Raw genomic sequence first — 72,089 nt, 5'->3', positions numbered from 1 at the left:
GTTGTCCACGTACCCTCGTAGACCGACAGCGGAAGCGTTATCACAATGCGGTTGATGTAGTCGTACGTCTTCACGATCCGACCGATCAAGTACCGAATGCACGGCACCTCCGAAGTTCTACACACGTTCAGCTCGATGACGTCCCTCGAACTCCGATCCAGCCGAGTGTTGAGGGAGAGTTTCGTCAGCACGACGGCGTGGTGACGATGATGATGTTCCACCGACGCAGGGCTTCGCCTAAGCTCCGCGACGGTATTATCGAGGTGTAATCTGGTGGAGGAGGGCACCGCACACGGCTAAAATATCGTATATCAAGTGTGTTCTTAGGTGCCCCCCTGCCCCCGTATATAAAGGAGCAAGGGGGAGGCCGGCTGCCCTAGGCGCGCCAAGGAGAGAGGGGGAGTCCTCCTCCTAGTAGGAGTAGGACTCCCCTTTCCTAGTCCTACTAGGAAAGAAGGGGGGGAGGAAAGAGAGGGAGAGGGAAAGGGGGCTGCGCCCCCCTCTCCTAGTCCAACTAGGATTCCCCTTGGGAGGGGGCGCGCCACCTCATGGCTGCTGCCCTCTCTCTCCCCTCAAGGCCCACCAAGGCCCAATACTTCCCCGGGGGGTTCCGGTAACCCTCCGGCACTCCGGTTTAATCCGAAACTTCTCCGGAACACTTCCGGTGTCCGAATATAGTCGTCCAATATATCAATCTTTACGTCTCGACCATTTCGAGACTCCTCGTCATGTCCGTGATCACATCCGGGACTCCGAACAACCTTTGGTACATCAAATCACATAAACTCATAATATAACTGTCATCGTAACTTTAAGCGTGCGGACCCTTTGGGTTCGAGAACTATGTAGACATGACCGAGACACCTCTCCGGTCAATAACCAATAGCAGGACCTGGATGCCCATATTGGCTCCCACATATTCTACGAAGATCTTTATCGGTCAGACCGCATAACAACATACGTTGTTCCCTTTGTCATCGGTATGTTACTTGCCCGAGATTCGATCGCCGGTATCTCGATACCTAGTTCAATCTCGTTACCGGCAAGTCTCTTTACTCGTTCCGTAATACATCATCTCGCAACTAACTCATTAGTCACAATGCTTGCAAGGCTTATAGTGATGTGCATTACCGAGTGGGCCCAGAGATACCTCTCCGACAATCGGAGTGACAAATCCTAATCTCGAAATACGCCAACCCAACAAGTACCTTTGGAGACACCTGTAGAGCACCTTTATAATCACCCAGTTACGTTGTGACGTTTGGTAGCACACAAAGTGTTCCTCCGGTAAACGGGAGTTGCATAATCTCATAGTCATAGGAACATGTATAAGTCATGAAGAAAGCAATAGCAACATACTAAACGATCGGGTGCTAAGCTAACGTAATGGGTCATGTCAATCACGTCATTCTCCTAATGAGGTGATCCCGTTTAATCAAATGACAACTCATGTCTATGGCTAGGAAACATAACCATCTTTGATTAACGAGCTAGTCTAGTAGAGGCATACTAGTGACACTCTGTTGTCTATGTATTCACACATGTATTATGTTTCCGGTTAATACAATTCTAGCATGAATAATAAACATTTATCATGATATAAGGAAATATATAATACTTTATTATTGCCTCTAGGGCATATTTCCTTCAGCAACATGCTTCTCCAAGTGTATGATATGCCGTCTTTCGGTTCAGCATCCAAAATGTGACAATCAGGATAATACTTTGCCTTGAGCACACGAGCACATAAAGTCTCCGGGTGTTGTATGAGCCGCCATACTTGTCTTGACAACATGGCAACATTGAAACTATACATATCCCGGAATCCCAGACCACCCATAGCCTTCGGTTTTGTCAGTTTATCCCAGCTCAACCAATGGATGGGGTTTTTCTTATCTTGTTGACTCCACCAGAACTTGGCAATCATTGCACTCACCTCCGCACAAAAGGATTTCGTTAGGTAGAAGCACGACATGGCATACGTCGGAATTGCCTGAGCGACCACCTTCACAAGGGTCTCCTTCTCTGACTTAGCAAGGAGCCTTTCTAACCACCCTTGCATACGTTCCCAGATTTTGTCCTTCACATATGCGAAAGCTTTCTTCTTGGATCTGCCCACATACACAGGGAGGCCTAAATATTTCTCATGCCAGGATTCATTTGTAATTGCCAGTGCATCCTTGACCTCATTCTGAGCTTCCTGGGGCGTGCCAGGACTGAACATGAAAGCAGATTTCTCCAAGTTAATTCTCTGTCCCGAGCAGTTTTCATACAGAGCCAACACATTGTGAAGTGCTTGGGCTTCCTCCTTCCTAGCCTTCAGCAGCAGAACCGAGTCATCCGCAAAGAACAAGTGTGACACTGTAGGCGCCGCTGGGCATACTTTTATTCCGCTGATTTTTCCACTTCTTTCAACATCTTGTAGCAGAGGAGACAATCATCGGCACAAATGACAAATAAGTATGGTGACAAAGGATCACCTTGCCGCAGACCTCGGGTAGGGCAGAACTGATTTGCCAAAACCCCATTTATCTTTATTTGGTATCTTACTGAAGACACACACTTCATTATCAGATTAACCCAAGGCCGCCTAAATCCTAGCTTGCACAACATTGCTTCGAGGAAGTTCCACTCGATTCGATCATATACCTTGCTCATGTCTGCTTTAACCGCCACCACCCCGTCCTTGCCTCTCTTCTTGTTCATGAGATAATGAGAGATTTCATAAGAAACAAGCACGTTATCAGTGATCAATCTGCCTGGAACAAACGCGCTTTGGCTGTCAGAAATGAGCTCGGGAAGTACTAATTTGAGTCTGTTGGCAATGACCTTTGACACCAATTTGTATAGTACATTACATAGACTTGTCAGGATTGATAATTGTAAAGAGGAAAACCGAGAGAGGAGCAAATGATTGAACAATCCTTTCGATTGAAGATTGGGGTATTTATACCCTGTTTACAAGGCAATTACAAAGAAGGCAGTTGCCAAATATGGCCACCGACATAGCAGTGATTAAACACTTAATTAATTAATTCCTAACAATAATCTCCATCATTCCCGGTGGTCTTTTTTTTTTGAAGTTATTCACGGTGGTCTAGTGTTGCAGTGATTGAACGAGGTTTTGGTCCTCTATAGGTCTACCGTTGGAGAGAGCTACTGTGGCGCAACGGTATCAACTACGGCTTGGGTGAGAATTTTAAGGTCCAGAATTTTGGTTGTAATTTCCCCTTTGTTTAAGGTCATTTCTACATCCACGTATTACTAACTTTCTTTTTTACAATCTACTGTACTATATTTCTATTTGGTGCATTCTTGTATGGATTAGCGTATTGTTTTCCTATTCTGAAAAGGAAGCAAAATTTTCCTTGCCCACTGGAATTCAGATATCCCTACAAAAAACAGCAGATAAGCCAGACAGCACATTGGGCATTTCAGATGCTTTCCTCCCTTCATTTATTCATCCCTGGGTAGGGGTTGTGTTTCACCATCACGAACATAGTCACCCGGGCACGCACTGGAAAAACGCATACATGCGTTGCGTGCAAACACGCAGTGACGCAGCCCAGCGGGCACGTACCATGCGACCAGCACCAGGGCATCCCCATGCACTCTGCGCCGCCGCACGGTGACGGTTCAGGGGCAGGCACGAAGAACGTTCAGTGCCCTCAGAACCCTGACATGGCGTAGTCCATGGCGTCCACCAAGAAATCTGCAGTAACCAGAGCTCGGTTAGTCAGTCTCTACGAGCAATGCAGAAATATAACGGGGATCTTGTGGAGATAGCTGAGCTACTGACCTGCATCGTCCTTGGAGAAGCACATCGGTGGTTTTATCCTGAAGACGTTGCCGTGCAGACCGCCTTTGCCGACTAGAACGCCAAGATCTGGTAGAACAAGAGAACCATATGAGGAGCTGTAGAAGTAAACATTCTGCGATCATGGAGGTAGGGAATGTGGGCTATTACCTTTGAGTTTCTCAAACAGAACAGCGGTCTCAGCCTTGGCCGGAGTCTTCTCCGTCCTGTCAGTGACGAGCTCCACCCCAAGCATCAGCCCCCTTCCTCTGACATCTCCAATGACTGAGCAGAAGCAAGGCCAAGGGATGGATAATCGTCGATCGGTTAGATTAACTCGAATCCAAAATCAAACAGTTGACCGAAATGGTTACTTCAAATGGACCAAAAGATGGGACATTTTACTTTCATGCTTCTGCTGAAGAGATTTCAGGCGTTCCACCAAGTGAGCGCCGATATCTGCGCAATGCGCCTGCCGTTTCTCCTTGTCGAGAACCTTAAGCACAGCCAATCCACCAGCAGAACAGACAGGGTTCCCACCGAATGTGTTGAACTGGATCTTCTGAGCCATCACGCTTGCAATCTCAGGAGTTGTTACAACTGCACCGAGTGGTAGACCGTTGCCGATTCCCTAGAAATAAAGAAAAAAAATCATTAATATTGATTGATACTGTCAACATAATGAAACCTTCGAGGCAGAGTTTTTCCTGTTACCACGAACCTTTGCCATCGTTACAATGTCAGGGATGACATCCTGCGTCTGGAATCCCCAGTAGTTACTTCCAGTACGGCCAAAACCACTTTGGACTTCATCAGCTATACAGACACCACCCGCCTTCCGGACAGTATCATATACCGACTTCAGGTATCCAGGAGCTAGTTCAACAGTACCTCCTACACCCTGCAATCATGTTCATTAATCAGAAAGCTGATATATGAGTACGTTCATCTGGATTCCCCCGTACAAGAAAAAAAAACATCTGAATAAAAGCTGGATAAAACTATATTATCAGTTTTTTTACAGTATAATGTACAACTTTAAATTGGTCATACTTGGAAAGTTTCTGCGATAAAACCTCCAACCCTTCCTGAACTGCCAAAATTTATATGTTCTTCGACTTCCCTGGCATAAGCTGCAGCATCAGACCCAAAAGCTCCACGGTAAGGATCCGGATTCATGACATGATGAATCTCACCCTGCGAATGAGAAATAAATGGCTCATAAGTAAGAACCGATTTAAACAACTACAGATGGTCATATTGAAACAATGCGCACGAATGCACTATAGGTTACCTCCCCTCATTTTTTAACTTTTTTAAAGGAGTAAGGGGTGATAACTATATTACGACAACACATTGCAGATTAACTAACCGAGATGAAGCCCATAATGCACCTGACAAAAAAATAGGGATATCGAAATGCTTTTGTGCTTCTGTGTTAATTTTAGCATCGCTAAACTAACAATAGGTCAATCTTTTCAAGTACATCAATTGAACTGGAAAAAAGACTTGCACTGAAAATCTGTGTCATTTTGTATCTCCTAACAATCAGACACACACCTGAGGAATCGGGTACTTCCACGTCTGCAAACCCGTGAGACCTATTGTTCCAGCACTCCCACCGTGGTATCCATTTCTCAATGCAACCATACCGAGATTCCCGCTGTACAGCCGAGCCATCAACATTGCCAATTCATTCGCTTCGGTCCCAGAATTGACGAAGTACACAACCTGCATACCATCCCAAAATATGAGACACTCACACTCCCTTCTCGTCATTGAGTCCATCCATGTTGTAACTTCTAGTAGCACTGAGCCACTGAAGGAAGGAAATATTTCTTTACCTTGAGATTGCCTGGCATCTTGGAGGCAAGCGCCTCGGCAAACTCGACGATGGCATGATGCAAGTATATGGTGGTGGTGTGCTGAAGCAACTTGGTCTGCTCCTGCACGGCCTTGACAATATCAGGGTGGCAATGGCCACATGACACCGTGACGATGCCTCCGAAGCAATCGAGGTATCTCTTGCCTTGTTCGTCGTACAGGTACTGCATCTTCCCTTCGACGATGTTGAGCTGCGTATACAGATCACAATGGAATCAAGATGGTAGTACTTTAATTTTATACTGCCATAGAAAATATCTTCAGACATCTCTTACACTATTTCACACATAGTACTACTATTGATTTCGATCGGGGCCTTTGGGAATTTGGCACTGACACTTATTTGGCGTTTTAATAGGTATCGCTCGATATTGATGCCTTCAAAAAGAAAAGTGGCACTTGATGTTTCACTGACGTGTGGGTCCTGGGACAACGTGTGAGCGAGACAATGATGGGAGTGGCAAAATATCGAACCTAATCTTACATGATGATTGATGCAGTTCATACATCATCCTCTACATCAAAATTTATTTATTCTCCTACTGATTAAGAGGATTGGTTTCAAGCACAGGTCTCGTCTTCCTGCACCGGACAATCGCCATGACGAAGCAGCAGAGGATAAGTATACGATGTATGTACCGGCTTCTGGTAGTAGTAGAAGAGGGAGGGGCCAAGGAACTTCTTCCGCTTCTCGAGGATCTCCGCGCCGCCCATCCCGGCGTACGGGCTCGGCCGGTGCTCGAACGGCGGCATCTCCGGCAGAGGCCGCGGCAGGGCCTGCTCCGGCGCCGCCTCCGAGGACACCAGCCTCCGCAGCGACTCCGCCGGCGACGGACACCGCCCGCGGCCGGCGGCCGCGCGGCGAAGCAGCGAGGCGGCCATGGCCTGGATCAGTTAGCTATAGGGGTAGGAGCTGCGGTACTCTACAACCGAACAGCGAGGGAGACGGAGCTGGATTAGCTCGGGGGTGGTTAGATGGATGAGAAGGAGAGTGGAGTGTGGGATTGGCACGGGTCTGGTGGTGGCGGAGTGGAGTGGTGCTGGTGCCAATGCCAATGGCGGCTGGCTCGGGTTGGGCTCTCCCCGTAGTTGGCCGTGACGTGGAAATGGTCCGGAATCCGATAGCGATGCGCCACGAGAAACTCTCGGTGCGGGATCTGGCTCTCTGACGGGGCCTCGTGTCACTGACGTGCGGCCACGGGCGAAGGAATCGTCGTCGGGGCTCGTGAGCGGGTAGCAGATATGTTCGTGCTTGCGTGGTGACTACCATATGTGTTCATTAAAAAACGCTCCACGGGTAGCACGCCTGCGGTGGAGTTTCCGGCCGGTCCTCCGTCGCTATCTCCTGTCGACCCGGCGGGGCCTATCCCTCTGCCTGGAATTGGCCAAGAGACGTGTTGAGAGAGGCTAAATTTCGTGACCCTTTTGCGAAACTTAATCGAGATCTGACCCTGCCTTGTAAATATTTCAGGATCTGATCATTTTCTTACTGCCAGGGTCCATGGCGGTAGGTTATAACAGCCTACCGCGAAGATGCCTGACGGTAGGGTTACATGCCCTACCGCAATTTTTTTCTAAGTATGAAATACAGTGTGTGCTCGTGCCTATTGCCAGGCACTTTGACGGTAGGGTTGTTTAGGCTACCGCCACCTGAGCCTAGCATAGCTAGGTGAAAGAACATGCGGTGCCCCCATGTTTGGTTTTGGTAATTGATGACAATCTTTATGGACTAATGGTTGCCTTGAGTTATATTTGAAGGATTTGTCCATAAGCATTTCTTGAAGTTCATGTGTTGGTTTCAAGGAGTTTATGTGGTGACCAATGTGTTATTAAGGAATTATCCAAAGATTGGTCATGTGAGAGTTGAGCTTATTGCAAGCATGTCTTGGAGAAGAAGATTGTGTGATCATTCATGTATATCTTCAAGACATCATCCAAATGAAGAGAGTTGAAAAGATTCATGGTTGATCAAGACTAAGTCAAGAGTGAATCAACTTGATCAATTCACAAAGCGTAGAAGATGTACCGAGAGGGATCAAGCGATCCCATGGTGTGGTGAGCATTGTCAATTACGCTTTGTGTACTAACCCATGATCTTCGTGAGAGTTCTATGTGGGGTTAGGTTGCGGTGTGCAAGTTCAAGTGAAGCATCATGAAGAGATCAAATGCTTGAAGCTTGCCGTCCATTGTGGTGACAATGGACTTGTGAAGATGTTGCGGTGTGCAAGTTCAAGTGAAGCATCATGAAGAGATCAAATGCTTGAAGCTTGCCGTCCATTGTGGTGACGATGGACTTGTGAAGATGTGCGAAAGAGTGGCTCACCCATAGTGGAGCATGGGGGAGCAATCAACTAGTCTTCATCGAGCCAACGCAACCAAGAAAGGTGGTCCAACTTGAGGGAGTCAAGATCGTCATCATCTAGCTCAAGTGGACCATGTGCAAGGCAAAGGTTTGCTCTTGATAGGTTTTCTATTTTACCGGTCTCATGATGGTAGGTGGGAGACCGGGTTATAGGATCGATTGTCGTACTATCAAGGGGGGCTCTCGATGAGTAGCTTGATCGTATCGTTCATAGAGAGCTCAAACCATTGCATCCTTGCATCATCTTTATTGGTTCTTGTTTGGTTCTTCTCTTTGTGAGTTTTGGAGCTTATGGTCATCTTGATGACAAGCTCGAGTTCATCGAAAACGGAGTTCACTCGCATCTTCTATGATGTTTTCGATGTTGGAGGTTATGCCGGTTCTTCTCGGTTGGAGGTTTCACTCCTCTATTTGTTGGCATACCTCCCCTGCCTCTTCTTACTATAACCATTCGATGTTTTGATGTTACTCGTCTTCCTCTATCCAACAAGCTTGAGTTTGCTCAATTCGGAGCTCATATGCAGAAGTTATGGCAATTTTGGTTTCCTAGCGGTAGTACCGCGGGCCGGAGCGGTAGTACAGCTTGGGTGCTACAAGCGGTAGTACCGCTCTAGAGCGGTAGTACCGCTCCTGAGCGGTAGTACCGCTGGTAGCCCCCAGCCGTAGTACCGCTGCGGTCTCGTGCTAGTACCGCCTCGATTCGAGGGGTCTTTTTTTCGTGTCGGGTTTTACGGTACTGGCCACGGCAGTGGGGGGCCGTTGTACCACTCGTATGCGGTAGTACCGCCCTGCCACCGCGGTAGTACCGCTCTGGGCCCAGCGGCAGTACCGCGAGGGGGAGCGGTAGTACCGCTTATAGGGGCAAGCGGTTGTACCGCTGGCCAAGCGGTAGTACCGCTCTCTGCGGGGCTGAAGTGGGGGTAACGGTTGGATTGTTCCCCCCACTATATAAGGGGGTCTTCTTCCCCATTCTACCTTATCCGTTGAGCTCGTATTCTTCCCCCATTGTTGACCTTCTTCGAGCTTGCTAACTCTCAATCCCTCCATGGATTCTTGCTAGTTTTTGAGGGAAAAGAGAGAGGAGATCTAGATCCACATTTCCACCAATCACTTTCTCCTCTTTGTGAGGGGAACCCCTTGGATCTAGATCTTGGAGTTCTTGGTATTCTCCTTCTTGTTCTTCCTCTCTTTTTCCTCCCTAGCATTAGTTGCTTCGGTGGGATTTGAGAGAGAAGGACTTGGGCACTCCGTGTGCCCTTGCCATTGCATTTGGTGCATCGGTTTGAGTTCTCCACGGTGATACGTGAAAGTTACAAGTTGAGAAGCTTATTACTCTTGGGTGCTTGGTACCCTTGAGATTGTTCCTCTTGGGTGCTTGGGCGCCCTAGACGGTTGGTGGTGTTCGGAGCTCAACCATTGTGGTGTAAAGCTCCGGGCAAGCGTCGGGGTCTCCAATTAGGTTGTGGAGATCGCCCCGAGCAATTTCACGGGTACCGGTGACCGCCCCCAAGGGTTGCCAAAGTGTACAGGTTCGGTGACCGCCCCCAAGGGTTGCCATTTGTACGGGTTCGGTGACCGCCCTCAAGGGTCCCTTAGTGGAATCACGGCATCTTGCATTGTGCGAGGGCGTGAGGAGATTACGGTGGCCCTAGTGGCTTCTTGGGGAGCATTGTGCCTCCACACCGCTCCAAACGGAGATTAGCATCCGCAAGGGTGTGAACTTCGGGATACATCGTCGTCTCCGCGTGCCTCGGTTATCTCTTACCCGAACCCTTTACTTATGCACTTTACTTTGTGATAGCCATATTGTTTCTTGTTATATATCTTGCTATCACCTAGTTGTTTATCTTGCTTAGCATAAGTTGTTGGTGCACATAGGTGAGCCTAGTTATTGTAGGTTTTGTGCTTGACAAATTAACCGCTAGGTTTATTCCGCATTTGTTCAAGCCTAAACCGTAATTATTTTAAAGCACCTATTCACCCCCCCCCCCTCTAGGCGACATCCACGATCTTTCACTAGGTTAAGAGATAATTGAGCATGCCATGACGTTGTTAAGATTTCATAAAGACCCTTATGGCCTTGTCCTGTAAATAGGCCCTTGTGAGCCTCCAAAATATCTTTAAGTCCATGGCCAATACCTCAATTGGTCCTATACATATGACCTGCGATTAGGAAAAGAATAGCAATAACTAAATGATGGTTCCACAATTTCTAAGAACGATATGCTTTTTTTCATTTTTTATTGTGAAAGCTTCTCTCAATCCCTCCCTAGTCCTTTCATTTCTGGGCACAAGCTTACCTGGTTGACCGTCCACATTCATTCATTGTTCGTTCTGTTGTGGAATTCTCATTAACAGCATTCAACCATCCGGGCAACCATAGGCTTTGACCTGCATTGAAAGCGGGGCCATTCATTGAAGATAAGAGTATATCGAACCCATATGTCGTCTTGCCCTAGAAAGCCGTATGCTTTGGAAGAAGCTTGTACAGTTTGGGAAGGGGTTCTTTTAGCAGCCCCGGCTGAGTATTTTATGTACCGCGAACGGCATACTTTAATAATTTATGATGATCTCTCCAAACAGGCACAAGCTTATCACGAAATGTCCCTTCTATTAAGAAGACCTCCCGGCCGTGAGGCTTATCCAGGGAATGTTTTTGATTAATTTCTTATAACGTACTCTATTTTTCTTTGCCAAATAAGCCAGCAAACGTCGACGTTTTCTCAAAAGTCTTCGTAGACCTCTTTCTGATAAAAAATCTTTTTTGTGTAATTCTAAATGTGAAGCAAGTCTCCGTATTTTATTGGTGAGACTGGATACTTGAAATTCAACAGAACCCATGTTTTCTTCTTTTTCTTCTTTAACCATAAATCCAAAAAAATTCGTCCGTAGCACTCATAGCTACAGCTATAACTCAATTATTTCCTAATAATATTCTCGTTAGAATTAAGTAGTCCTTACTTTAGTGTATGTAGGTAACATAAGATGTATGACAAAAAATGTATAATAATTAATTGATATTCTTTCGTGGAGTCCCTTCTTGAATCTTAGATTGAAAAAAAAGAATGCCCCTTAGGGACCAGCAGTATAGCCAACCCTACCCTATCACATCAATCCCACAAGCCTCTTATCCATTCCCGTTCGCTCGTGGCGGGGGAGTAAGTCAAAATAGAAAAAACTCACATTGGGTTTAGGGATAATCAGGCTCGAACTGATGACTTCCACCACGTAAAGGTAGGGGTGGTCCACAGGGTTCATAACTGCCCCTCTTACTATGGGGCGTTTACCTAGCCAACACTTAGATCCGGCTTTACCCAAACTTTTTAGGTTCACCCCAACATTACCCACTTGTCCGACCGACTTTCCTATCAGGATTTTACAACCTGAATACCAAGGTACCACTATTAGAAGAGAGCATAATAAGTAAATGCCGACGCCATCTTTGAATTTTTGGATGGTCGGCGGCGCCATAAACTCGATAACCAGCACCACAGAGTCAAGAAATTCAACTAAATAGAATCCTAAAACAATCTCCCACCAATTATATCTTCTAAATCATCTCCACTAACAATCCATCCTTCTCCACCAAAAGGAGATTTTAGTAAATAACCAAATATAACACTGGGACTAATGGTCAAATTGGTAGTTAACTCCAAAAACCCGTCCTCAGTTCGGATTGCAGGCTGCAACTCGCCTGCATGAAGCAGGAATTGCTAGTAATTGCCGGTCCTCGTATTTTAAAATTATCAAATCGAATCTCAATTAAGAACCAATTCAAATTCATATAATAAAAGAGAACATAAATCCAGTGGCCCAAATAAGAACATCCACGCCCATACCGATAAACTATTCATCCCAAAAGGATTGCAACTTCGGAAAAGAGAATATGATAAAGCTTTTTTTGCCCAAATTTTATGAACGGAAGCTCTTATTTTCATATTTACGTATCCTTTTTTAAACTATGAATCTAATCTTTTGGAAAAAAATAAGTCTCTTTGCTTGAATTTTAGAACTTAGAATTTATTACCCTAGAAAAAAATATACCTGGGTGCACATAATTCTCTATAAGACTGAAGTGCAGGATGTCTTCAGACGATTTGCCAATCGCGCCATGACTAAGTATGGCATCAAGATCAAGCACATCATGAGTGACAATGGCACTGAATTCAAGAACACTGGCCTCGACACCTATCTTGACACTCTGGACATCACTCATGAGCTCTCCGCTCCATACACTCCTCAGCACAATGGCGTCATGGAGTGCAAGCACAGGATTCTTATTGAGATGGCCCGTACAATGCTTGATGAGTACAAGACTCCGCGAAAGTTCTGGCCTGAAGCCATTGATACTACATGCCACATCATCAACAAATTATATCTTCATAAATTCTTCAAGAAGATATCTTATGAACTACTCACTTGTAAGAAGCCAAATGTAAGTTATTATTTGAAAAAAAATCAAAAGAGGATATATAGGGAATAGATATATTCCACCCGCCCAAGTAGAGAATTGTTACAAATAAAGAAGAAACTAATAAATTTAGATAAGAAACAAGATAAAATAAACCATATTTGATACCGGAATATTCAGTTATGTTTCCTACCGCGAAGGTCCCTGGCGATAGGCTGTGTTGGAAATATGCCCTAGAGGCAATAATAAAATGGTTATTATTGTATTTCCTTGTTCATGATAATTGTCTGTTGTTCATGCTATAATTGTATTAACTAGAAACCGTAATACATGTGTGAATACATAGACCACAACATGTCCCTAGTAAGCCTCTAGTTGACTAGCTCGTTGATCAATAGATGGTTATGGTTTCCTGACCATGGACATTGGATGTTATTGATAACGGGATCACATCATTAGGAGAATGATGTGATGGACAAGACCCAATCCTAAGCATAGCACAAGATCGTGCAGTTCGTTTGCTAGAGCTTTTCTAATGTCAAGTATCATTTCCTTAGACCATGAGATTGTGCAACTCCCGGATACCGTAGGAATGCTTTGGGTGTACCAAACGTCACAACGTAACTGGGTGGCTATAAAGGTGCACTACAGGTATCTCCGAAAGTGTCTGTTGGGTTGGCACGAATCGAGACTGGGATTTGTCACTCCGTATGACGGAGAGGTATCTCTGGGCCCACTCGGTAATGCATCATCATAATGAGCTCAATGTGACCAAGTGTTTGGTCACGGGATCATGCATTACGGTACGAGTAAAGTGACTTGCCGGTAACGAGATTGAACAAGGTATTGGGATACCGACGATCGAATCTCGGGCAAGTAACGTACCGATTGACAAAGGGAATTGTATACGGGATTGATTGAATCCTCGACATCGTGGTTCATCCGATGAGATCATCGTGGAACATGTGGGAGCCAACATGGGTATCCAGATCCCGCTGTTGGTTATTGACCGGAGAGTCGTCTCGGTCATGTCTGCATGTCTCCCGAACCCGTAGGGTCTACACACTTAAGGTTCGGTGACGCTAGGGTTGTAGAGATATTAGTATGCGGAAATCCGAAAGTCGTTCGGAGTCCCGGATGAGATCCCGGACGTCACGAGGAGTTCCGGAATGGTCCGGAGGTAAAGATTTATATATGGGAAGTCCTATTTTGGCCACCGGAAAATGTTCGGGATTTTTCGGTATTGTACCGGGAAGGTTCTAGAAGGTTCCGAAGTGGGGCCCACCTGCATGGGGGGACCCACATGAACGTGGGTAGTGGGGGCAAGGCCCCACACCCCTGGTCAAGGCGCACCAAGATCCCACCTTAGAAGGAATAAGATCATATCCCGAAGGGATAAGATCAAGATCCCTAAAAAAGGGGGATAACAATCGGTGGGGAAGGGAAATGATGGGATTTCTTTCCCCCACCTTTGCCAACGCCCCAATGGACTTGGAGGGCAAGAAACCAGCCCCCTCCACCCCTATATATAGTGGGGAGGCGCATGGGAGCAGCACCCCAAGCCCTGGCGCCTCCCTCCCTCCCGTGACACCTCTTCCTCCCCGCTTGCGCTTGGCGAAGCCCTGCCGGGATCCCGCTACTTCCACCACCACGCCGTCGTGCTGCTGGATCTCCATCAACTTCTCCTCCCCCCTTGCTGGATCAAGAAGGAGGAGACGTCCCCGCTCCGTACGTGTGTTGAACGCGGAGGTGCCGTCCGTTCGGCGCTAGGATCATCGGTGATTTGGATCACGACGAGTACGACTCCATCAACCCCGTTCTCTTGAACGCTTCCGCTCGCGATCTACAAGGGTATGTAGATGCACTCCTCCCCTCTCGTTGCTAGCATCTCCTAGATTGATCTTGGTGACACGTAGGAAAATTTTGAATTTCTGCTACGTTCCCCAACAGTGGCATCATGAGCCAGGTCTATGCGTAGATTCTATGCACGAGTAGAACACAAAGTAGTTGTGGGCGATGATTTGTTCAATTTGCTTGCCGTTACTAGTCTTATCTTGATTCGGCGGCATTGTGGGATGAAGCGGCCCGGACCGACCTTACACGTACTCTTACGTGAGACAGGTTCCACCGACTGACATGCACTTGATGCATAAGGTGGCTAGCGGGTGTCTGTCTCTCCCACTTTAGTTGGATCAGATTCGATGAAAAGGGTCCTTATGAAGGGTAAATAGCAATTGGCATATCACCGTTGTGGCTTTTGCGTAGGTAAGAAACGTTCTTGCTAGAAACCCATAGCAGCCACGTAAAACATGCAACAACAATTAGAAGACGTCTAACTTGTTTTTGCAGGGTATGCTATGTGATGTGATATGGCCAAAAGGATGTGATGAATTATATATGTGATGTATGAGATTGATCATGTTCTTGTAATAGGAATCACGACTTGCATGTCGATGAGTATGACAACCGGCAGGAGCCATAGGAGTTGTCTTAATTTATTGTATGACCTGCGTGTCAATGAAAACGCCATGTAATTACTTTACTTTATTGCTAACCGTTAGCCATAGTAGTAGAAGTAATAGTTGGCGAGACAACTTCATGAAGACACGATGATGGAGATCATGGTGTCATGCCGGTGACGAAGGTGATCATGCCGCGCCTCGAAGATGGAGATCAAAGGCGCAAGATGATATTGGCCATATCATGTCACTTTATGATTTGCATGTGATGTTTGTCATGTTTACATCTTATTTGCTTAGAACGACGGTAGCATAAATAAGATGATCCCTCACTAAAATTTCAAGAGATGTGTTCCCCCTAACTGTGCACCGTTGCGAAGGTTCGTTGTTTCGAAGCACCACGTGATGATCGGGTGTGATAGATTCTAACGTTCGCATACAACGGGTGTTGACGAGCCTAGCATGTACAGACATGGCCTCGGAACACAAGCAAAACACTTAGGTTGACTTGACGAGCCTAGCATGTACAGACATGGCCTCGGAACACAAGAGACCGAAAGGTCGAACATGAGTCGTATAGTAGATACGATCAACATGGAGATGTTCACCGATGATGACTAGTCCGTCTCACGTGATGATCGGACACGGCCTAGTCGATTCGGATCATGTATCACTTAGATGACTAGAGGGATGTCTATCTAAGTGGGAGTTCATTAAATAATCAGATGAACTTAATTATCATGAACATAGTCAAAAGGTCTTTGCAAATAATGTCGTAGCTTACGCTTTAGTTCTACTAAGATATGTTCCTAGAGAAAATTTAGTTGAAAGTTGATAGTAGCAATTATGCGGACTGGGTCCGTAAACTGAGGATTGTCCTCATTGCTGCACAGAAGGCTTATGTCCTTAATGCACCGCTCGGTGTGCTGAACCTCGAGCGTCGTTTGTGGATGTTGCGAACATCTGACATACACGTTTTGATGACTACGTGATAGTTCAGTGCGTAATGTTGAACGGTTTAAAATTGTGGCACCAAAGACGGTTTTGAAACGTCGCAGAACATATGAGATGTTCCAAAGACTGAAATTGGGATTTCAGACTAGTGCCCACGTCAAGAGGTATGAGACCTCTGACAAGTTTCTTAAGCCTGCAAACTAAGGGAGAAAAGCTCAATCGTTGAGCATGTGCTCAGATTGTCTGAGTACTACAATCACTTGAATCGAGTGGGAGTTAATCTTCCAGATGAGATAGTGATGGTTCTCCATAGTCACTGCCACCAAGCTATTAGAGCTTCGTGATGAACTATAACATATCAGGGATAGACATGATGATCCTTGAGCAACTCGCGATGTTTGACACCGCGAAAGTAGAAATCAAGTAGGAGCATCAATTGTTGATGGTTAGTAAAACCACTAGTTTCTAGAAGGGCAAGGGCAAGAAGGGATACTTCATGAAACGGCAAATCAGTTGCTGCTCTAGTGAAGAAACCCAAGGTTGAACCCAAACCCGAGACTAAGTGCTTCTGAAATGAGGGGAACGGTCACTGAAGCAGAACTACCCTAGATACTTCGTAGATGAGAAGGCTGGCAAGGTCGACAGAAGTATATTGGATATACATTATATTAATGTGTACTTTACTAGTACTCCTAGTAGCACCAGGGTATTAGATACCGGTTCGGTTGCTAAGTGTTAGTAACTCGAAATAAAAGCTGCGGAATAAACGGAGACTAGCTAAAGGTGAGATGACGATATGTGTTTCCAAGGTTGATGTGATCAAGCATCGCATGCTCCCTCTACCATCGAGATTGGGGTTAAACCTGAATAATTGTTATTTGGTGTTTGCGTTAAGCATAGACATGATTGGATTATGTTTATCGCAATACGGTTATTCATTAAAGGAGAATAATGGTTACTCTGTCTATTTGAATAATACCTTCAATGGTCTTGCACCTAAAATGAATGGTTTATTGAATCTCGATCGTAGTGATACACATGTTCATGCCAAAAGATATAAGATAGTAATGATAGTACCACATACTTGTGGCACTGCCACTTGAGTCATATTGGTATAAAACGCATGAAGAAGCTCCATGTTGATGGATCTTTGGACTCACTCGTTTTTGAAAAGATTGAGACATGCGAACCATGTCTATTAGTATATATGCATGAAGAAAGTCCATACAGATGGATCATTTGGACTCACTTGATTTTGAATCACTTGAGACATGCAAATCATACCACATGGGCAAGATGACTGAAAGGCCTCGTTTTCAGTAAGATGGAACAAGAGAGCAACTTGTTGGAAGTAATACATTTGATGTGTGCAGTCCAATGAGTGCTGAGGCACGCAGTGGATATCGTTATGTTCTTACTTCACAGATGATTTGAGTAGATGCTGAGAATATTTACTTGATGAAACACAAGTCTGAATTATTGAAAGGTTCAAGTAATTTCAGAGTGAAGTTGAAGATCGTCGTGACAAGAGGATAAAATGTCTGTGATATGATCATAGAGATGAATATCTGAGTTACGAGTTTGGCACACAATTAAGAAATTGTGGAAATTGTTTCACGACTAATACCGCCTGGAACACCATATTGTGATGGTGTGTCCGAACATCATAACTGCACCCTATTGGATATGGTGCATACCATGATGTCTCTTATCGAATTACAACTATCGTTTATGGGTTAGGCATTAGAGACAACCGCATTCACTTTAAATAGGGCACCACGCAATTCCGTTGAGACGACACCGTATGAACTATGGTTTAGAGAAACCTAAGCTGTCGTCTCTTAAAAGTTTGGGGCTGCGACGCTTATGTGAAAAAGTTTCAGGCTGATAAGCTCGAACCCAAAGCGGATAAATGCATCTTCATAGAATACCCAAAACAGTTGGGTATACCTCCTATTTCAGATCTGGAAGCAAAAGTGATTGTTTCTAGAAACGGGTCCTTTCTCGAGGAAAAGTTTCTCTCGAAAGAATTGAGTGGGAGGATGGTGGAGACTTGATGAGGTCATTGAACCGTCACTTCAACTAATGTGTAGCAGGGCACAGGAAGTTGTTCCTGTGGCACCTACACCAATTGAAGTGGAAGCTTATGATAGTGATCATGAAACTTCAGATCAAGTCACTACCAAACCTCATAGGACGACAAGGATGCGTACTACTTCAGAGTGGTACGTAATCCTGTCTTGGAAGTCATGTTGCTAGACAACAATGAACCTACGAGCTATGGAGAAGCGATGGTGGGCCCGGATTCCGACGAATGGCTTGAGGCCATAAAATCCGAGAGGATCCATGTATGAAAACAAAGTATAGACTTTGAAAGAACTACTTGATGGTCGTAAGGCTGTTGGGTACAGATGGATTTTAAAGGGAAGACAGACAATGATGGTAAGTGTCACCATTAAGAAAGCTCGACTTGTCGTTAAGATGTTTTCCGGCAAGTTCAAGGAGTTGACTGCGATGAGACTTTCTCACTCGTAGCGATGCTAAGAGTCTGTTAGAATTATATTAGCAGTTACTGCATTATTTATGAAATCTTGCAGATAGGATGTCAAAACATTGTTTCCTCGACGATTTTCTTGAGGAAAGGTTGTATGTGATACAACCAGAAGGTTTTGTCAATCCTGAAAGATGCTAACAAGTATGCAAAGCTCCAGCAATCCTTCTAAGGATTGGAGTAAGCATCTCGGAGTTGGAATGAACGCTTTGATGAGATGATCAAAGATTTTGGGTTTATACAAGGTTCATGAGAAACTTGTATTTCCAAAGAAGTGAGTGGGAGCACTATAGAATTTTTGATGAGTATATGTTGTTAACATATTGTTGATCAGAAATGATGTAGAATTTCTGGAAAGCATCCAGGGTTATTTGAAAAGTGTTTTTAATGGAAAACCTGGATTAAGCTACTTGAACATTGAGCATCAAGATCTATAAGGATAGATCAAAAACGCTTAATAGTACTTTCAAATGAATACATACCGTGACAAGATTTTGAAGGAGTTCAAAATAGATCAGCAAAGAAGGAGTTCTTGGCTGTGTTACAAGGTGTGAGTATTGAGTAAGACTCAAGACCTGACCACGGCAGAAGAGAGAGAAAGGACGAAGGTCGTCCCCTATGCTTTAGACGTAGGCTCTACAGTATGCTATGCTGTGTACCGCACCTGAAGTGTGCCTTGCCATGAGTTAGTCAAGGGGTACAATAGTGATCCGGGAATGGATCACATGACAGCGGTCGAACTTATCCTTAGTATCTAGTGGACTAAGGAATTTTCTCGATTATGGAGGTGGTAAAACAGTTCGTCGTAAAGGGTTACGTCGATGCAAACTTTGACACTAATCCGGATGACTCTGAGTAGTAAACCGGATTCGTATAGTAGAGCAGTTATTTGGAATAGCTCCAAGTAGCGCGTGGTAGCTACATCTACAAGATGACATAGAGATTTGTAAAGCACACACGGATCTGAATGTTGCAGACCCGTTGACTAAAACCTCTCTCGTAAGCATAACATGATCAAACCCTAGAACTCATTGAGTGTTAATCACATGGTGATGTGGACTAGATTATTGACTCTAGTGAACTTTGAGTGTTAATCACATGGTGATGTGAACTAGATTATTGACTCTAGTGCAAGTGGGAGACTGTTGGAAATATGCCCTAGAGGCAATAATAAAATGGTTATTATTGTATTTCCTTGTTCATGATAATTGTCTGTTGTTCATGCTATAATTGTATTAACTGGAAACCGTAATACATGTGTGAATACATAGACCACAACATGTCCCTAGTAAGCCTCTAGTTGACTAGCTCGTTGATCAATAGATGGTTATGGTTTCCTGACCATGGACATTGGATGTCATTGATAACGGGATCACATCATTAGGAGAATGATGTGATGGACAAGACCCAATCCTAAGCATAGCACAAGATCGTGTAGTTCGTTTGCTAGAGCTTTTCTAATGTCAAGTATCATTTCCTTAGACCATGAGATTGTGCAACTCCCGGATACCGTAGGAATGCTTTGGGTGTACCAAACGTCACAACGTAACTGGGTGGCTATAAAGGTGCACTACAGGTATCTCCGAAAGTGTCTGTTGGGTTGGCACGAATCGAGACTGGGATTTGTCACTCCGTATGACGGAGAGGTATCTCTGGGCCCACTCGGTAATGCATCATCATAATGAGCTCAATGTGACCAAGTGTTTGGTCACGGGATCATGCATTACGGTACGAGTAAAGTGACTTGCCGGTAACGAGATTGAACAAGGTATTGGGATACCGACGATCGAATCTCGGGCAAGTAACGTACCGATTGACAAAGGGAATTGTATACGGGATTGATTGAATCCTCGACATCGTGGTTCATCCGATGAGATCATCGTGGAACATGTGGGAGCCAACATGGGTATCCAGATCCCGCTGTTGGTTATTGACCGGAGAGTCGTCTCGGTCATGTCTGCATGTCTCCCGAACCCGTAGGGTCTACACACTTAAGGTTCGGTGACGCTAGGGTTGTAGAGATATTAGTATGCGGAAATCCGAAAGTCGTTCGGAGTCCCGGATGAGATCCCGGACGTCACGAGGAGTTCCGGAATGGTCCGGAGGTAAAGATTTATATATGGGAAGTCCTATTTTGGCCACCGGAAAATGTTCGGGATTTTTCGGTATTGTACCGGGAAGGTTCTAGAAGGTTCCGAAGTGGGGCCCACCTGCATGGGGGGACCCACATGAACGTGGGTAGTGGGGGCAAGGCCCCACACCCCTGGTCAAGGCGCACCAAGATCCCACCTTAGAAGGAATAAGATCATATCCCGAAGGGATAAGATCAAGATCCCTAAAAAAGGGGGATAACAATCGGTGGGGAAGGGAAATGATGGGATTTCTTTCCCCCACCTTTGCCAACGCCCCAATGGACTTGGAGGGCAAGAAACCAGCCCCCTCCACCCCTATATATAGTGGGGAGGCGCGTGGGAGCAGCACCCCAAGCCCTGGCGCCTTCCTCCCTCCCGTGACACCTCTTCCTCCCCGCTTGCGCTTGGCGAAGCCCTGCCGGGATCCCGCTACTTCCACCACCACGCCGTCGTGCTGCTGGATCTCCATCAACTTCTCCTCCCCCCTTGCTAGATCAAGAAGGAGGAGACGTCCCCGCTCCGTACGTGCGTTGAACGCGGAGGTGCCGTCCGTTCGGCGCTAGGATCATCGGTGATTTGGATCACGACGAGTACGACTCCATCAACCCCGTTCTCTTGAACGCTTCCGCTCGCGATCTACAAGGGTATGTAGATGCACTCCTCCCCTCTCGTTGCTAGCATCTCCTAGATTGATCTTGGTGACACGTAGGAAAATTTTGAATTTCTGCTACGCTCCCCAACAGGCTGTTACACCCTATCGCCATGGACCCTGGCCGTAGCAAAAGGGTCAGATCCAAAAAAAATTACAAACTAGGGTCAGATCTCGACTAACTTTCACAAAAGGATCAAAACATGAAATTTTGTTGTCGAGAAATGTGAGAGCATATTGTGCCTCAAATCAGTCTGCTTCTCGTCTCAAATGTCCGGACGGACAGCCCGCTCGCTGACCGATTAAAAAAAGAAAGCGGTCCAGTCGGACGCCTCATACTGATCCTAAACGCTCAACCTGATTGGCACTCCTCATATCCAGTACAAATTTGAGGCGGATACCACGTCAGATCCAACCGACGCTGGCCCGCTTTACCCTACATATATTCGTCCACATCCCCTTGCCGGACCAAATTCTAGCCACTCCACTCCACCGCCAAGTTCCCTTCCAGCCAACTCCGGCCTTCTCCGACATGGCCGGCAGCGGATCCGAGTCCTCCTTCACCTGATCTTCGAATTGGGACCTCATCCCAGTCGGCCCCAAGGAGGAGATGGTCGTCTACATTGCGCTCCGCCCGCCCGCGAGGAGAACGATCGACATTGGCCGGACTCGATCCATGTGGAATCCATAGCATTAGTCCAAATGGCACTTGGATCGGGCACGAGACACAGCGCCGCTGCCTTGCCGGAGACTGTGCGCTCTGTTTGGCGACTGAATGTCGTGGCGAACGTGCAACCCCTTCTTGCTTCTAGATATGTTACAAATACAGGTTCCGGTCATGTCTATATTCGTGTGGGTATATGGATCGATATGTATGTTCACCGTTCCGCTATTGATCATTGATAGGGAAGTGTTCCGGTCATGTCTATACTTCACCGAACGTACAGGGTCACACACTTAAGGTTCATCTATCTGCTGGGCACTAGACAGGGAGTCAGAGAGAAAGTCGCCAGAAAATGTTTTGAAGACGACAAAAAAGTTTCAGAGAGAAAATCAGAAATGTTTCGAAGAAAAATCATCATACCAGATTTTTTTTGGAACGCGTCGAGAATTATTTTAGGTGGTGCCGAAAATGTTCTAGACCTTTTGGAATTTTCCGGAGAGAACGGTTGCGAAAAATCTTGTCCTAATGTGAGGGGACAAGATCCCACGAATCATGGGATGATGATGTAGGCGACACTATTAGGGTACACCCCCTTTTGGTGACTTTTTGTAAAGCCACCATTGGGGCTTCCCTTAAAGTAGTGGTGGACGATATGGGGAGGTGGCCCCCCACACATGGGTGGCCGACCAAGGAGGAGCTCCTCCCCCCCCCCCTGCGCGTTTTTGTGGCTTTTGGTGGAAAATATTCAAACCCCATTTTGGTCTTTCCCCCCAAGCCTCTACCCCTTGCTCCCACTACAAACAGAAGTGGAGAGGGCTCTCCATTCACTCAAGTTTCTCTCCACACAAGCCATGGTATGATCTGGCATTCTTTCTCCCCCCCTCCACGAAATAGTTTTGAAGTGTCGAAAGGTTGTCTAGTCTCCGGAGCCCTGCTGGATAGTTGACACCGGATGCATGCAACCCAGTAGAGTGGTCGTAGTTTTGATCTTAGTTCGAGGGACTAGCCGAGGATCTGCCTAAAGTTCTGTCCGAGAGAAAAAATCCTCACGGTTGGGAGGTTGTAAATTCTGAGCTGCGGGAATCTGCATCGATGATCTTCACCAACTCTACTTCCAATACGCTATAAGTTGGAAACGATCAGACCAAACCTCGAATTCATCTTCATAGTGGTCCTGGGATGGTTTGTAGGTCGGATTTTTTTTCCTGTTGCATTACCCTACAACCACTTCGAAGAGCGGTAAGTGCAATGTATTTTGGTCCTTATTTATTGAATCCTCGGGGATTTTTTCCACCATGCGCTGGGAATCTTTTTATCCTTATGGTTTGCAGATGTCCCACCTCCAACCACCAATCCGGAGGCCACGGGTGAGGTGTCCTGGATTTGGGGGTGCGCACCACGTCGGCTGCCGATCATGGGTCGGGCCGAGGACTATAGGATCGAAAGTATGTCTAGAGGGGGGGGGGGTGATTAGACTACTTGACCAAATAAAAATCTAGCCTTTTCCAATTTTATGTTTTGGCAGATTTTAGCAACTTAGCACTAGTCAAGCAACCAACCTACACATGCAAGTCTAAGAGTATAGCAGCGGAATGTAAAACATTGCACATGAAGGTAAAGGCAGGAGTTTGGAGAGAGCAAACGCAATGTAGACACGGAGATTTTTGGCGTGGTTTCGATAGGTGGTGCTATCGTACATCCACGTTGATGGAGACTTCAACCCACGAAGGGTAACGGTTGCGCGAGTCCACGGAGGGCTCCACCCACGAAGGGTCCATGAAGAAGCAACCTTGTCTATCCCACCATGGCCATCGCCCACGAAGGACTTGCGTCACTAGGGTAGATCTTCATGAAATAGGCGATCTCCTTGCCCGTACAAACTCCTTGGTTCAACTCCACAATATTGACGGAGGCTCCCAAGTGACTGAAGGAAATATGCCCTAGAGGCAATAATAAAGTATTATTTATTTCCTTGTATCATGATAAATGTTTATTATTCATGCTAGAATTGTATTAACCGGAAACATAATACATGTGTGAATATATAGACAAACAGAGTGTTACTAGTATGCCTCTACTTGACTAGCTCGTTAATCAAAGATGGTTATGTTTCCTAGCCATAGACATAAGTTGTCATTTGATTAATTAGATCACCTCATTAGGAGAATGACGTGATTGACTTGACCCATTCCGTTAGCTTAGCACTCGATCGTTTAGTATGTTGCTATTGCTTTCTTCATGACTTACACATGTTCCTATGACTATGAGATTATGCAACTCCCGTTTACCGGAGGAACACTTTGTGTGCTATCAAACGTCACAACGTAAATGGGTGATTATAAAGGTGCTCTACAGGTGTCTCCAAAGGTACTTGTTGGGTTGGCGTATTTCGAGATTAGGATTTGTCACTCCAATTGTCGGAGAGGTATCTCTGGGCCCACTCGGTAATGCACATCACTATAAGCCTTGCAAGCATTGTGACTAATGAGTTAGTTGCGGGATGATGTGTTACGGAACGAGTAAATAGACTTGCCGGTAACGAGATTGAACTAGGTATCGAGATACCGACGATCAAATCTCGGGCAAGTAACATACCGGTGACAAAGGGAACAACGTATGTTGTTATGCGGTCTGACCGATAAAGATCTTCGTAGAATATGTGGGAGCCAATATGGGCATCCAGGTCCCGCTATTGGTTATTGACCAGAGACGTGTCTCGGTCATGTCTACATAGTTCTCGAACCCGTAGGGTCCGCACGCTTAACGTTACGATGACAGTTTTATTGAGTTTTGATGTACCGAAGGAGTTCGGAGTCCCGGATGAGATCGGGGATATAACGAGGAGTCACGAAATGGTCGAGACGTAAAGATCGATATATTGGATGACTATATTCGGACTTCGGAAAGGTTCCGAGTGATTCGGGTATTTTTTGGAGTACCGGAGAGTTACGGGAATTCGTATTGGGCCTTAATGGGCCATACGGGAAAGGAGAGAAAGGCCTCAAAAGGTGGCCGCACCCCTCCCCATGGTCTGGCCCGAATTGGACTAGGGAAGGGGGGCGCACCCTTCCTTCTTTCTCCTTCCCCCTTCCCTTCTCCTACTCCCACAAGGAAAGGAGGAGTCCTACTCCCGGTGGGAGTAGGACTCCCCCCCTATGGCGCGACTCTCCCCTTGGCCGGCTGCCTCCCCCTTGCTCCTTTATATACGGGGGCAGGGGGGCACCCCAGAGACACAACAATTGATCCTTGAGATCTCTTAGCCGTGTGGGGTGCCCCCCTCCACCATATTACACCTCGATAATACCGTTGCGGAGCTTAGGCGAAGCCCTGCGTCGGTGGAACATCATCATCGTCACCACGCCGTCGTGCTGACGAAACTCTCCCTCAACACTCGGCTGGATCGGAGTTCGAGGGACGTCATCGAGCTGAACGTGTGTAGAACTCGGAGGTGCCATACGTTCGGTACTTGATCGGTCGGATCGTGAAGACGTACGACTACATCAACCGCGTTGTGATAACGCTTCCGCTGTCGGTCTACGAGGGTACGTGGACAACACTCTCCCCTCTCGTTGCTATGCATCACCATGATCTTGCGTGTGCGTAGGAAATTTTTTGAAATCACTACGTTCCCCAACAGTGACACCTAACCAATCTAGGAGACACCACTCTCCAAAAGGTAATAGATGGTGTGTTGATGATGAACTCCTTGCTCTTGTGCTTCAAATGATAGTCTCCCCAACACTCAACTCTCTCTCACAGATTTGGATTTGGTGGAAAGATGATTTGAGTGGAAAGCAACTTGGAGAAGGCTAGAGATCAAGATTTATGTGGTTGGAATGGAATACCTTGTCCTCAACACATGAGTAGGTGGTTCTCTCTCAGAAAATATATGATGGAAGTTTAGGCATGTTCTAATGGCTCTCTGCACGAATGAAGAGGGGGTGGAGGGGTATATATAGCCTCCACACAAAATCTAACCGTTACACACAAATCACCAAACTCGGTGGGACTGAATCAGAAAACTCGGTTGGACCGATTTAGTTCATAATGTGACTGTTAGGCATTTCGGTAGGACCGATATGATCAACTCGGTGGGACCGATGTGCTAGGGTTAGGGTAAAACCTCATCTCTGTTTGACCGATTACACAGACTCGGTGGGACCGATTTTGGTAATAGGCTAACCAGAGAGTTGGTCAGGCAAACTCGGTGGGACTGATTACAAAACTCGGTAAGACCGAATTTATTGCAACAGGAACCAGAGAGTTTGCAAGCCCATCTCGGTGAGACCAGGATCCCATCAGTGAGACCGAAGTGACTAGGGTTTGTGGCAGTGGCTATGTCAAGTGAACTCGGTGGCGCCGGATAAAATATTTTGATGGGGCCGAGTTTGACTTTTGGTTTGGGACATATGTGGATGTGAGAAAGTAGTTGAGGGTTTTTGGAACATATCACTAAGCATTTTGAGCAAGTAACCCATTAAGTAACACCTCATCCCCATTTAATAGTATTGGCTTTTCCTATGGACTCAATGTGATCTTGGATCACTAAAAGTAAAATGTAGAGTCTTGAGCTTTAGAGCTTGAGCCAATCTTTTGTCCTTAGCATTTTGAGGGGTCCACATTTCTCATCCATGCTATGCCAATCATTAAGCTTTCATGAAATATTTATCTTGAGATATCATTAGCTCAATGAGCTATATGTTGTTAGGAATTACCAAAACCACCCAGGGATAGTTGCACTTTCAATCTCCCCTTTTTGGTAATTGATGACAACATATAGATCAAAGCTTCGACAAATGATCATAAGATTGAAATACTTCGTCGCTTTGAGAAGTATGTGATAAGCAAGAGCTCCCCCTAAATTTGTGCATTATTTAAAATTTGCTTTTGAATGCAAACGCACAATCGATTAGGATCATGGGTTACTTTTCCATGTCACATACATCTTGGTGGAGCGCTTAAAATGATGGAAATTAAAAGCATGCACTCATCACCAAGCAAAGTGAATGATCATATAAGGGATAATATCATCCAAGCAAGCATTAAAGTAGCATATGATCAAACACATGATCAACCAAGTATCTCACACAGACATAGAGTATCAACCAAGCACACAAAAAGGTTCAACCAAAAGCAAGAGAGACAAAGAAGCAAAACACTCTCTCTCAAAGCCTATGATCTATACATTTCTCCCCCTTTGGCAACAAGTTACCAAAAAGTTCGAAAATGCATAGTGCTATGCGTCTCTTAGGCTTGGTCTTCGAAAGGTGGTGTAGAGAGAACTCCAAGGACGAAGGCATCAGTTGATGTAGTCGGAGCTGGTGGTGTGGCTGCTGGAGGTGGCACTGAAGCTGTTGCTGCTGGTGCTGATGATGTAGCTCTAGAATCTGGTACTGACACTGCAGCAGACCTCTGACCTCTAGTCACTCGCTGAAAAACATCTGTAGTAGCCTTCCCCTTCTTCTCTTATGCATCCTCCTGGAACTGCTCAACTGCTGTTTGTATCTCAAGAACCTTCAGATCAAGATCATAATATTGTTTCTATGATCCTTTCCAAGCTCTCCTGATTCTGAGTTAGGGTGGCCAAGCCCGTCTCAATCCTCAAAGTAGATTGGATCAGATATGCTAACTGATCTTGCTTGCTCTTCAGGAAAACTTGAGATGCTTCCTCTACACTTGGCATCTTGGCAGCTTTCTTTGCCTTAGCTTTAGCTCTCTTCTCTTGTGCTTGAGCTGATGATGGTTCATCCTCATTCATCACAACTTTGTTGTCTTCAAATTCAGGATATATAGGTAGATGCTCCTTGTCCAACAAGTAAGTACCTGTGCCCATCTTGGAGTTGATGAGCTCCTGAATATGTGAAGCATATCCACAAGATCTCTTCTGGTCAGCAGCTGTCCTCTTGATTGTCTCTACAATCAGACTCATGACCTTGAACTTTTGAGGGACATCAAATAGTTGCAGCAAGTTGATGGAATGTCCTCTAATCATCTTGTGATCTCCAGACTTGGGTAGTAAAGTGTGCCTTAGGATGGTGTTGATAGTAGGTAGACCAGACAACGGGTAATGTACATATCCAAGTTTGTGTGTCTCCAAAGCTTTATCAGGGATCTCTTTGTACATGTTTGCCATAGAGTTGTGGTCTTTCTTCTTCTTGGCATACACATCCAAGTCATCCTCATGTTCTTCTGGGGCATTGATCAGCTTGGCGCATTCTTCAACAGTTGATTGGTACCTTGTACCTTCAGACATCCATACTATCCTCCCATCTAGATAGAAATGAGCAGTGGAGTAAAACTGAATGATTAGCTCATCATTCCATTTGGTGACCTTCTGTCCAACAAACTTATCAACTCCACATGCTTTGAAGCTGTCATATACTCCTGGGAAGTGATCTTCTTTCTCCTTGATGTATTCCCAATCAACCCATCTCATGTCACAGACAATTGGCTTCTTGTCAAGCAAAATAGTCTCATAGAAGTCTTGCTGTTCTTTGGTATGAAACATGTAGTCAACTGCAGTCCTCCTCCTCACAAAATAGGGATCAGACTGTCTCCACAATCTCAGTCCAGCATCTTTCCTGATGTGCATGTCCTCAGCCACTAGATGAGCATCATTGTGGTCTGGAATCTTGGGTTTCAGTTTTCTCAATACATGAGATTCATCATCCTCTTCTTCAGCTTCAGGCACTGGGGCCTTATTCTTTTCTTCAGCTGGAATGTTTCTAGTGCTTCTCTTGGGCTTAGGGGGTTTCTGAGCTTGAGCTGTTGCTTTGGGAGCAGTCTTAGGCTTTGATGTTGCAGCCCCTGACTTGATAGCATCTCCCATAAGCTTCTGAGACTTGGGTGCTAGTGCAGCATCCTCTTCCTCTTCCTCTAAATCTCTTACCATAGTTGATTTTCCAAGAACTTTTGCAGATGTGGTTCTTGCCCTCTTTTTCTTCTTGTCATCTCCAACTGCCTCATCATCATCTGATTCTATTGTGAATTTCATGGTTTCTCCTGTTGGAACTTTTCTTGGCTTTGACATTGGGACTCTCTTGGCAGGTGCCTTCTTGTGCAACCATGGCTTAGTTGCAGCAGCTGTGCCATACTCTTTCTTTAGCACTTTCTCCCTTGAGGTGGCCTCATCCTCAACAACCACATAATCCTCATCTTCAGAGTCTGAGGTTCTCTTCTTCCTTGTTCTAGTGGCTGCCTTGGGAAAGTTACTTGGTGTGCTCTTGCTGCCCTCATCATAGCTGCTTGAGGGATCAGAACCCTCACTCAATTCACTTGTTCTTCAGATCTGTTCTGACTATCGCTCTGGGCAGACATCTTTGCAATCACACTGACAGCAAACCCAGTGAATAGATGTAGATGAGGTAGAGTGGATGAGCATCACAAAGTGCAGAGTTTTTTCAAAACAGATGACTCAAAAACTTAGTTTTAGTTCTCCACAGAAAGCATTTCGGAGCTACCGATTTGTTAAACTCGGTGATAACGAAGCAATTTTGGAACCTAAACTAGTGAACTCGGTCAGACCGAGTCACAGTTTGGTGGCCCCGAGATTGCTAGGGTTTCACAGAGAGTCGAACTCGGTCGCACCGATTTGCAGTTTTCGGTCAGACCGAAAACGCATGTGCAATGGCCTAAGCCAAATCGGTGAGACCGATTTCTACAACTCGGTCGATCCGAGACAAGTTCGGCGGAGACCTAACCCTAAATTTTCAAATCAAATCTAACCTAAAGAATGTCTTATGTGTTTACAAATTGTTCGGCGGAGACTAAAAAATTTCTTGCTTTTTAAAAATTGTTCACGAGTTTCAAAAAATGTTTGTGAATTGAAAAAATGCTCGCGAATTTGTAAAAAATGTTCAGACATTCAAAAAATATATCGATTTCATAAAAAATATCCGGGGATAAAATGTTCGCATATACAGAAATGTTCATGAATTTTAAAAATTATTCGAAAATTTCAAAATAATTTCAGCATTTCAAAAAGTTTGCCCATTCAAAAAAAATATTCACAAGTTTAAGGAATAAATTGACAAATTCAGAAAAGATTCGTGAATTGTAAAACTATGTTCATGAATTTGAAAAATGTTCATGTTTTCTACTTCGTACAAAATGTTAGGGAGAACAAAAAGTTTTCGCCTATTCAAAGACAGTTCATGAATTTGATAAAATGTTTACTAATTTCTTGAAAAGTTTATCTACTAGAAAATGTTCACCAATTCAAAAACATGTTCACAAGTTGAAAAAGTTATTTTTGAATTAGTAAAAATGTTAACAAATTTGAAACATGCTCATGATTTGCAGAAAATTTCTCGATTAAAAAAATTCTTGAATTTGGAAAATGTTCGGAAAATGAAAAGAAGAAAAGTGAAATAGAAACAGAAATTAAAATAGAAAAAAAGTTAAAATAATAAAAAAAGAAAATTCGTAAATGAAAAGGAGTAAGAAAACCCGGTTTGGGAAGGTTCTACAACCTTTCCAAAATTGGAAACCCGGTAGGAGGAAGCGGGTGGTGCGTGCATGGTCGCTAACCAGTGACCTGCGCGCCAAATAGGATCGCCACATCCGTCTCGCCTAAAGCTTTCCCGCAGCACGCACGCGTATAGGCCCAGTCCAGTAGCGTGTTACTCTGATGTGTTCGTTTGTTTTCTTTTTCTTTTTTTGTTAACTTTTTTTTTCTATTTTTTTTCGTTTCTTTGTTTTGCTGTTATACATCTACTGTATTTTGCATGTGTTTTCTTTCGTTTTTCTTTGTTTATTGCATGGTCACCTTCGTTTTTTCTTTTGTTTCTTTTTTATCTTTTAGTTTATTTCTTCGTTTTGAACCATTTTGTCTTGTTTTTCTTTGTTTCTTTGTTTTGCTGTTATAATTCTTTTTTGCATGTTTTTTCTTTGTTTATTGCATGGTTACCTTCGGTTTTTCTTTTGTTTCCTTTTTTATCTTTTAGTTTCTTTCTTGGTTTTGAACTGTTTTCTTTTGTTTTTCTTTGTTTCTTTATTTATTCTTTTTCTTTTTTTGGTTTCCTTTATTTCTTTTTTAGTTTCAATTGTGTTTTTTTTCTCATTTTTAGTTGTTCTTGTGTTTCATGCTACATTTTTTATATACGCCTAGTATATATTTTTAATACATGTTTAAAATTTTACAAATACAGGTTTAACATTTGTTCGTACACGGTCAACATGTTTTCTGTAGACGTTCTTAACAATTTTCAATGCTTGAGTAACATTTTTTAATACAAGGTTGACATTTTTTAATACATGGTCAACATTTTTCTATACACATTTGAACATTTTTAGGTTTAAATTTTTTTAGTACACGGGCCACATGTTTTCTATACACATTCTTAACATTTTTCGATGCTCGAATAACATTTTGCAATACAATGTTAACATATGTAAATACATACTCAACATTTTTCTATACACATTTGAACATTTTTAAATGATGTATTAAAAGATCATATACAAGATCAATGTTTTTTAATACATGATCAACATTCTTCTCTACACATTTAACATTTTTAAATGCTTGATTAACGTTTTTAATACACATCAACATTTTTCTATACACATTTAACATTTGTCAGATGCTTGATTAATATTTTTGATAATTATTAACATATTTTAAATGATTAATTAACATTTTTGAAATACAGAAGCAAAAAATTTCATACACATTGTAATTTTTTGTATTAATGAGAAACATTTTCTCTATACACCTTTAAGATTTTACAAATGAGTGGTTAACAATTTTTTTCAAAGGTTTTTTTCTGAAGTGTTTCTTATTATGTTTATTTGAATATTTAGAAGTAAAAAAAAAGCAAAAAGCAAAAACAAAAAACATGAAGAAACAAGGCTGTGGCATCCCGCGAGCTGGGCTGGCCCTTCTGGCGCTTGCCTTAACGCGATGGTTCCCTAAATCTCGCTATGAACGAGGGGAGCTCCTGCTCTGCGCTTTAAGCGCCATGGAGCGAAACCGGCACTCATGTTCTGGCTAGAATGGTGCGGCCCATCAATGCTGGCTGTGCAGGATCGCTCGGTCGTCGCCCTTGTCTGCTTCTTTTGGTCAGTCAATGGTTAACCAGTCAGCCGCTGACTTAAAAAAAATCCAGAAATTCAAGAAAATTTGTAGAAATCTAATAAAGTTCACTAAATTCGAATAAAGGCTCATCATTTTTGGAAAAAGTGCACAAATTGAAAAGGTTCATCGTTTTTGAAAATAGTTCATCAGTTTTGAAATAAAGTACACAAATTTGAAAAAAACATGATTTTTTAAAAATATAATCATTTTGGAAAAAACTAACGAAAAGTTGTAAAATCTTCATCGAATTTGAAAAAACTTGATGGATAATTAAAAAGTTCATTATTTTTTAGAAAAAGTTTATTGATTCTCAAAAAAGTTCATCGAAGTTGAAAAAATATCATAGAATTTGAAATGAATTTCATTGATTTTGAAAAAGAAATCAACTATTTTGGAAAAAGATTGTCGAATGCTAATTATTTTCATCAAATTTGAGAAAAATTTATTGAATTTGAAAAAGTTTGTGCATTTTGAAAAACAGCAAAGAAAAGAAACAGAAAAAGAAAGAAAAGGGCAAGGAAAAACCGGTCCAGAAGAGGAAAAAAGGAAACATCTGGGAAGCTTCCAGAAACTTCCCAAAACCGGGAGCTTCCGTGAATAGAAGAAAGTATAAAAGTAAAGAAGGAAGTTCATTATCACGTTAAGCCTGTCTGGTTGCTTTGCGTGAGTTCTATTTAACGTCTCTGGAGCGCAGAGAAGCTGTAGCTATACATGCATTTTTGGTAATCTAATGGTCACCGGTGAGATCATCCCCACGTCGGTCGGACGTTCTCGGGAGCCCTAGCTTTTCCCTGCGCACTGTTTGACTGCAATATGCACGACGACTGCGTTTGTTTGTTGTGTCCCAGTGTTCACCCGGAAAGAGCGCAACACGCCTTGACATTGCTTCGTTTCCCCAGGAATGTAGCACGGTCGCCACCACCGCCACCCCGGGCGTCGCCATCACCTTGACAAAAAGTTAGCTGGTGCTCCAGCTCGGTACTACTCCCGGCACGTGCATACTTGCACGGCAGCACAGAAAGAGACGCGCGTGTATCTATCGGCGGTGAGATAACATGTGTGTGCCTAATAAATGGCCAAAGCCAGGTGTGATGATGTGGAACACACTTTTGGAGCTTCGGTGTACCGCAGAAATAGGATACACGCGTTGCGTTGATCTGCATGGCATGGCATGCATACCTAGGCGCATACCCAATACGGGCCTGCCCTTCCGCTACGTGTGGGCTCGCCCAGGGCTCCGTCTCGCCGGCCCGGCTGCAGGGCCTTAATCAGATCTCGGGCGGCAGCGCAATCAATCGCTCACCGGTCCGCCCCCTCCGGCCCGGGCCATGTCGTTCGCCGGGCGCGACAGCGGGCCACCCGCGGCGCCGGCGCGGGAGACTAGATCCGACACCGCCTACGCGCCCATGCTCCCGCTCAGCTCGGTCAATGGCGCAACGCATCCCAGGCGTCGCGCGCCATACCGCCGCGGCCGCACCCCGCACGCGCGCGCGGCGCAGCTTCCACCACGTACGCCCTCCGCCGAGACCGAGAGCCGGTCGGTCGAGGCACCTTTTCTCCGTCGCTTTCCGATGCCGACGAGTCGCCTCGGGGCCGTCCTGCGGTGTCTCGCGGTGCCGATGCAAGACACCGGCCCGGGCGCGACGCACTAAGTCCACAAAGCTGTCCTTTGGGAAGGTCTTGCTCGTGATGCTTTGAGACGACCTGTTGCCCAGGAGCGTGCGCGCCCCATGGCATGGTGGCTTGTCCATGACGACGGACGGACGCGCTGGCCATTCTTGACGCTCGCGTCGCGTGCAGCGCAAAACAAGCACAGGCCTGATGGATGAGTCAGTCGGGCCGCTGTGCCGCCTACATGGCCCGGACTGGCGCACAGGAACAGCGAAAGTGAGATCTGTGTGGGTGGCCAGGGCAGGGCCATCTATCTCACCAGTCATCGGCATTCAGCAGCAACGCGTGCCTGTGTCTGTTGCCTCGTTGCCCGCCCGACCGACTGGCCGGCCCCTACGCGCGCCGGGACAGATTCGCCTTTTATGAGCAGCTGCCGTGCCGGATCCAACGGTACGCCGACAGCGACCCCGCCGGCCCTGCACAGTACCACCGCCGGACCCCTGCTGTCCTGCAAGTGGATCGCCGGGGAGGAAACCAAACCAACCGATCGGCGACCGGCCACCACCTGCCAGTCCAACCGCCGGCCGCCGGTAGCTGCAACAGTAATAGCGAGCACCTCCCAGATCCGAGCGAGTCCTTCTCACCCGCACGCCACGTCTCGGACAGGCTCCGCGGATACACACCACACATGCAAAGGTGCGAGTAGCACACCGGACGGGCATGCGTTCCTCGTGCACGTCTCGTACGACGCCATACTAGTATAATGCGCACGAGCCACCGGGCACGTACGCGTGGATCGAGCAATTGATTAGCACTAGTTCAGCTGTGACTTGTGTGATTCGCAGCTCGCCGATGTGTTGACCGGCCTGACAAGACAAGTGAGGCACATTTCTAGGGAGAGACTGACCGAGACTGGACACGCCTCCTCGTTACAGGGGCACCGCACCGCACCGGCCGGGCGGGCTGGCTTCACGTCGCAGACAGAAAGTTTGTTTCCTCCACGAATTGCTCGCTCCGAGGCCGAGACCATTTCCATGCCTTGCTCCTGCAGACACACCCGCACGCACACACGCATCGGGGGGATGCACGCATCTCCGGCTCTGCTTTCCACGCACCAGCCAGAAGAACCTGAGCCTGAACACCGGCGGCCCATCCAGGGTTTTGGAACTCATAAACAAACAGCTAGTTTATGCGTCTCTGGAGAGAGATCGAGCCGGCTTTCCCCTCCCCTCAGGCTCCAGATTAACAAAGCTGTGCCCGTTCCCTGCACGGTTTCTTGAGCGGTAGCCATTTTCCTAAGCGCGTGGGTTTTGTATGTATCGGCCAAGGTCTTGGAATGCACGAGCAATTAGTCACGCTGACCCATTGAGGGCAGGAATCTATAGACGGACTTGGCAAATTTAACCCCTCCGACGTTAATAGGCGCGTCCTATCAGTTTCTAAACATGTCTGTTTTAAGCTTCTATGCAACTTTGATCTACATTTTGTCCCTTATATGTCTGGTTACATGCCTGTAATTTGTGAAGACGGAAAAAGAAAGAAAGAGAGAAATGACGGTCCGGGTTGGGCTGCATCCTGCGTGGCGGACTAACTATCCTATGGTTTGGATATAAGAGTTTGTAGACAGTATAAAACTGATATGATTGTCTGGCGGGTCACTTTTTTCTTCTCTCCTGTCCGAACACTAACCTGGTATGTCCACGGATGTTTGAGAAGGATTTGAGGGTACTGCTCTAAGATAATCCATAACCCGCGTGTTCGATGGAGTATAGTATACTGTCTGTAGCTGTGCACAGGCCGAGAGATTTTGACTAGGCTATTTGATCGAGAACTAAAGCCGGGGATACACCTGCGCAGTCCGTGAGATCGGAGAAAGCAAAACCGTCGGCACCATCACAGTGGAAGCGAGAGCAAGCCGTTCCACTGGAGACGACGATGTAGATACGGACAAAGAAAGGCCACACTGTGCACGCGCTTGAAACGCAGGTGACGGAATGCAAGTGTTTTCTATTTGTAGTATACGTATATGATCCACTTCGAACATGAGACGTCTCTATAAACCAAAATAACCAGAAGAAAACACTACGGATCTCATGCTTTGGCAGCTGATCGGACGGCTCTCGTACCTGCACTGCCATGTCGATCGACTTGTGTTTTTCTTTTTACTGTTGATCGACTATAGTTTGGAGGGATCCGACGCCGTGCTTGATTGCGGAGATCTTGTTTGCGAAAAGTTGACATTTCATGGGGCCAAGTTCACAAAAGATGAAGACACCTGCTTTTCGTGGGGCCTATCACTCGAGAAGCCAAAATGTTGACCCTCTAGGTAATAGGGCTCTTTTGCATCATGGAACGTCTCGCTCATTTTTATATCTTCTTACATTTACAAGCACACCGACTATTTCGACGGTACATGCGCACGTACGCCCGCTAGCACGCACGAGAGGTTCTTCATTTTTCTATGGTCCTGTTTGGATACTCTAACTTAGCTAGATGTTAGAGTTAGTTTTTAGCTCATGACTAACCTTGAACTAACTCTAGTCAAAGAGGTGTTTGGATGACAAGGTTAGATTAACAATAAATGCACTAGGAGAACTAGCTCCAATTAGCACATCTTGGATGGGATAGTTTTTTAGGTGGGTTAGATGCAACTAGTTTAAACTAGTCTCATGTTTGAAGACTTTAGAGCTATTTGAACCCAAACTAGCTCAAACTAGCTCTAACCCATGAATCAAAACAGGGCCTACGTGGCACTTGCACATTGCTCCAAATAACTTGACCGTACGGAGTAGTAAGTTATGCAGAGAAGACGTGGCAGTAATTAAACAGATAGTACAAAAACAGACAGTTCTCCGTAGTCCACGGTCGTCGTTAACCTAGCTAGCTTGTCCGTTGGAAAACAGGGACAAAGCTAGCAATTGATAGTACTAGTAGTAGTACAAAACAACACCTCTATAGCTAGAGGATGCATCTCATCAGTCTGAGAGAAACTAATCAGTAGAAAACAGTGACAAAGCTACAGGCCTATAACAGCACAAACACACACGTCTACAAGCTAGTAGTAATACACTCAGCTAATCAGTAGAAGTACCATATATATTATTAACCTCTACCAACCCGGTGCATAAATGAAACACAGTGGAGTAGGAGTATACCGGAAGCTAAATGAGGGCCTCACAAACACAAACACACACAGACGACGACGTACCGGAGACGGGGGAGCAGGAAGGAAAAGAAACAAGCAGCAGCTAAAAAATGCTATGCCTCTCTTGTTGTCTTCTCTTCTCTTGTCTTGCCTCTTCGTCTCCCTCTTCGGCCGATGAATTCAAGCTAATATATATGTAGCTACTGCCTACTGGCTCGATCGGTAGGATAAAATCCGGCTAGCGGAGAAGGCTCCGGATGATCTCGGCCTGGGGGCTGGTCTCGTCCAAGGTCGACATTAGCTCCGAGAGCCTATCGGAGAGATCGTCAACCTCCTGGTGGAGGCTCTTGATGTATCCGCACGTCTCCTTCAGTAGCTTCGACGCCGACGACTGCACAGCACAGCGTAGCATTCATGTCAGGAACAGTGAGGAAGAAAAATAACAGCGTTAATCCTTCTCAGGGTGGACTTGGCGGCGCCGCCATGACGAAATGCACCGTCGCGGCCGGCCTGTACGTCAGTGACGGTGCACTGCACGGACGCACGCACGGAACAAGCAACTCGCAGGAGGACCAATGCGCGCTCGCGTGAGTACGTACCCGGCTCGCGGAGCGGCGGCGGGATGATTCCGGGAGCACCGCCTGGATCTTGGAGATGAGCTCGTTGATCTCTTCGTCGGTGATCCGGCCACGGCGGCTCGACATCTCCCTCTCTCTCTCTGCGGCCGGCTGTGATCGGAGACAGCTAAGCTTGGCTTTCCTTGCTTGCTCGTGTATGTGTTGATGCTTTACCTTGGCTGGTGATTCAGCCGATGAAGCGTCTGCGTGTGACACTGTGATGGTCAGTGTCTTAGTGAGAGGAGAGCAGAGAGAACGAGGAGGTAGGCAGGCAGCGCAGCCGGGGTGGCTATTTGAAGGAGAACGGGGGCATAGATCGTCATATTGATAGCGAAAAGAGGCCACGGGCCCACTGCGCCTTCATTTAGGCCCGGGCTCCCGACACTGGCCCCAAAATGACCAGGCCCGGCCTCCAGACACTGGAGGACCCAGAATGTTGACCAGGCCCGGCCCATGGGCTCCAGGAGTCATGCCAGGACCCCCCCCCCCCCCCCCCAGGTCCGGGGCACCATTGCTCCACTGTCCTCTGTGATTATGATTTCGAACAATGTGTGCCAGTCAGCCAGAGTAAATACTGCAAGTATGAGCATCTTTTTTTTGGGAGAAATACTTGTATTACTCAATCACAATGTCTTTACAGTCATCAAGGACAATTCCCAAAACTTCATCAGGACCGGACCCTAACCAAGTTATAGTCCATCCTTCTACTCTAACAATTCTAGCTAAACTACCACTAGCCTTATTCTGAGAACAAGAAACTTAAGCAAAACAAGTTTTCCTAAGACACAATAGCAGGCTTATTTCATTCACCAAGGAGGCATAAACTGACCGATCTACTTCGTCACAAGAGACCATAGACACCGCCATACTCGAACCCATTTCGATAGCAATGGGAAGTCCAGTTCTCTGAACTGCTAAAGATAGACCTTCCATGATTGCACATAATTCAGCTTCTAAAGCATCTCTGCAAGAGAATAGTGCTCTGCAAGTAGAAAATATGATCTCGCCCTGGTATCTCGAAGTATCTCTGACAGGCGCTACGCCCAAAAACTGTCATACGAGACATGTCGGGGATATTACCCCGCAGCGTAAACCGGTCGGAAATATAACCCGGCCGGACTTGGCGGTTCACTTGAGACCCGACTAAGACATGACGATTCACTGGCGACCCGTTTGGACCTGTCGGTTTACGATTCATTGGTAATCCGGCAGGCTGGTCAGAGGAGCGACAAGACCCGGTGGCCCAACGTGCGGTTCATGAAGGCCGGTTCATACTATGGTGGGCCACTTTACAAGGAAAGGCATAAGGAATATTTACCTTATAAAGAGTTAAGACCCGGACTTGTATCCGGTTTGTATTAGAAGGTAGACTAGTCCTAATCCTAATAGGACTCCACATGTAACCCACCCCTTCAACATATATAAGGAGGGGCAGGGCTCCCCAAAGAGGGACAAGCGACAAGCAAGAAGAAACAATCTCTAGGGCTAGACACAAAGAACCGATTTACCGGCGACTCCCTCGTGATCATAATGAGACCTAGCCTCAAACAACATGTAGGGTTGTTACCGGATGATGTTTCCCGGGGCCCGAAGCTGTCTAAATCCTTGTCTTGTGTTGCGTCTCTCGATTCCACTCAACCCTTCTCAAGCTACCACATAGATGGGTTGGCCTCGCGACTAAGTCCTGACACTAAGGACATCTGCCGTGACAAAACAACGACAGTTGGCGCCCACCGTGGGGCCAGGCGCACGGTGGTGTTGAGTTCTTGGAGGGATCACTCCTAGGGATCGAGGGGCTCGTAATTTTTCGGATAAAAAAGCTGGTTTTGAAAGGATTTGCATCAACGCCAAGTTCATCGGTCCAGATTTGAAGATTTGTGAGATTTAAGGTTCAAGAAAAATTTAGGGTTGCCTGCGTGGCCGCACGCGACATGGCGACCCGTCCGGGTCGATTTCCGCTGCGCTATTCTACGAAGTCGCTGAGCCCGATCGGAGGCAAAATTCGCTGCAGCCCGGCGTGGCCAGTCAAAGAAACACAACCACGTTTTACCATCCACGGACAAGCACCCTGGATCTCCCCAAAGGAATTATTCATAGTTTACTACGTGAAGACCGGGTCAAATCCAAAGAAACATCATGTATTACTTTAACTAGTACTAGTAGTGAATACTAGTACCAGGACGTGGAGCCGTTGGTAGTATTGGTTTGGCTTTTCAATTACCAAAAGAAGAAGAGCACTTTCAGAAAAAGACCGCGACGTGGAGGAGGACACGGACGTGAGCCAATGGATACAGCCACGACTCGGAAGCAGATGTCTTCGCGGACTCGAGCTCCGCTGTTGACTTGCAAGCTGGTTTGGGCCTACGCTTCGCGACCGCAAGTGGTTGCTGTCGTCACGTTTTTGCTTCGTCAGCCATAGCTGCACCAAGCCAGCCTCACCTTCGCCTCCACACTGCCGTGTCGACCTGCGCTGCCGCTGTGCCAAGCTGGACTCCAAGTCGCTTGCAGATATACCTCAACCACAGCGGGGCCAAGCTGCCCGCCGCTGCTCCGGTCCGGTTTACAACGCGGAGGGTACTATGCATTATCAAGCGCCAGCATCTGGGTTTATCCGGCAAAAAATACAATGTGTTATTTTTCTTATGTATTTATAAGTATATGTTAATTCATCCGACAACAATTACTCTGGCCTGTAATATTTTTATGCAGGAAGACTATTAAAAAAGGGGTGGTAGTATACCACGGAGGTACGTTCGGCTGTGCCGCGCAGTTTCACGGACACGCGTATCGCGGTCCGGTTTAAATCAACGCGCCGGCTAACTTGCCCGTCCGCGCCACCTTACAACGCCACGGACGACTCGCCCGTCCGCCCTTGCCGCTGGTTCACGCGTCCGCACCGGTTTATAACACGGAGGACAACTGGCTCGTGTGTGCCGGCTTACAAGGCCGCGACCGACTCATCACTCCGAAGCCGCTTCTGATGCTGCGGTGGTTTTACTGTCCGCCCAAACATCAGGTGGTATTCATCTAAATTTATGTATTAAACACTTATTGTTTCTTGTCAAAGAACAATTACTCTGTCCTGTAATATTTTTACACAGGACAATTTTTATGCCATTCACGGACACGCGTATCATGGTCCGATTTACATCAACGCGCCGGCTGACTCGCCCGTCCGCACCACCATACAACACCACGGACGACTCGCCCGTCCGCCCTGGCCACCGGTTCATGCGTCCGCGCCAGTTTACAACGCGGAGGACAACTTGCTCGTCCGCACCGGTTTACAACGCCGCGGCCGGTTCATCCGTCTGCTCGTATGGCCGACTCGTCCATGATTGATGTTAGCTTCACCGTGGTGATCATCAACTCCGCGGTGGATATTTTCTGGCTAACATATCAGGTGAAATCCATCCACTATATTTTCACATTATATATTGCTTTCTTTAAAAAAGAGCAAATACTCTGGCTTGCAAGTTTTCCAATGCAGGACAAATTGTCTATCACAAAAAGGGATTATTATATCGCTGAGCTATTGGATAATCCATGCCGGTTTATATCGCGATCCAGTCCGCGTCAACTCGTCAGGACCGTGCGAATTACCCAATAACACGTGCACAGCCGCCGTCCCCCGCAGTCCGGTCTACACCAGCATACGACCGATTTCCCCCGTCTGCACCGGCTTACAATGCCGCGGCCGACTCATCTGTACGAGCTGCCTCTGATGCTGCGGTCGTCCTTGTCATCCGTCTCTCGCGGCCTGGTCTACATCAACATACCGGGCCGCACCCGTCCGCATGAAGCTGTTTATTGAGTATGAGCAAGTCACAGCTTGGGTAGCCCGATTTTCTTTCAAACAAAATGGAGGCAAATGATCATATACTATCAACAGCCGTTTACACTGGTGGCTCAATGGGCAGGCGCACAAGTCGCCGCCACTACAGTTTGGACAACTTCAAATAGCCAGTTGGAAGGAACCATTGGCCGAGTTGCTGACACGGTTCATACGGGATCATTTATAACCTGCCGCAGTCACCTCAACCTTCTGTGGATTCATATCATGCTATCAACACCAATGATATACAAGTTATGCCGGTTTATATCACGGTCAAATATGGAGAATCTCAAGCCAACTCCTCGAGTCACCTTGAGACTCGGGGGCTACAATGATATGACTCAGCAAATGTTGCCGGTTTTCAGTGAAGCCAAGAACCCCAGGACGTTGGAGGGAAAGATAACCCGGTCCCGGAGGCTACTACCATCTTGATGAAAATTTAAAGGTCGTCAGAAAATTTCCGGTTCAAAATGAAGAATGGCGGTTTAAGATCCGGTTCAAGGGAATCTGTTCTCCCACAAAAGCTCTGAAGCTCTCAAAACCGGTTTGAAAATGTCCGGTTCAAAAAGGAATTAACTTCTCGCAAGTTCGAGTTTAAAGGCCGTCAGAAAATTTTCGGCTGAAAATGAAGATTCCGGTTTAAAATCCGGTTCAAGGGAAAGATGTCTCCCACAAAGCTTTGAAGCCCTCAATATCCGGTTCAAAATCCCGGTTCAAGAAGAATTTATCTCTTGCAAAAAGTTAAAAGTTGCCGAAGAGGACCTGCTGCCATGATGCGCGGTTCAAACATGGGTATCCCGCCTTATTGGCCTATCATATTATTGATCACATGGGGGCTTCTATTTTATAAAGCAGCGTCCGGTTTACCCCTTGATTCAGCTTATCAAAGCTTTATATAAAAATCACTTGGGGGCTTGGTCGTATCCGAACCATAGCTACACCTCTTGATCGGCGCAATACCACAACATCACTTGGGGGCTTGGTCGTATCCGAACTATAGTCACACCTCTTGATCGGCTCAAAGCCAAATTACTCCGGGGCCAAAGAGAGTGTTGTAAAACAACAACTCAAACATGGGCACCCACTGAGCACAGCTCAAAATGTTACTTGGGGATTCTTTGCTGTCGAAATGAACAAAGAATCTACACTTGTAATAGGCTATCAAGCCAGGGCTTGGAAGCCTGGTGTATACACCTAAAACCCCGGGTTAGCCTCCCTATTTAAGTAAGTCACTCCACCCAGGTAAACCTGGTATGACCCTTCGAACTTTGGCGAGTTACTCCAGAAAAGGATCCTGAACTTGTCAAGTTAAAATGATGATTAGTTAAGGATTGAGGACCATCTTAAAAGGCTTGGTGAAATGGTTTAATTCAGTGGCCTGGCAGCCCATGAAAAGCCTCGAATTTGGGGCCTGGCAGCCCGTGAAAAGCCTCGACTACAAGTTTTCATTTGCTTTTTGCTAAGTTTTTCTCTCTTTTGACAAAGCTTATGATGTTTTCTGTTAAACCGACGTTCATTGACCCGGCTTGGCTTTCAATTACAAGTTAAAAATACATGATCAATTATAATCCGGTGTTATTAACCCGGTCTGGTTTCGACTACAAGTCACCAGCATTGAATATGTATAATCCGGTGTTTATCACAACCCGGTACGGTTTTATCATAAACCGGCACAATATGGAAGGAGTTATCAGTACTCAAAATTGGGGTTATCACCCTTACTATAAAAAGTTGGTAAAACCAACAATATGGTTCAATGTCACAGGTATGATATATTTCATATTTGATTATTCTTAAGTGCAGCCTTGGTTATAAAACCGGGTTATATGTTGGGCATTATGACCCGTCCGGCGGTAAATCGTCAGGACACTTTAAACTTGTTGCATGCAGAAACGTGTTGAATAAAGCATGATTATAAATCACCGGTGTTTATTAACCCGGCCTGGTTTTCGACTATAAGTCGCCAGTATGATGATAAATTATCCAGTGTTTATTAACCCGGACTGGCTTGGGACTATAAGTCGCCAGTATATATTGGGATTGCGCTATTGGAATCATGCGCTTATAAATCATTGGATTATATTATTCAAATCTTCAAATAGCCAACATGGCTGGATTTTATTATGGTTATCAATAACCAGTATTATGATTAAGGTTTTCAAAGTCGCTTTAGCACAATGGCTATTATATTATCGATGGATATGATTTATTCTACAATTAAAGGAATAGTCCCGAGTCGCTGCAGGCTTACGACCCGGCACTTGGGGGCTACATTATTTAAATTGAGGTTATATCAAATATGCAAGTCTCATGTCGCTGCAAGCATGCACCGTGACACTTGGGGGCTAATGCAAAGTCATTTTTTGCTCATCTTATTAAAGACCCGACTCATCACATCATAATGAGCCGGCCCTTGGGGGCTACACATCACTGCTCACGTCTACATGATTATATTTACAAAGTCCCTGCTCATTATTGCATAATGACCCGGCCCTTGGGGGTTACACCGATTGAAGTTTTTATAAGCAATTACAAGTCCCAGATTGCTGCAAGCATGACAACCCGGTACTTCGGGGCTACATATATGGAGTATTCAGTTTTTACTAGAGATGAACAACATGGATTTCTTCAAAGTGGCAGTAATTATATGGAAACAAGTCTCAAATCATCACTTTGTTTTGTTCAAGACTTGGGGGCTACAGGTAATATGGATATAAGGGAGAAATATCTTCCTATTTTCAGTTTTAAGCAAACCAGATTGACCCGGCATCACCAATCATTATGACCCGGTGTCTTCAACAATCATAACCCTGTGTCATCAATAATCATGAACCGGCGTTGGGAACAATCATGAACTGGCGTTGGAAACAATCATGACCCGAAATTATCAGTTTTTATAACCCGGTAGTTTTAGCAATGATAAACCGGCAAGTTCTACATCTTCAAACTGGTTGAATATCAGATAAGTATTTCAAAACCAATATTTCTTAAGCCGGCGCTTTGGAAGCCGACTCAAGTGGATTATTCTTCACAATATTTCTCTGTGAGAAACCAATGTCAGCAAATTAAGTATGAAGCTGGCTTGTTGACTCGGATTTTCTAGAAGGAGGAAATGACAAGGACTTAAGGATGATCAGATGCCGGTTTACAAGAATTCTTAACCCGGAGCATAGTCTGTCAAATTTGTTCTTGTGTTTGTTTTACAGGATCAGTTTAACAAGGATAAATCCAAATTAAACTGGGGGCTAATGTCGGGGATATACCCCGCAGCGTAAACCGGCCGGACTTGGCGGTTTACTTGAGACCCGGCTAAGACTTGACGATTCACTGGCGACCCGTTTGGACCTGGCGGTTTACGATTCATTGGTAATCCGGCAGGCGGGTCAGAGGAGCGACAAGACCCGGTGGCCCAACGGGCGGTTCATGAAGGCCGGTTCATACTATGGTGGGCCGCTTTACAAGGAAAGGCATAAGGAATATTTACCTTACAAAGAGTTAAGACCCGGACTTGTATCCGAATTGTATTAGAAGGTAGACTAGTCCTAATCCTAATAGGACTCCACATGTAACCCGCCCCTTCAACATATATAAGGAGGGGCATGGCTCCCCAAAGAGGGACAAGCGACAAGCAAGAAGAAACAATCTCTAGGGCTAGACACAAAGAGCCGATTTACCGGCGACTCCCTCGTGATCATAATGAGACCTAGCCTCAAACAACATGTAGGGTTGTTACCGGATGATGTTTCCCGGGGCCCGAAGCTGTCTAAATCCTTGTCTTGTGTTGCGTCTCTCGATTCCACTCAACCCCTCTCAAGCTACCACATAGATGCGTTGGCCTCGCGACTAAGTCCTGACACTACAGACATCTACCGTGACAAAACCACGACAAGACACTTGGATAAAAAAACAAGTTCTCTATGTACATAGTGTATTTTTATACTACTGCTCTAAATTTACAACAAGTGCTGCAAATTTGTAGCACCTCTAGCGGCTGCCCTAAAATCAAAAATGTTGTGGCGGGAACCTAACCCCATCGATTATCGTCACCCCATTCCGATTGCGGCCGGTTCTCTCCGTCGCCACGACTCCGTTGACCACCCCCAGCCCCGCTACTTGGGATGTTTGCCGAGACCCCACTGGATCCCGGGTTGTCGCCGCCCGATATTGTCACCATAGCACCCCCATTGCCTCGATATTGTTGACACAGCACCACCGCCGCCCACCGACATTGATGAGCGGCCGCTTCGGCACTCAAATGGTCGTCGGTGAGCCGCTCCTTGTCATCTCTGGATTTGGCTGCATCTGACGGCTCCCCTCCGGCCCCTGCCCCGCCCTTGCCACCTTTCCTCGGCCTCCGCAGGCCAAAATCGAGCTCGGCACCTGGCGACCGCCAGATCCGCCTCCCTGGCTTCCCACCGTTGGATCTCATGTTTCAATTGCTTTACAAAATTTATGACACTAGTTTTAAGGCATGTGTTACAGCAAAAAAAGGTGTCCAAAACCCTTCTCCCTCCTACCCTAAAACCATCTTTAGGCATTAACTTTTACATCATCCGGTGAAGATGTTGTAACTAAAAGCTTCATTAGAAAGAAAATATGCCTACGCAACCGCCTCCTTCTCTAAAAAATGACTAGGGTTTCTCTACCTCCCGTTTGTGCCGCCGCCAGTATGTCTCGTCTCCGGTGGCATTAGGGCCATGGCGGTGCGGTGGATCCCGGCCCATGCTGACGAGAGGGCTCTATTTCCATATGTTTCTTTGAGTTTTGTTAGGGTTTCTGTCCTACTCAGGAAGACGAGACGGCGGCGGTTCCTTTAAGATGGAATAAGGTTCTCTCCGGCTAGCCCCAGTCCCGGTGGTGTGTCTAGTATCGTTGGTGGGCGTGTGAAGATGTGTCTCCGGCGGATCTGTCCTTGGTGGATTTCCTCGGATATGGTTGTAGTTCATCTACGTTTGTGTGTCTTCAGGTTGGATCCTTCCAATCTACGGTACTCTTCACCGGCGGAGGTTGTTGTTCTGCTGCGCTGGTCCTATGGGGTCTCAGCATGACGACTTTTCGTCTGTCTACTACAACAAGTTTTGCCCGGCTCCGGCGAGGTAGGGGCAATGATAGCGGCGCGCATTCGTCTCACTTCAGTACTTGGTCGTCGCTAGGTGGTCTATCCATATGGATGTAATTTTTATTATTTCTGATGTTCATTGTATAGCCATGATTGAAGATAAATAGATCGAAAGTTTCCTCGCAGAAAAAAGAGAAGATGTTGTAATTATCTTAGAAATGCACAGCAAAATCAAGGGCAAAATGAAACTACGAAAACCATGGGCAATGTTCCCACGGAACTCAAACCACAAAGTAGTGAGACGACCTAGTCAGTGTTCATGCCAGGGTGACACATCCTGGATTGGGTTGTTGTCTTGCATGAAATGATTCACGAGCTACACCCGAAGAAACTGGATGGAGTTGTCTTCAAAGTGGATTTTGAAAAAGCCTATGACAAAGTTAAATGGCCATTCTTGCAACAATGTATGCGCATGAAATGCTTCTCAAGAAAATGGTGCCAATGGATTGACACATTTGTCAAAGGGGGCAGCGTGGGTGTCAAGGTAAATAATGACATTGGTCACTATTTCCAGACACGAAAGGGTTTCAGACAGGGAGACCCTATGTCGCCTATTCTTTTCAACTTTGTGGCAGATCTTCTAGCGGTTCTCATTAGCCGAGCCAAGGAAGCAGGTCATGTTGCGGGCTTAATTCCTCATCTTGTGGACGGTGGGGTATCGATACTTCAATATGCAGATGACAACATCATCTTCATGGAACATGACATTGAAAAGGCAAAAAATATGAAACTTATTCTTTGTTTATTCGAGCAGTTATCTGATCTCAAAATTAACTTCCACAAGAGGCATGGAAAGGTGCGAATGGGCCTGTAGCCTAGTGGTTGCAGCGACCTTAGTAGCACCCCAGGTCCTGGCTTCGACTCTCGGTGGGAGCGAATTTAAACAGGCCTGGGCAATAATTTCTGGAATAAAAAAACTATGGGGCTGTTGCTCTACAGTAAATAGTAAAAAAAAGGAATGGAAAGGTATTGAGGATCGCTTTGAGAAAAAATTGAGTTGTTGGATTGGTAAGCTTATGTCTTATGGGGAAAGGCTCACCTTAGTCAATGTCGTTCTCACAAGCTTACCTATGTTCATGTTATCTTTCTTTCAAATACCTAAATAGGTAAGAAAATATTGGATTACTATAGATCCAGGTTTTTCTGGCAGTCTGATGAACATAAGCGTAAATACCGCCTGACAAGATGGGATGTGATCTGTCGCCCTAAAGACCAAGGAGGTCTAGGGGTGGAAGACCTTGAGATTAAAAATAAGTGTTTGTTGAGCAAATGGCTCTACAAGATACTTACCGAGGACGGGGGTTGTGACGCCCGGATAATTAGGCTACAGTAAAACTCCGCTAATGATGCCACGTCACCTCCGTTACTGTTGCTAATCTCACGTTGGGTCAAAACTATTCAGATTCAAATTTGTATTTTTGTCAAGCATCAAAAATTTTCAAACACTGTTCGGAGTGTGCAGTTAAATGCCTAGGTAATTATAGTGCGGAACACACATTTTTAGAAAATGCCTAAATACGTTGGAATGAAATAAAACAGTAAAAGAAATAATTAAAAGAATAAGACAAAAAAACAGAATAAAAGCCCCCCACTGGGCCTTTTGGCCCAGCTGGCCATCCACGCGGACCCCAGCCGCCCGAATGGGCCGGCCCAGCCGGCCACTTCCACCCACTCCTCCTTATCCCCTCACCCACCGAAACCCTAACCTACCCCACTCCCCACTCGCCCCCTCCCACTCCCGCACGTCTCTCCTCCAACCCCCCATCGATCCCGATATGGATCGGGAAAAGGGAGGGCTCGAACGCCGCCGCCGCCGCAGGGACAACGCCGCCGCCTAGGACCTCCTCGCCGGCCTGCCTCCTCCACGCCGATGTCGTCCCCGTCCACCTCCTCGACCCCCGCTGCCCGTAGCCCTACACTCCCGCGGTGAGGCTCGGCCTCCACCTCCCCTCTCTCTCGCGCGTCACCTTGTCCGGCACCGCCAGCGCGCGCTCATCGCGCCCCGCGTCGTCGTCCCATTCACCACGTCGTAGCACGGGCCAAGCCCCGCTCGCCGCTCCTCCCGCTCACGCACCGTGCCCGGTCGTCGCACTCGCCCGTGGCCGCCCCCTGCTCCTCTCGTCCCGCTCTGTCGTGGCCTCCGCCGCACCACCGTGGCACTCGCCCGCTCCGGCCTCTCGTCTCACGCGCGTGCCCGCAATGTGCTCATCTGCACCGCGCCGCTCGCCGCCCTCTCTCCCAGCGCGCCGCCCTGCGCCCCTCGCCGCCCGCGACCGCGCAGGCCTCGCCATGCCGCTCTGCTCCCCGCGCCTTCCCTGCCGCGCATCGCCTTGCTGCCTGCTGCTTCCCTGCTGCCTCGCCGGCAACGCCCCGCTCGACCCAAGCCATTGCTGCTCCGGCGTTGCCCGCGCTCGCCTTGTCGAGCTCGCGCGGAGATACCCTGCTGCCCCACCTCCGCCCTCTCCTGACATCCCCCGTGCGAGCCACTGGCTCTGGCCGCTGGTATCCGTGCGTGCCCAGCGCCCCCTCGGGCACACGCCCGTTCTGGCGCCCGCGCCCGTAAATCCGTCGCCCGTGCGCCCGCTAAGGCCTCTGGCCATTGACAACCGGGGCCCAGCCCCTGGAACGCTAAAAAAAATTGAATATAAAAAATAAATAAATAAGTAATAATTAATTAATTATTTAGTTAATTAATCCTATTTAATTAATCTAATTAACTAGTTAGTTTAATTAAACAGTAATTAGATTAGTTAAACCCTAATTAGACTAAACAGTCAATGACGAACGGGACCCACACGTCAGCTGACCAGTCAATGCCTCTGTTGACTGCTGACGTCAGCAAACTCTATTCTGGATAAAGTTGAATTAAATAAATTCTAAAAATGATTTAAAACTTTAGAAAATAATATAAAATAAACCGTAGCTCGGATGGAAAAACTTTGTACATGAAAGTTGCTCAGAACGACGAGACGAATCCGAATACGCGGCCCGTTTGTCCGCCACACACCCCTAGCATATCGAACACGCAACTTTCCCCCTCCGGTTCATCTGCCCGAAAACGCGAAACACCTGGGATACTTTCCCGGATGTTTCCCCCCTTCACTGGTATCACATATCCCTGCGTTATGTCACCCCTAGCACAACGTATTGCCGCGTCTTGCTTTGTGTTACATTTGATTGCTCTGTTATTTATTGTGTTCCCCCTCCGTTACTTCTTTCCGGTAGGCTCCGAGACCGTTGCCGATACCCCTGTGATCGGCTACATCGACGACGACCCCTTCTTCTTGCCAGAGCAACCAGGCAAGCCCCCCCCTTGATCACCAGATATCGCCTATTCCTTCTCTATACTGCTTGCATTAGAGTAGTGTAGCATGTTACTGCTTTCGGTTAATCCTATTCTGATGCATAGCCTGTCATTGTTGCTACAGTTGTTACCCTTACCTGCTATCCTACTGCTTAGTATAGGATGCTAGTGTTCCATCAGTGGCCCTACACTCTTGTCCGTCTGCCATGCTATACTACTGGGTCGTGATCACTTCGGGAGGTGATCACGGGCATATATTATATACTTTATACTGTTACATTACTTATGATACTGTTCGGAGATGGGGGCTGAAGGGGCAGGTGGCTCCATCCCGGTAGAGGTGGGCCTAGGTTTCCGACGGCCCCCGACTGTTACTTTGTGGCGGAGCGATAGGGCAGGTTGAGACCACCTAGGAGAGAGGTGGGCCTGGCCCTGGTCGGCGTTCCCGGATACTTAACACGCTTAAGAAGATCTTGGTATTTGATCTGAGTCTGGCCACTGGCCTATACGCACTAACCAGCTACGCGGGAACAATTATGGGCACTCGACGTCGTGGTATCAGCCGAAGCCTTCTTGATGTCAGCGATTGAGCGGCGCGCGCCGGATTGGAACGTAAGTCTGCTCTTGTATTAAGGGGGCTAGTTCTGCTTCCGGCCGCCCTCGCAACGTGCAGGTGTGCAATGGGCGATGGGCCCAGACCCCTGCGCCATAGGATTTAGACCGGCGTGCTGACCTCTCTGTTGTGCCTAGGTAGGGCTGCGACGTGTTGATCTTCCGAGGCCGGGCATGACCCAGGAAAGTGTGTCCGGCCAAATGGGATCGAGCATGTTGGGTTATGTGGTGCACCCCTGTAGGGAAGTTTATCTATTCGAATAGCCGTGATCTTCGGTAACATGACGACTTGGAGTTGTACCTTGACCTTATGACAACTAGAACCGGATACTTAATAAAACACACCCTTCCAAGTGCCAGATATAACCCGGTGATCGCTCTCTAACAGGGCGACGAGGAGGAGATCGCCGGGTAGGATTATGCTATGCGATGATACTTGGTGAACTTACCATCTACTCTCTTCCACATGCTGCAAGATGGAGGCTGCCAGAAGCGTAGTCTTCGACAGGATTAGCTATCCCCCTCTTATTCTGGCATTCTGCAGTTCAGTCCACCGATATGGCCCTTTACACATATACACATGCATATGTAGTGTAGCTCCTTGCTTGCGAGTACTTTGGATGAGTACTCACGGTTGCTTTTCTCCCTCTTTTCCCCCTTTCCCTTCTACCTGGTTACCGCAACCAGATGCCGGAGCCCAGGAGCCAGACGCCACCGTCGACGACGACTCCTACTACACTGGAGGTGCCTACTACTACGTGCAGGCCGCTGAGGACGACCAGGAGTAGTTTAGGAGGATCCCAGGCAGGAGGCCTGTGCCTCTTTCGATCTGTATCCCAGTTTGTGCTAGCCTTCTTAAGGCCGCTGACGACGACCAGGAGTAGTTTAGGAGGATCTCAGGCAGGAGGCCTGTGCCTCTTTCGATCTGTATCCCAGTTTGTGCTAGCCTTCTTAAGGCAAACTTGTTTACTTATGTCTGTACTCAGATATTGTTGCTTCCGCTGACTCGTCTATGATCGAGCTCTTGTATTCGAGCCCTCGAGGCCCCTGACTTGTAATATGATGCTTCTATGACTTATTTTATTTGTAGAGTTGTGTTGTGATATCTTCCCGTGAGTCATTGATCTTGATCGTACACGTTTGCGTGTATGATTAGTGTACGATTGAATCGGGGGCGTCACAGGGGTTGGCAAGAACTACTTAAGAATAAGTACCTTCATTCAGAAACCCTCTCTGAGGTTCAGGCAAAACCAACAGACTCGCCTTTCTGGAAAGGACTCATGGGAGTTAAAATTGATTTTTTTCGTAGAGGGACGTTCATTGTAGGAAATGGTCTAACTACTAGGTTCTGGGAAGATACATGGCTAGGGGACATGCCACTAGCCATGCAATACCCTCGTCTCTATCATATTGTGCAGCGGAAAGATGTCTCTGTTGCCTCTGTGATGGGCCACATACCATTGAATGTTGCTTGTAGAAGACAACTAACTGGGGACAAATGGACGGACCGGTCAAACCTTGTTGAAAGATTGATGATGGTCAACCTTTCACACGAATCAGACACATTCCGTTGGAAGTTGACTACTTCTTGTGCCTTCACAGTCAAATCTATGTATACAGACCTCGTCAGTGATGGGCAACCTTTTCACCACAAATATATATGGAAAATGAAAGTCCCATTGAAAAAAAAAATCTTCATGTGGTATTTGGACCGCAAGGTCATCCTGACAAAAGATAATCTGAAGAAAAGGATTAGCAAGGATGCACTAAGTGTTGCTTTTGTGGCAATGAGGAGTCGCTTTAGCATATATTCCCTCAATGCCCACTTGCCAAGCTACTATGAAGAACGATCCATATAGCTTTCAGATCCGTGTGGGAATTTGTGCTTTACTTTGAGCCATTTGGAACACTCGTAATGATTATATTTTTTAACAGAACGGAAGTTCCAAACTTTTTGCAGGTTATCTTCAAGGCCACCAGCTGGATCCATACGTGGTCATTACTACGCAAGGAGGAGGATCGGGCGCCCACGGTCTTTGGGTGCAACCGATGAAAGATGGTCTCTCGAGATTTGTTCAATTGATTTGGTTAGCGGCCTACTAGTAGGATTTGTAATGCACGAGGCTCATTTTCCTACGTTTTTTTTAATTTTTTTAATTTACCCTTCAGGCAGTCACATGCGACAATTTATTGGTTGAACTTTGTTATGATCGGGTGATGAACTTTGATATGATAAATAAAAGGTTGTGTGCATCACTTAATGCAGAGGCCGAGGGATGTCCTCTCTTTTCGAAAAAAAAACGGGAACTCAAACCACAGACCATAAGTCTTCTGCTCGACTGGTCAGTAGTCACGTAGTACCGCAAAAGGAAACTGATTGGAAGTTTTAACACAGTGTTGCCTTTTCAGTACAAATCAATGAGCACTTAGTATTGACTTTGGGCAGCCCCTAGCTAGGCCGAGGACCAAAGCGTCGATCAAGGTAGGAGTACTGCCGCTACGCGGAGGCGACAAGGCTAGATCGGGATGCGACCCTTCAGGGCCGAGGTCTGTCTCTCTTTTTTAGAGAAGAAGAACCGCTTTTCGTCCTATGGGAGAAGGGAAGAAGCCCCGCTGCCTCCTGTGTGGGGGCTGATCGACGAGCTTCGAGATCTTCTCTAGCTTCTACACGATCTTTGCGACTATTGGCCAGGAACATGGTAGAGACACCCAAGGACCCACGTACACTGTCCTGGAAAGTTTCAGGTCAATTCCATGTATGTATTTTCGTAACCTGCTACTATATCAGATAAGATGGAGTTGATCTTGCACTATTTCAGAACGAAGAGTTTAGGACCTGCAGACGCAAAATAATCCAGTCATGGCCCTATTTTGGCTGGCGCTATCTCAAACATGACGAGGGAGAATAGCAGAAGTCGACAGAGGAACTGTCTGTGACCGCGCGAACTCTGAATTTTACTCGGGCAAAGACGCGCCTATGCGCTCGCATGCCTACACACACGCAGAACGCGTACCCACGGACGTAGGTAAACGTGAACTGCACCGAGCCACCGACCGCCGCCAGCTCTCGCCGTAGCCACGCACGGCAAAATTTCGTGTTTTGACCCTTTTCACGTCTAAAATCGAGATCTGACCCTATTATGGAAATTTTTCGAGATTTGACCCTTTTGTTACCGCCGGAGACCCCGGCGGTAGATTTGTGCAGGCTACCGCCGCCCCTCGTGTCGGTAGGTTCCCTGACGCTGTCTGGCCGTTAACGGCCGTGTACACGTGGCAAAGGACCTACCGTCGCGGTCTATGGCGGTAGGCTATTGCAACCTACCGCCGGGCTCTCTGGCGGTAGGTTTCTGGATAAGGTTTTGAAGGAGGGGGCTGTGCTGCTCCCCCACCCACTCATTCACCCCACTCTTCTTTCGAGCTCTCACTCTCTCCCCCTCTTCTCCCCCACCAAATCACCCATTAGATCCCCCTCCATTGCTTGAGATTTGGCCGGTGGATCGAGCCCATTTGCATCACCCAAGGTACTTCCCCCATCCCCCCTTCATTTGGTTGGTTCAAATCATGCATTTTGCTCATTTTGTTGGAATCACTAGTTCATGGTTTTGTTGTGGTGAAATCAATGTATATGATGCATTTAGGGTAATGTTTGTGCTTCGACAATGTATTGTGTCACTAGCATTGTTTGGGTAGTAAGAAATATCATTTATGGTTTTGTTAGGGTTAATGACATGGTTAGGGTTAAGGTTGTGTTTATGGTTATGCTTAAGTAAATGCCTATATGAAGAACGTTATGGTTATAGTTTAATTAGGGTTTTGTTAGAGTAGGTACCTCTTGAATTATAGCTCGATCTACTCCTAGGGTTCTAGTTTTTGTCGAGACACGGTTAGGATTTTTGCCTTGGATGACCGTTATAGTAATCCCTCGACTTGTAGGATGGGATCGATCATCTTTGTTGAGACTTCCGCGGAGGCGGCGGCGAAGCATGAACGTGCAGTCATTGAGGAAAAGATGGACTTGTGGGTCAAAGCCGTTGATGCATTGAATGCGGCTTGTAGAGATTTTTCAAAGTATTATGTGTCGAAGTGCGACGATGCCAGAGTTAAGTTATACCAAGCTAAAGAGAAAACATAAGCAACCTCAAGAATGAAGAGAAAAATCATAGACGCGCTCTTGCAAGGCAAATTGCATTGTGTGGAACAAGTGATGAAGTGAATGAGATGGACTTTAACAACCCTGGCCAGATCATTGATTGACTAGTTAGGCAAGCATCGTCGGCGATACTTAGTCGGGCAACTCGTTGGGCTTGGGTCCGTGAAAGAAATGATGTCATTTGTTGCAACCCCGGGCCGTACGACAAAGATGTCTTATTGATGGAGTAGTAGAGGGGGTTGAAACAAATGATGTTGTAGTGTCATTTGGACAGTAATGACATGTACCCTTATCATTTATGCAACCTATGCCATTTGAACCAGTGAGAACATTACAAATAAGTTATGCTTTGTGTTTGTATTGTATCATTTGATTTGAGTTATGGTTTGTTCCATTTCATGTAGCATGGAAAACATGACCCCGGAGCAGTTGAAGAAAGTATATGAGAAGTGTTGTGGCATTGCATCTAAGAGTTTGGCGGCAGCGTCTGAGAAGATTGTACCGGAGCGACAACTTACTATCAAGAGGGAGCTTGAAGCATGGTTCAAGAGCAATGATGAGGAGTTTGCTGCCATGATGGATTTCAACAAGTATCCATTCATGGAGGAACCTTCTGATCTTAAGGAGAGAAAAGTTTTCCGTAGGCTTGTCAAAGAAAAACAAAAGATACTTGATGAGCTGCATGAGAAGGCATATGCTTGCAGACATTCTGTGGCAACGGAGATATTTTTCTCTGTGAACATAGAAGAATTCCGCGAGCTGGACTTGAGAAAACCCGGACATGTCATTGGATGGGCAATCACACAAGGCAAGTCAGAGATTCTAGAACGCCGTTGTAACGCCCCGGATTCGATGCGCCAGGTGTCTTCCAGTTATTCGCCGTTGTTGCCATGTCATTTGCTTGCGTGTTGCATTTTGCCATGCCATCATCTGCATTTCATCTGCATGTTTTTTAAAACTTGCATCCGGTCCTTTTCCCCGTTGTCCGTTTCGCGATCCGACAATGTTCTCGGAATGGGATGAAAGTTGGCGTGCGGTGTTGTTCTGTTGTAGGTAGGTCGCCTGCCAAGTTTCATCGCATTCGGAGTCCGTTTGATGCCCCAACGTATAATTATAGCGGCAGTATAGCCGGTCTATCGTCGGACGTTTTCGGTCTCCGGAAACAGTTGCCGGGCTGCACTCCTTCCCTCTCGTCTCAGCCCAAGCCTATCTCTCACAGCCCACCTAACCCCCCCTCCGACCGGAGCCATCGGAGGGCTCCGAAAGCCCCAAAACCCCCCTAACCTAGCCTACCTGCTATAGATGGGCACCCCCTCTCCATTTTGGGCAACCACCCCACCTGCTCTTTTTCCGCGCCACCCAACCCGCAGCCGCCTCCTCCCACCTCGGGGGCCGCGCCGCCGCCTTCCCCCTCCAAATCCGGCGCCCCCAGCCTCCTCTCGCCACTTGGCAAGCCCCCAATGGCTAGCCGCCGCCAGCGCCGCCGCTCTGGCCAACTAGAGCGCGCCATGCGGGGCTCCCCGCAGCTCCAGCCGCCGCGGCCCGCGGAGCCCATCGCGGGCCCGCGCAGGCCCAGATCCCCGCCGCCGCTTGGCCTGCGCCAGGCCCGGCTGCGCGCCGCCCGACCTCGACCGCGTGCCTCCCCGAGCTCCCTGCGAACCCCCGCCGGCGGCTTCGTTCCCGAGTCGCCGCTCCGCGTCGCGCCTCGACGCCGCCGCCGGTGAGCGTCGCCGCCACCCCGTCCGGGTTCCTCCTCTCTCTCCCTGACCCCGTCTCTCTCTCTCCCCCGCAGGTCCCCGCCGCCATGGGAGCCGAGCTCCGCCGCGTCCCTCCGCCTCCCAGCTCGCCGCCGGCCCCGTCTCCAGCCAGATCCGGCCGGGGGACGGTCGGATCCGCCGCCCCGCACCCGTTCCTGGCCTCCCGCCGTCCCTCCATCGCCGGAGCTTTGCCGGAGAAGCCACCGCGCCCATGTGCCCTCGCGTGAAGCGCCGGAGCCGCCCTGAACCGACCGGACCGCCCGGTTCGGCTGAACCGGGTCGGCCCGCGGGAACCGGCGCCGAACCGCCACTGGACCGCTGCCCGGTTTCCTCAGAACCACCCCGACCGGCCCACGGGCCGGATGTGAGCCCCAACACCTATCCCTCGCCCAGTGCGTGAGTTACCGTGCGCCCGTCTGTTTTTTTCTTCTTCTGAAAATCGGCTAAGTCCCTAAAATTGACATTATGTGCATATTAGTCATGCCATAACTCTCTGACCATAGATCCGTTTTGCATGCATAATATATCAAAATGTTCAGCATGAGATGCTATTCATTTTGTTCCATTGTGCCATGTTTGTTTGAGTTCATCTTGATGCCCAAAGCATCGTTGCAAGAGTGCTATATGATGTTAACTTGCTGAAACTGCTGTAACTTGGTGATTTGTCATTTTCGTTGCATTTTGTGTGTGCATCCTATGAGCATGAGCTCTACATGAGTTTTTAACTACATCATGCCATCTTTACAGGGTTGCTTGTCTTGTATTTTTAAGATCTCTGTGGTATCTAGCACAAGCATGAAAAGTAGCCTCCATGATGTTGCTGATTTCTGTGACTTGGTCATTTCTGCTAAGTCCGAGTCTGTTATATTTTGTTGCTATGTTGCCATCCTTCTACCATGAGTTCTATGCATAATCTGGAGATGTTCACTAAGGATGTTTTCTTCTACATCTTGTACTCTATCCATACATGCCCTTGTTTGCTTTTATAGCCTGCTGTAGCATGTTGCAATCTTGCTCTAAATTTGCTAAATAATGTTGTTGTCAGCCTGTTAACTTGAAGTTCATTATTGCCATGTGATTTTCTAGTGATCCGTGCACCCTATATACTCTTGGCATGCTTAGCTTTATATTTATGCCATCTTGTTGTTGGTTGACTTCACATGCCATGAAATGATATGTGGTGAGTGGTACAAGCTCACCAACATGCCTACTTATCGTTGTTTCTGCCATGTACTGTTATTTTCACTAAGTCTGAATCTGTCATATCATTTGCCATGTTATTTCTGCCATGCCCAGAAATTCTGCTAAGTCTGTGAATCTGTTATTATTTGCAATCTTGCCATGTCCTTTTGAGTATGTTCTAGTGGTTTCTAGAGATATCTCAGTGTTCATGTTTTGTAATGCTTTACCTGTAAATCATGTCCATGCCTTTTTTTATCTTGATGTTGTGCTGTGTCATGTTGTTTTGATGCTTGCAACATGCCTAGTTACTGTTTTGGACAGATTGTTGCTATATCTTGTTTGGAGTGTATGTGTTGCACCGTTGCTCCGTTTTGAGCATGCTCTTTATGAAACTTGCTTAGTTTTGCATGTATTTTCATCTTATCATGTTGCATCCATGTTTTGAGAGTGTTTGCTTGATGTGTGAATGCATTTTGCATCAATGCCATGTTTGACTTGTTTTGCTTATATCTTCTAGGCCGTAGCTCCGAACTAAATGAACTTTATATGTAATTTGACTAGAATTTTGTGTAGATCATTTTGGTGCATCTTAACTTGCTGTTTAACAACTTGAACATAAGGCTTTTTCAGATCTGGACCAATTTCGAAATTAGCATACGAGGACTTACCGGAATTGTTATATGTTGCTTCCGGCCTCATTTAAACTTGCTTTGATGTGTTGCTCTTGTATGCATCATCTCTTGCCATGAGTAGCATCATATAGCCTTGTCATGCATCATACTTGGTTGAGCATCATGTCTTGTTATGTGTTGTGTGTTTACCATGTTGTTTGCTTCTTTCCGGTTGTGCTTCTTCTCGATAGTTCCTGTTTCGTTGCGATCGTGAGGATTCGTTTGTCTACGCTTGGTTCGTCTTCGTGGCTTCATCTTCTTCATGGACTCGTTCTTCTTCCTAGCGGGATTTCAGGCAAGATGACCGTTACCCTGGATCTCACTACTATCATTGCTATGCTAGTTGCTTCGTTCTATCGCTATGCTGCGTTACCTACCACTTGCTTATCAAGCCTCCCAAATTGCCATGAACCTCTAACCTTTGTCACCCCTCCTAGCACACCATTGTTTGGCTATGTTACCGCTTTTGCTCAGCCCCTCTTATAGCGTTGCTAGTTGCAGGTGAAGATGAAGATTGCTCCATGTTGGATTATGTTTATGTTGGGACATCACAATATATCTTATTTTAATTAATGCATCTATATATTTGGTAAAGGCTGGAAGGCTCGGCCTTATGCCTGGTGTTTTGTTCCACTCTTGCCACCCTAGTTTCCGTCATACCGGTGTTATGTTCCTTGATTTTGCGTCCCTTACGCGGTTGGGTGATTTATGGGACCCCCTTGACAGTTCGTTTTGAATAAAACTCCTCCAGCAAGGCCCAACCTTGGTTTTACATTTGCCTCACCTAAGCCTTTTCCCTTGGGTTTCCGGAGCCCGAGGGTCATCTTTATTTACCCCCCCGGGCCAGTGCTCATTCGAGTGTTGGTCTAAACCGAGCGATGTCCGGCGCACCCTAGGCAACCAGGGTCTATGCCAACCCGATGTCTGGCTCATCCGGTGTGCCCTGAGAACGAGATATGTGCAGCTCCTATCGGGATTTGTCGGCACATTCGGGCGGCTTTGCTGGTCTTGTTTTACCACTGTCGAAATGTCTTGTAACCGGGATTCCGAGACTGATCGGGTCTTCCCGGGAGAAGGAATATCCTTCGTTGATCGTGAGAGCTTATAATGGGCTAAGTTGGGACACCCCTGCAGGGTATAAACTTTCGAGAGCCGCGCCCGCGGTTATGTGGCAGATGGGAATTTGTTAATGTCCGGTTGTAGAGAACTTGACACTTGACTTAACTAAAACGCATCAACCGCGTGTGTAGCCGTGATGGTCTTTTTTTCGGCGGAGTCCGGGAAGTGAACACGGTTTCTGGGTTATGTTTGACGTAAGTAAGAGTCCAGGATCACTTCTTGATCATTGCTAGTTTCATGACCGTTCCGTTGCTTCTCTTCTCGCTCTTATTTGCGTAAGTTAGCCACCATACTTGCTTAGTCGCTGCTGCAACCTCACCACTTTACCCCTTCCTTACCCATGAAGCTTTGCTAGTCTTGATACCCATGGTAATGGGATTGCTGAGTCTTCGTGGCTCACAGATTACTACAACACCAGTTGCAGGTACAGGTTTTGCGACGATCATGACGCGAGAGCGATGTTACTTGTTTTGGAGTTCTTCTTCTGCTTCTTCTTCGATCAGGGGATAGGTTCCAGGTCGGCAGCCTGGGCTAGCAGGGTGGATGTCGTTTGAGCTTCTGTCTGTGTTTCATCCGTAGTCGGATGTTGATCTTATGTATGTTGTATTGATGTATTCTTGCGGCATTTGTATGCCTTTTGTATGTATCCCCATCTATTATGTAATGTTGATGTAATGATATCCACCTTGCAAAAGCGTTTCAATATGCGGGTCTATCCTTGGTGGGACCTTCGAGTTCCTCTCGGATAGGGTCGCATATTGGGCGTGACAAGTTGGTATCAGAGCCTCGACCGACCCTAGGAGCCCCCCTTGATTGATCGTATAGTTTGGCCGTTGTTGAGTCTAGAAGAAAACTTTTTTCTGAGTCTAGTTATATCGGAGAGTAGGAATTCTTTTTACTCCTCAGCCCCTTCGTCGCTCTGGTGAGGAATCTTGACATAGGTGTTTTGAATTATTTCTCTTCCCCTTCAAATTTTCTTTAGGATCACGCAGTTGGTTTTCCGATCGTTGGTTCTCAGCTCTTTTCATCCGGTGCATTTCTCGTCCAGTTGACTCGAGCCTTTTCACCTTTGCCAAGTTCAATCCTTAGTTGTTTTCTTTTTCCCACCCGCCCACCCTTTTTCTTCTCAGAACCGGAGTCCATAATCGAGTATCCATCCTACTTGTGCGAAGTCTTTGCATTCTTTCCTCAATTATTTCAACTGATGTTTTCTCTTCAAGTTATTCGTCGGTTCTCCCTTCTAGGTACCTTTGTTTTTCCCACCCTCCCACCCTGTTCTTCCCGGAGCCTGAGTCTCTTTCGAGCATCAATTTTCATTCGTACAGAGCATCTTCAGTCTTCCATCAATCATTTCAACCGGTGAATTCTCGTCTCGTTTGACATTCCTCATCTCTTTTCTTCTCCGGTGGATTCAATTCCAATTTTCGGTAGTGATTATATTCTTTCCCTCGGCTCAAGTGTTTTCCCTACTCGTTCGCCTCTAGCCAGTTTATCCTTCCGGAGTGCTCAAGACATCTCAGGGGATTCGTCTGTGTTCCAATTAATTCGAGATTGTCACCTCATTTAAATATTTCAATTGTTCCGGCGCATCATCGATCTCTTCAACAATCCTTTCCAATGGTGTTTTCTTTTCAGTGGGCCCTAACCCACAGGTCTTTTCCTAGGATCTTACCCGACTCTTCCAATTATTCCAGAGCCATTCCTAATTCTTTTCAAGTGTGATGTAATAATGAATTTCATCAGTCAGATGCCTTCTCCAAGATCGTTTTCAAATTCTTTTCATTGTTGTCTCAACCTCTTCGTTTTTCATTCTCCCGGAGTATCTCAGTAATTTTGGTGGTGTTTCTCGTCGTCCTTTGAAGATCGAAGAAGAGTTCCTCTTAAATCTTGTCCGTTCTCTCGAAGTTTCGTGGTTCTAGCTTCATGTTATCCGCTTGAATTATTCCATTTGTCAGATATTCCTTTTTCTCAACCATCCGGAGTATTTCAGAAGTTGTTTTCCCGTTTCTTTTCACCGAAGGCCATCGTTCCAGAAGTATTCTTCGTCCTCACATTTCAGCTACCGTTATCCAATTTTCCCGGCGTTTCGTTCAAGTGCTCTTTAATCAGACCGAGTTCTTCTCGTTCTCTTGTATCTAAATCCCCTCTAGCATATTTGTTCTTCTAATTCTTCCCGGTGATTCATTCTCTTTCGTCAGTCATTTTCGAATTCTTACGGTGGTTCGTTCAAGATTCTTTTTCTTTGATTATCATATTAATTCATTCGTTCTTTCCAATCCTACCGGTGGTTCATGAAGACTTTCTCAAGTTTTGTGCTATACCCCCCTTAATCCTTTTCAACAAGAATAAGTAGTATGCAAAAATCCGGTTGTCATCAATTAAATTTGATGAGGATAAGCATAACGTAATTCTTATTCTTATTTCATCATCATCAAGTAATCCTTTCCTTCGGAGTTTGTTCTTGATGAATAAATTCTAGTTCCAAGTGTTTTCATCTTTTCTTTGCCGGAGTTCAAATTAAACTCGGCCATTTCGTCGGAACCTCCATCTAAATCACCGCAAGGCTCATCTTATTCTTTCTTCCTTCATTCTATCTCATCATCCTTTTGTCACCGGAGATCTTCATGGTGGTTCTTCATGATTTAATTCATTCTTCAAGAGTTCATCAAGATTTTGTTGGAGGAGTTCAAGTATCTTTTCTTCTCGCGTCTCGAAGTGCAAATAATTCTTCCTTTTCTTCTGAAGTGGAGTTTTGCATCTCTTCTTTCTTCTCAGCTATTCAGACTTTTGGTTGAGGTATAATTTCACCTCAAGTTTTGAGTTGTTTTGACAAGTCCACAACAAGCTTATTCTTTCGTTGTTGATTTTCTCAACAACTCCGTTCAACCCTTCCTTCTAAGTTCTTTTCATTCCGTTCTTTCAATTCTTCCGGAGGCATTGCGTTGTTCATCTCAGCAAGTGCCATCCCATCTTGTGAAGTTCATGTCTTCATTCCTTCCATTTTCAGCCGGAGTGCTGCCTAAATTCTTCCATTCTTATTCCTTTCCTATTTTGTTCTAACCGGAGTGGTTTCTAAATCTATCTTTTTCTTGAGCTTTTCATTCTCTTCATATTCGCCGCTCATCTTTTCTACCCGAGTGCTCTCGACTTTGTTCATCTTTTCTCGTGCGTTCTTATTTCACCCCTTTCTCTTTCTCTTCCGTCTCGTTCCTAAGATCTCGGGACGAGATCTCTTGTTACCGGAGGAGTGTTGTAACGCCCCGGATTTGATGCGCCAGGTGTCTTCCAGTTATTCGCCATTGTTGCCATATCATTTGCTTGCGTGTTGCATTTTGCCATGCCATCATCTGCATTTCATCTACATATTTTTCAAAACTTGCATCCGGTCCTTTTCCCCGTTGGCCGTTTCGCGATCCGACAATGTTCTCGGAATGGGATGAAAGTTGGCGTGCGGTGTTGTTCTGTTGTAGGTAGGTCGCCTGCCAAGTTTCATCGCATTCGGAGTCCGTTTGATGCCCCAACGTATAATTATAGCGACAGTATAGGCGGTCTATCGTCGGACATTTTCGGTCTCCGGAAACAGTTGCCGGGCTGCACTCCTTCCCTCTCATCTCAGCTCAAGCCTATCTCTCACACCCCACCTAACCCCCCTCCGACCGGAGCCATCGGATCGCGATCGGAGGGCTCCGAAAGCCCCAAACCCCCCTAACCTAGCCTACCTGCTATAAATGGGCACCCCCTCTCCATTTTGGGCAACCCCCCCACCTCCTCTTTTTCCGTGCCACCCAACCCGCAGCCGATTCCTCCCACCTCGGGGGCCGCGCCGCCGCCTTCCCCCTCCAAATCCGGCACCCCCAGCCTCCTCTCGCCACTTGGCAAGCCCCCAATGGCTAGCCGCCGCCGCTCTGGCCAACCAGAGCGCGCCACGCGGGGCTCCCCACAGCTCCAACCGCAGTGGCCCGCGGAGCCCATCGCGGGCCCGCGCAGGCCCAGATCCCCGCCGCCGCTTGGCTCGCGCCAGGCCCGGCCGCGCGCTGCCCGACCTCGACCGCGTGCCTCCCCGAGCTCCCTGCGAACCCCCGCCGGCGGCTTCGTCCCCGAGTCGCCGCTCCGCGTCGCGCCTCGATGCCGCCGACGGTGAGCGTCGCCGCCGCCCCGCCAGGTCGCGCCGCCCCATTCGGCTTCCTCCTCTCTCTCCCTGACCCCGTCTCTCTCTCTCCCCTGCAGGTCCCCGCCGCCATGGGAGCCGAGCTCCGCCGCGTCCCTCCGCTTCCCAGCTCGCCGCCGGCCCCGTCTCCGGCCAGATCCGGCCGGGGGACGGCCGGATCCGCCGCCCCGCACCCGTTCCCGGCCTCCCGCCGTCCCTCCATCGCCGGAGCTTCGCCGGAGAAGCCGTCGCGCCCGTGTGCCCTCGCGTGAACCACCGAAGCCGCCCGGTTGGGCTGAACCGGGTCGGCCCGCGGGAACCGGCGCCGAACCGCCACTGGACCGCTGCCCGGTTTCCTCAGAACCACCCCGACCGGCCCACGGGCCCGATGTGAGCCCCAACACCTATCCCTCGCCCAGTGCGTGTTTTAGTTACCGTGCGCCCGTCTGTTTTTTTTCTTCTGAATATCGGCCAAGTCCCTAAAATTGACATTATGTGTGCATGTTAGTCATGCCATAACTCTCTGACCGTAGATCCGTTTTGCATGCATAATATATCAAAATGTTCATCATGAGATGCTATTCATTTTGCTCCATTGTGCTATGCTTGTTTGAGTTCATCTTGATGCCCAAATCATCATTGCAAGAGTGCTATATGATGTTAACTTGCTGAAACTGCTGTAACTTGGTGATTTGTCATTTTTGTTGCATTTTGTGTGTGCATTCTATAAGCATGAGCTCTACATGAGTTTTGAACTACATCATGCCATCTTTACAGGGGTGCTTGTCTTGTATTTTTAAGATCTCTGTGGTATCTAGCACAAGCATGAAAAGTAGCCTCCATGATGTTGCTGATTTCTGTGACTTGGTCATTTCTGCTAAGTCCGAGTCTGTTATATTTTGTTGCTATGTTGCCATCCTTCGACCATGAGTTCTATGCATAATCTGGAGATGTTCACTAAGGATGTTTTCTTCTACATCTTGTACTCTATCCATACATATCCTTGTTTGCATTTATAGCCTGTCGTAGCTTGTTGCCATCGTGCTCTAAATTTGCTAAATAATGTTGTTGTCAGACTGTTAACTTGAAGTTCATTATTTCCATGTGATTTTCTAGTGATCCGTGCACTCTATGGACATACTCTTGGCATGCTTAGCTTTATATTTATGCCATCTTGCTGTTGGTTGACTTCACATGCCATGAAAGGCTATGTGGTGAGTGGTACAAGCTCACCAACATGCCTACTTATCGTTGGTTCTGCCATGTACTGTTATTTTCACTGTCTGAATCTGTCATATCATTTGCCATGTTTGCATGTTTGCTACCATGTTTTCTGTTGATCTTTGGAAATAGACCATTAAGGGAGTTTTGTTGTTTGCCTTTATTATTAGCATTCCATGCTCTACTTTGCCATGATAGCTTGCTGTAACAGGTTGTTTGATAGCTCTAAACATTGCAACCTGATGTTATTTCTGCCATGCCCAGTAATTCTGCTAAGTCTGTGAATCTGTTATTATTTGCAATCTTTTCATGTCCTTTTGAGTATGTTCTAATGGTTTCTAGAGATAGCTCAGTGTTCATATTTTGTAATGCTTTACCTGTACATCATGTAAATTCCTTTTGGTATCTTGATGGAGTACTGTATCATGTTGTTTTGATGCTTGCAAGATGCCTAGTTACTGTTTTGGACAGATTGTTCCTATATCTTGTTTGGAGTGTATGTGTTGCACCGTTGCTCCGTTTTGAGCATGCTCTTTATGAAACTTGCTTAGTTTTGCATGTAGTTTCATCTTATGTTGTTGCATCCATGTTTTGAGAGTGTTTGCTTGATGTGTGAATGCATTTTGCATCAATGCCATGTTTGACTTGTTTTGCTCATATCTTCTAGGCCGTAGCTCCGAACTAAATAAACTTTATATGTAATTTGACTAGAATTTCGTGTAGATCATCTTGGTGCATCTTAACTTGCTGTTTAACAATTTGAACATAAGGCTTTTTCAGATCTGGACCAATTTCGAAATTAGCATGAGGACTTACCGGAATTGTTATATGTTGTTTCCGGCCTCATTTAAACTTGCTTTGATGTGTTGCTCTTGTATGCATCATCTCTTGCCATGAGTAGCATCATATAGCCTTGTCAGGCATCATACTTGGTTGAGCATCATGTCTTGTTATGTGTTGTGTGTTTACCATGTTGTTTGCTTCTTTCCGGTTGTGCTTCTTCTCGATAGTTCCTGTTTCGTTGCGATCGTGAGGATTCGTTCGTCTACCCTTGGTTCGTCTTCGTGGCTTCATATTCTTCATGGACTCGTTCTTCTTCCTAGCGGGATTTCAGGCAAGATGACCGTTACCCTGGATCTCACTACTACATTGCTATGCTAGTTGCTTCGTTCTATCGCTATGCTGCGTTACCTACCACTTGCTTATCAAGCCTCCCAAATTGCCATGAACCTCTAACCTTTGTCACCCCTCCTAGCACACCATTGTTTGGCTATGTTACTACTTTTGCTCAGCCCCTCTTATAGCGTTGCTAGTTGCAGGTGAAGATGAAGATTGCTCCATGTTGGATTATGTTTATGTTGGGACATCACAATATATCTTATTTTAATTAATGCATCTATATATTTGGTAAAGGCTGGAAGGCTCGGCCTTATGCCTGGTGTTTTGTTCCACTCTTGCCGCCCTAGTTTCCGTCATACCGGTGTTATGTTCCTTGATTTTGCGTCCCTTACGCGGTTGGGTGATTTATGGGACCCCCTTGACAGTTCGCTTTGAATAAAACTCCTCCAGCAAGGCCCAACCTTGGTTTTACATTTGCCTCACCTAAGCCTTTTTCCCTTGGGTTTCCGGAGCCCGAGGGTCATCTTTATTTACCCCCCGGGCCAGTGCTCATTCGAGTGTTGGTCCAAACCGAGCGATGTCCGGCGCCCCCTGGGCAACCAGGGTCTATGCCAACCCGACGTCTGGCTCATCCGGTGTGCCCTGAGAACGAGATATGTGCAGCTCCTATCGGGATTTGTCGGCACATCCGGGCGGCTTTGCTGGTCTTGTTTTACCACTGTCGAAATGTCTTGTAACCGGGATTCCGAGACTGATCGGGTCTTCCCGGGAGAAGGAATATCCTTCGTTGACCGTGAGAGCTTATAATGGGTTATGTTGGGACACCCTTGCAGGGTATAAATTTTCGAGAGCCGTGCCCGCGGTTATGTGGCAGATGGGAATTTGTTAATGTCCGGTTGTAGAGAACTTGACACTTGACTTAACTAAAACGCATCAACCGCGTGTGTAGACGTGATGGTCTCTTTTCGGCGGAGTCCGGGAAGTGAACACGGTTTCTGGGTTATGTTTGACGTAAGTAAGAGTTCAGGATCACTTCTTGATCATTGCTAGTTTCACGACCGTTCCGTTGCTTCTCTTCTCGCTTTAATTTGCGTAAGTTAGCCACCATACTTGCTTAGTCACTGCTGCAACCTCACCACTTTACCCCTTCCTTACCCATGAAGCTTTGCTAGTCTTGATACCCATGGTAACGGGATTGCTGAGTCCTCGTGGCTCACAGATTACTACAACACCAGTTGCAGGTACAGGTTTTGCGACGATCATGACGCGAGAGCGATGTTACTTGTTTTGGAGTTCTTCTTCTGCTTCTTCTTCGATCAGGGGATAGGTTCCAGGTCGGCAGCCTGGGCTAGCAGGGTGGATGTCGTTTGAGCTTCTATTTGTGTTTCATCCATAGTCGGATGTTGATCTTATGTATGTTGTATTGATGTATTCTTGCGGCATTTGTATGCCTTTTGTATGTATCCCCATCTATTATGTAATGTTGATGTAATGATATCCACCTTGCAAAAGCGTTTCAATATGCGGGTCTATCCTTGGTGGGACCTTCGAGTTCCTCTCGGATAGGGTCGCATATTGGGCATGACAGCCGTGCTCGATGGGCCTGGTTCGGTGAAACGAAAGGTGTGTTGGAGAATTGGGCGGGATCGTCGGATTATCAACTGAAGCCTAATCCTGACCGTGACGCACAAATTGAACGTCTTATGCGTTTTAGATCTTTCTTTCCGAAGTAGAAAATGTATGCTCCGAGCTTGAGCTTCTTAGTTTGAAGTTATGTCATTCGAATCGCTAGAAGGGGGACATGGACATGGATCAGTTATGTATGTCTTTGCTACTTGATCATTTGTAGTTTGAACTTATGTCATTCGAATCGTTAGAAGGGGGACATGAATCATTAGAAAAGTGTCATTTGTGGATGTAATGAACTATGCTCAGTTATTGATGTCTTTGCTACTCGATCATTTGTGGATGCTTAGTTAATGGAAAGGCAAAGGGCTAAAAAATAAAGGCAGCACCTACCGCCATAGGCTCCGGCGGTAGGGTGGCCAACCCTACCGGCAAAATAATGGCAGACTTGGTCATAGAAAAATGGCCAACCCTACTGCCATAGGCACAGGCGGTAGGTTGACCAACCCTACCGGCAAATTAGTGGCTATTTTGGTCACAAACAAATGGCCAGCCTACCGCCATAGTCTCCGGCGGTAGGGTGCCCAACCCTACTGTCGGGGATATACCCCGCGGTATGACCCGACCAGGAGTATGACCCGGCCGGACTTGGCGCTTCATCGTAACCCGACGGAGGATTGGCGATTCATGAGCCTGGCGACTTAATGATGGCCCCGACGGCGGGTCAGACAGAAGAGTAGGCCCAAGGCCCAGAAGGCCGGCTCATGTTATGGTGGGCCGGTTTATGAGGAAAGGCATAAGGAATATTCTCCTACCAAGGAAGCAAGACCCGGACTTGTATTCAACTTGTAAGAAAAGATAGACTAGTCTTAGTCCTACTAGGACTTCGCATGTAACCCGCCCCTCTAACTTATATAAGGAGGGGCAGGGCACCCCAAAGAGGGACAGACAAGACAAGAAACAATCTCTAGGGCTAAACACCGAGAGCCGGTTCCCGGCGACTCTCCCGTGATCATAATGAGACCTAGCCTCAAACAGCATGTAGGGTTGTTACCGGATGATGTTTCCCGGGGCCCGAAGCTGTCTAAATCCTTGTCTTGTGTTGTGTCTCTCGATTCCGCTCAACCCCTCTCAAGCTACCACATAGATGCGTTGGCCTCACGACTAAGTCCTGACACTAAGGACATCTGCCGTGACAAATCCACGACAGTTGGCGCCCACCGTGGGGCTGGCGCACGGTGGTGTTGAGAACTTGGAGGGATCTCTTCAGGGATTGAGAAGTTCGTGATTTGCTGGATGGAAAAGAACCGGCGCAAAAGTTTACATCGTCGACGAACAGTCAAACGGTATACTCGAGATTCAAGATCAAGAGAACATTAGGGCTGGATCGTTGCTACCGCCATAACTCGCCGAGATCAAGAGAAGGAATTATTCTCGTCGAAACCAAAACTACCGCTACAAGAGCTGTCAGCGGAGAATCGGTGAGCGGGTCCGATGACTACTGTGTCGGGCGGCTATCCGATCGGCCACGTACGAGTGATTGCTGTCCATGAAGATTTCAATATCCCAAGAAAGTCCGACACGGTTTGTTGAGGATATAACCCTTAGAGTCACCCGCCAGGAGGGGCCGGGTTACTCATAATGGTCATCACGCGAAGCCCAGTACCGAGCTTGAAGACGGCGGGTCAATGATGGGCCTAAGACCCGGAGATGGCTTAAGGCCCATAGTGATAACCGCTATTATGGTAGAACTTGTAGTGTAAGGCAAGAATTGTTGAGAGTCCGAGCCGGACACTCTTATGAGCCGGCCGGGACTCTGAGAGCCGCTGGGCGTCAACCTCTCTATATAAAGGGACGACCCGGCAGCGGTTTAGGGACAAGTAAGATCTCGTCGAGAGCCAGGCATAGCAATCAAGCTCCCTGGTCATCGAAACCATAAGCAATACCACCTCAACTGGACGTAGGCTTTTACCTTCACCGTAAGGGGTCGAACCAGTATAACCCTCGTGTTCCTTGTCCCGTTTAACCCCTTCAAGCTTCCTAGTTGCGATGGCTCCACAACTAAGTCCTAGCTCGAGGACATCTGCCGTGACAATTCCACGACAGTTGGCGCCCACCGTGGGGCCAACGCACGGTGGATTTGAGTTCTTGAAGGGCAGCTTCGAAGCTAAAGGGATATGCTGTGGGCCGGATGACCAAGAGTCGTCGCGGCAAGCTCTACATCGACGATGCAAACTGGGGCCCCGACGCCGGCTCAATTGAGTATGGGTACCGGGCCCCCTTCGGCGAAATTCATGTCTTCATTGGCAAGATTGGTGAGCCGGGCCCTGAGCCGGATCTCTGCGCCAATCTCATCGAGACGGCTCAGCGCGCACGACCCGCCCGGGCCCTACCGGCATTGAAGCATGCTTTTGTGGGATGTATCCATGGAGGGCTCTCTGATGGATCTGGATCTGGTGATGAGACGGCCGCCGGCTCTGACGGCGAGTCGTCCACAGATGAGTCCAACTCGTTGTATGAACTTCAAGATGGCAGGCTCAGGGGTTGTTCCGTTGGTGACAGTATTCCGGACCCTTTTGAGCCGCCGAGCCGGGTTGGAATCTTCATGGCCGGTGCACAGCCTGTTCAAAACCCTGCCGCTGGGTCAGGAAACCCGGTGCCCTCGCTGGCCCAGGTGCTGATGGATCTCACGGACAAGATGACGGCCCTGTTGACCGCCACGGTTGACCCGGCGGATCAAGCTCAGCATGACGCGGAGGTGGCGCAGTTAAAGTTAGATCTAGTAAAAGCCAAGGAGGATCTGGCGGCGGAGGGGATCAGGATGGCTGCGGAGAGGGCGGCTCTCGACGCCCAGACTCAGTTGATTCAGGCGCAGTCCTTCCAGCTCACGATGGATCAGAACGCGTCCAATGAGGTCATGAGAAGGAGGCATCAAAAGGCCCAATCTCGACTCCCTCCGGTCTACGATCCTCGAAATCTTTTCAACACGCCAGGTGCAGGGTCTAGTAACCCGCCAGAGATCATAGTACTCGGAGCTGGGACACCAATTCAGCCCCAAGTAATGGGACCGCCCCGGGTAAACCCTGCCCTGCCTCAGTATGTGCCAGTACCACCGGGTCATTATGCCAACCCGCTGGAAAACATGGTCGCCGCGGCGGCACGGCTGGCGGCTCTCCCAATCGATGGTGACTCTCCAACGGAGGTTGAAACCCGCCGGGTCAGGGAGCTCCTTCAGACAGCTCTGGCGCAGCAGGAGGCATACTCTTACAGCCGGGACAGGATCCATTCAACCCCTCGTCCAGGACGGAGCCCGAGTTATAGCAGACACATGGTTTCAGCGACCGGCTCAAGTAATGTCCGACGCCATGACTTGCCCCCTGGCCATGGCCCGGCTCATAACGGAGCCTTTCATGCAGCAGACCAAGACAGAGCATGGCAAGAGGCGGAGCAGGTGCCTCAGTTGACGGCTTACCAGACACCCCCGGCTTATCCGACGACTTCCGTCGACATGGGTATCCCTACGAGGACTGGAGGTGTCCCTTGTTTAGTGCCGGCTCTCCGCAACGAACGTCTACCCAAGGACTTCAAAGGGCCTAGGAAGGTGCCTAATTACACGGCTGATTTGCAACCCGGAGCCTGGATCGAGAGTTACGAGATGGCTATGGAATTGCTGGAGGTCAGTGAAGCGGCGATGGCCAAGTACTTCACCATGATGTTAGATGGGACTGCCCGCACTTGGTTGAAAGGGCTACCACCGAATTCCATCGGGTCTTGGGCTGAGCTGAAAGCCCGATTCATCCAAAACTTCAAAGATACCTGTAGGCAGTCTATGTCAATTGTGGATTTGACTAATTGTAAACAGCAGGAGGGTGAGTCTACGACACATTGGGTTCGCCGGGTAAAAGAGATAATACATTCATCTGATAAGATGGATGCCGGCTCTGCAGTCTTAATGTTGGAGCAAAATTGTCGTTTCCTGCCCCTGAAGATGAAACTCAGGCGGCTTAAGCGCGACTGCAATGATATGGGTACGCTGATGGCGGCTCTCGTCAAGTACGCCGACTCTGATAGTACCAAGGACCCCGCTTCAGAATATGAAAGGACAGGGAAGGGAAAGAAGAACGACAATGGCAAGGGTCCTCAGCATAACCCGGGGAACCAAGGAGGTGGCAAGCGTAAGGCCGACGGCAGCCTAGAGTTCGTGGCCAACGCCAGCTCACAGGGTAATAACCAGCGGCGCAAGGGGAGGCCACCTCCCCGAGCCGGCGGGTCAGGCCCGATGCTGGAGCAGCTGTTGAATGAGCCTTGTCCAAGGCATGGCTCTAGGGAGAAGCTAGCTACTCATCTATGGAAAGATTGTGCAATCATGAAGGCCTTTAAGAATTCCAATGCCTTTAATGGCAACAATGGCCCGGGCGGCGGCTCAGGCGCCGGCGGCTTTCATGGCCCGGGCGGCGGCTCAAATTCCAGTCCTCAGAACGGTCAAGGGGGCTTTAATCAGCAGTCTGGCCAGGGTCATCAACAGCAGCAGGGGGTTACCAGACCAATCCAAAGCTGCTTAACGGTGGACAGTATCACGTATTTACCACTAGTCTGTGTAAGCGAGATCAGAAGCTTCATAAGAGGGCTGTGAATGCTGTTGAGCCGGCGGTTCCACGCTATTTAAGATGGTCTGAGCAGCCTATTGTGTGGAGTAGGGAGGATCACCCTCCCCGGGTTGATAATCCGGGTCACTTGGCCCTGGTGGTGGCTCCTCAGGTGGGAGGATATAAGTTCACTAAGGTGCTCATGGATGGAGGCAGCAACATCAACATCCTCTATTATGAGACTTTCCGTCGTATGGGGTTGATTGATAAGAACCTCAGCCAGTCCAATACTATTTTCCATGGTGTGGTGCCTGGTAAGTCGGCTTAT

At 47.1% G+C, this 72,089-nt stretch overlaps 2 protein-coding genes across 2 annotated transcripts; both read right to left on the bottom strand.

Moving 5' to 3' along the window:
* Nucleotides 1–3,425: 3,425 nt before the first annotated feature.
* On the bottom strand, nt 3,426–6,766 carry LOC123098594 (alanine--glyoxylate aminotransferase 2 homolog 1, mitochondrial). The gene is made up of 9 exons (XM_044520631.1): nt 6,320–6,766; nt 5,641–5,871; nt 5,357–5,527; nt 4,850–4,993; nt 4,518–4,697; nt 4,202–4,427; nt 3,968–4,081; nt 3,800–3,886; nt 3,426–3,712 (listed from the first exon to the last, which is right to left on the bottom strand). Exons 1-9 carry the CDS (start codon nt 6,560–6,562, stop codon nt 3,669–3,671), a joined length of 1,440 nt encoding a protein of 479 aa, XP_044376566.1. The 5' UTR covers nt 6,563–6,766; the 3' UTR covers nt 3,426–3,668.
* A 29,760-nt stretch (nt 6,767–36,526) lies between these two features.
* On the bottom strand, nt 36,527–37,570 carry LOC123100305 (transcription factor ILI3). Its single transcript, XM_044522247.1, has 2 exons — nt 37,296–37,570; nt 36,527–37,087 (listed from the first exon to the last, which is right to left on the bottom strand). Exons 1-2 carry the CDS (start codon nt 37,398–37,400, stop codon nt 36,935–36,937), a joined length of 258 nt encoding a protein of 85 aa, XP_044378182.1. The 5' UTR covers nt 37,401–37,570; the 3' UTR covers nt 36,527–36,934.
* Nucleotides 37,571–72,089: the final 34,519 nt, after the last annotated feature.

The sequence above is a fragment of the Triticum aestivum genome, chromosome 4D (assembly GCF_018294505.1).
Source record: "Triticum aestivum cultivar Chinese Spring chromosome 4D, IWGSC CS RefSeq v2.1, whole genome shotgun sequence".
NCBI classification, from domain to species: domain Eukaryota; kingdom Viridiplantae; phylum Streptophyta; class Magnoliopsida; order Poales; family Poaceae; genus Triticum; species Triticum aestivum.
Note: the sequence above shows the minus strand (reverse complement) of the source record. Positions and strands in the feature narration are given on the sequence as shown.

Excerpts from the sequence above, each read along its gene's own strand:
- LOC123098594 (XM_044520631.1), bottom strand. The coding sequence starts at position 6,562 with ATGGCCGCCTCGCTGCTTCGCCGCGCGGCCGCCGGCCGCGGGCGGTGT. Across the intron at positions 5,528-5,640 it reads AGATGCCAGGCAATCTCAAG|GTTGTGTACTTCGTCAATTC; the intron begins GTAAAGAAATAT and ends GATGGTATGCAG. Across the intron at positions 4,082-4,201 it reads TCTTCAGCAGAAGCATGAAA|TCATTGGAGATGTCAGAGGA; the intron begins GTAAAATGTCCC and ends GCTTCTGCTCAG.
- LOC123100305 (XM_044522247.1), bottom strand. The coding sequence starts at position 37,400 with ATGTCGAGCCGCCGTGGCCGGATCACCGACGAAGAGATCAACGAGCTC. Across the intron at positions 37,088-37,295 it reads GCCGCCGCTCCGCGAGCCGG|TCGTCGGCGTCGAAGCTACT; the intron begins GTACGTACTCAC and ends TGTGCTGTGCAG.